Source organism: Pseudochaenichthys georgianus, chromosome 11, assembly GCF_902827115.2.
Source record: "Pseudochaenichthys georgianus chromosome 11, fPseGeo1.2, whole genome shotgun sequence".
Lineage (NCBI taxonomy): Eukaryota > Metazoa > Chordata > Actinopteri > Perciformes > Channichthyidae > Pseudochaenichthys > Pseudochaenichthys georgianus.
Window position 1 is genome coordinate 13,719,011 of NC_047513.1, and position 66,139 is coordinate 13,785,149.

General features: G+C 40.4%; 7 protein-coding genes across 8 annotated transcripts; 5 read left to right on the forward strand and 2 right to left on the reverse strand.

The window, feature by feature from the left end:
- The first annotated feature begins 926 nt into the window (after positions 1–926).
- On the forward strand, positions 927–5,537 carry LOC117455265 (protein FAM167A). Its single transcript, XM_034094696.1, has 2 exons — positions 927–1,303; positions 4,011–5,537. Exons 1-2 carry the CDS (start codon positions 1,121–1,123, stop codon positions 4,311–4,313), a joined length of 486 nt encoding a protein of 161 aa, XP_033950587.1. The 5' UTR covers positions 927–1,120; the 3' UTR covers positions 4,314–5,537.
- A 13-nt stretch (positions 5,538–5,550) lies between these two features.
- On the reverse strand, positions 5,551–6,651 carry aard (alanine and arginine rich domain containing protein). The gene is made up of 2 exons (XM_034094697.1): positions 6,191–6,651; positions 5,551–6,040 (listed from the first exon to the last, which is right to left on the reverse strand). Exons 1-2 carry the CDS (start codon positions 6,413–6,415, stop codon positions 5,918–5,920), a joined length of 348 nt encoding a protein of 115 aa, XP_033950588.1. The 5' UTR covers positions 6,416–6,651; the 3' UTR covers positions 5,551–5,917.
- Positions 6,652–9,693: 3,042 nt separating this feature from the next.
- rad21b (RAD21 cohesin complex component b) lies at positions 9,694–21,148 on the forward strand. Of its 2 annotated transcripts, none has more exons than XM_071204804.1 (15): positions 9,694–9,758; positions 11,569–11,715; positions 12,867–13,056; positions 13,148–13,277; positions 13,673–13,772; positions 13,939–14,045; positions 14,127–14,336; positions 14,897–15,019; positions 15,125–15,253; positions 15,461–15,684; positions 15,782–15,938; positions 16,337–16,482; positions 17,846–18,010; positions 18,151–18,234; positions 19,678–21,148. In XM_071204804.1, exons 3-15 carry the CDS (start codon positions 12,913–12,915, stop codon positions 19,867–19,869), a joined length of 1,911 nt encoding a protein of 636 aa, XP_071060905.1. In that variant the 5' UTR covers positions 9,694–9,758; positions 11,569–11,715; positions 12,867–12,912; the 3' UTR covers positions 19,870–21,148. The 2 variants fall into 2 exon arrangements, with proteins under 2 accessions (XP_071060905.1, XP_033949918.1); XM_034094027.2 differs by having other exon boundaries at positions 17,849–18,010.
- A 100-nt stretch (positions 21,149–21,248) lies between these two features.
- On the reverse strand, positions 21,249–23,007 carry utp23 (UTP23 small subunit processome component). Its single transcript, XM_034094028.2, has 3 exons — positions 22,456–23,007; positions 22,212–22,386; positions 21,249–21,787 (listed from the first exon to the last, which is right to left on the reverse strand). The coding sequence occupies exons 1-3, from the start codon at positions 22,641–22,643 to the stop codon at positions 21,389–21,391; spliced, it is 762 nt and encodes a 253-aa protein (XP_033949919.1). The 5' UTR covers positions 22,644–23,007; the 3' UTR covers positions 21,249–21,388.
- Positions 23,008–23,091: 84 nt separating this feature from the next.
- LOC117454825 (hepatoma-derived growth factor-like) lies at positions 23,092–28,891 on the forward strand. The gene is made up of 6 exons (XM_034094029.2): positions 23,092–23,537; positions 25,611–25,687; positions 26,041–26,179; positions 26,464–26,622; positions 26,716–26,904; positions 27,226–28,891. Exons 1-6 carry the CDS (start codon positions 23,451–23,453, stop codon positions 27,244–27,246), a joined length of 672 nt encoding a protein of 223 aa, XP_033949920.1. The 5' UTR covers positions 23,092–23,450; the 3' UTR covers positions 27,247–28,891.
- A 412-nt stretch (positions 28,892–29,303) lies between these two features.
- On the forward strand, positions 29,304–32,077 carry mrpl24 (mitochondrial ribosomal protein L24). The gene is made up of 6 exons (XM_034094556.2): positions 29,304–29,391; positions 29,635–29,821; positions 30,003–30,098; positions 30,407–30,510; positions 31,177–31,307; positions 31,685–32,077. Exons 2-6 carry the CDS (start codon positions 29,639–29,641, stop codon positions 31,819–31,821), a joined length of 651 nt encoding a protein of 216 aa, XP_033950447.1. The 5' UTR covers positions 29,304–29,391; positions 29,635–29,638; the 3' UTR covers positions 31,822–32,077.
- An 11,054-nt stretch (positions 32,078–43,131) lies between these two features.
- Positions 43,132–59,664, forward strand: LOC117455591 (brevican core protein-like). Its single transcript, XM_034095154.2, has 14 exons — positions 43,132–43,472; positions 48,135–48,214; positions 48,429–48,788; positions 49,127–49,301; positions 49,414–49,541; positions 49,839–50,132; positions 50,281–51,147; positions 51,515–53,800; positions 57,141–57,248; positions 57,365–57,523; positions 57,612–57,694; positions 58,089–58,233; positions 58,360–58,542; positions 58,931–59,664. The coding sequence occupies exons 1-14, from the start codon at positions 43,453–43,455 to the stop codon at positions 59,056–59,058; spliced, it is 5,016 nt and encodes a 1,671-aa protein (XP_033951045.1). The 5' UTR covers positions 43,132–43,452; the 3' UTR covers positions 59,059–59,664.
- Positions 59,665–66,139: the final 6,475 nt, after the last annotated feature.

Consider the following 66,139-nt stretch of genomic DNA (forward strand, 5'->3'; position numbering starts at 1 on the left):
ACAACAGCTATAAATAGAGAATGACATAGGGTGGTAAAAGTGTGATATTGTTTTCATTTGTACACATTCACCAAGCTAGTGGTGACGTCAGAGTGCACACAACCTACGTCCCTGCTCTTCAGTCTCTTCGAAAGCTGCATTAGGATCACGAGACAATCACACAAAAGACGTTTTGAGAGTGGTAACGTTTGTTTTCTGGATTAGGTCTAAAAGTGGAGTCACTGTGACACTCAAAATAGCTTTCAATGTAGCTATTTTGGTCGATACGACTGCAAGAAAAGGGGCCTGTTTGGTGTGTGTGTGTGTGTGTGTGTGTGTGTGTGTGTGTGTGTGTGTGTGTGTGTGTGTGTGTGTGTGTGTGTGTGTGTGTGTGTGTGTGTGTGTGTGTGTGTGTGTGTGTGTGTGTGTGTGTGTGTGTGTGTGTGTGTGTGTGTGTGTGTGTGTGAAAATAGATGATGTAGTGAGGTTGCTAGGGGCTGCAGGGTGAGAGTAAAATGGAACGAGAGGGGTTAGTTACACATGGCTGTTCACACTGTTCTTAGGACCCTGAGCCTGCAACGGGCCACTCACCAGTTCATGAGAGCCCTACTTACACTGAAGCCCTGCATGTGTGTCAGTGTTCATGTGTGTGTGTGTCTGTGAGTGTGTAAAGTGATGTCCTCTGCATCCTATTCGAACGGACAGAAACAACAGACCTGAACCACTGCAATATATATATTTTAAAGATACACAACTCTAGTTGCCTAGGCCACTTCTGCCAGCCTCCTCTCCATCTTAATGATCCTTGTGTTTGTGAGCCTGATAAATGACCCCCCCCCCCTCCTTAACACAAACTGTGGTAAACAACTCCTCCTAAGGTATCTGGACAATGCACTGACGTCAGACGTGCCTGGTCAACATTCACACTCGACACTGAGAGACAGGCAGAGAGGGGGGGGGGGGACAGGAGTGTGGATGAAATAGGGAAAGAGGGTGAGTTTCTCATAAGTCGTCAGAACTGAGAAGGATCTCATATCAGAGGAGACAGAGGGATCAGACGAGGCTGTATCTGCACTACAGCTGAGAACACACAGCAGAGAAGAAACAAAGTTAGACATATTCAGGATATCACTAACCTGACATGATGGAAGTCGTCCTAACCAGACTGCGGGACTTCTCCTGCAAAACCTCCACCTTTGATGACAGTAAGGCAGCAGGACCGAGTGCGTGCAGGGATCCTCGCAGCAGGGCGGGATGCACAGCTGGAGAGGAAGCTGGAAAACTGGACATAGAGAGCGCACTGGCCTGGCTGCGAAGAGAACTGGTAAGAATACAGCTGTGTTCTCATGATGATGATGATGATGATGATGATGATGATGATCATGATGATGATGATGATGATGATGATGATGAAGTCCATATCAACGGTTTTTTTGTGGAAATTATATTTTTCTAAGTATTTAATTCTGAGGTTTATTTGATATGTATTTCTTTTTTAAATTGATTGATTTATATGTTACATCTCCAGTGCATTGTGAGCTCCACAATTTAAGATGATAGGAGGCCTTTTGCATACAAATACTTTTTAAGGTTTTTAAATCATTTTAGTAAGTTGAATTGATGAACAATCAAATGCTACATTTGACCTCTATTGGGTTATTTCTCCTTGTGGATGTTAGAGGAAATAAGCTTAAGTAGTATAAAGAGCAACAATAGTCAAACAAACACAGGACTTTCACCTATAAAACACAAGGTATGGGTCCTGTGTGAAACCAAACCAAAAGTCAAAATGTTTTGTTATTTTAAGTTTAGAAATTACTACGTTTCTACATTGACAAGTAATATACTTTATATGAAGTATGTAAAGAAAACAATCCTAATTTAACTACAAATCACAATCTTTTTCTAGACCAAGTCGCTATAATGCATGAACTTACACCTTACAAAAAGCACTTTGAATTGCCTTGTGTTGAAAAGTGCTATATAAATAAACCTGCCTTGCTTTGCCTTACGAATCATTGGCAAACAATTGGTTGTATCGTTTAGGTGTGAGGACCTTTTGTAAAGACTCAATAAAGTATTTTTGTTGGTAAAACTTTCACTCCAATCAGGATTTGAGGTATTTTTACATTGTGGCAGTGCTTTGGTTAAAGGATCTGAATATTTGAATTTGACAAGCTGTGAACTCCAGAGTTTCACTGTTGAATTGAACCTTTCAGCCAAAGGGAATTTGGCAATGACAATGTAAAAGCACTTTACTGCTCGTTAGGCTGAAGGTCAAGACCTTAGTCACCATAGTCACCACAACAAGATGACCCCCGGGAGCATCTTGCATTTTTTTTTATCATTGTGGGAAGTTATTACCTTTTTGTTTCTGAGATACATGTAGATCATGTTGTTACAATGTCAACCCCTTTCAAACCATTCTCTCCGGTCAAAGGGGTTGTGTGTGTGTGTGTGTGTGTGTGTGTGTGTGTGTGTGTGTGTGTGTGTGTGTGTGTGTGTGTGTGTGTGTGTGTGTGTGTGTGTGTGTGTGTGTGTGTGTGTGTGTGTGTGTGTGTGTGTGTGTGTGTGTGTGTGTGTGTGTGTGTGTGTGTGTGTGTGTGTGTGTGTGTGTGTGTGTGTGTGTGTGTGTGTGTGTGTGTGTGTGTGTGTGTGTGTGTGTTTGCACCTCTGTCAGTAACTGTGCGGCTCATTGTCACAGTATAATGCATCTCTTGGCGTTTAGTACATTCACCCAGACAGCTCGTCATGGTAACACAGAGGACACAGAGTTGGAGGAGGAGAAAAACCATGTGTAGTCAAATCAGAGTCCTCCTGCTTAGTTTAATAAGATCCTGCTGTGTAACAGCCTTGAATGAAACCAGCTAAAAGTCACATGATGTTGAATATGATGTTGAACTTGAATATCACATGACAGGGTTTACCATGTTGTCAGAGAAATGTAGATGTTTTGATGATTTGTTGAGCTCTTTTCTCCATGTTGGCTTAACGTTTGAGTTTCAAAGTTCATTCTTTAACTTGGAAACAGCAGTTAACAAAACAATCTCACTTCATGTTCCAAGGAGTAGCTGCTGTTGAGCTTTAATCTAGAATAAATATGAATTCTTATTACATCTATATATATTCCAATGCTGGTTAGTCCATGGCTATCTAGTTTTATCAATCAAATTGCTTTATTATCTAATCAATCATGCCTGGGATTTTTACTTGGTGAAATCTTGATAATCCAGAAAGTAGAGTCAAAGAAAGACTATTGATTTTTTCTTAAGACCCAAAAGGCACCAATTTACCATGTATTTTCCACACACACACACACACACACACACACACACACACACACACACACACACACACACACACACACACACACACACACACACACACACACACACACACACACACACACACACACACACACACACACACACACACACACACACACACAGTGTCCAGTACAAATCTTCAAAAAAGGGCTGGATCCACGTTTTTTTTCAAATGTTTCAAGTGTGGACAAAGGCGGTACAACCAGCATCTTTCAGTCGGGGCTCACGCTCAGTCTGGTGGAGTAATTAAAGAGAAAAGAAATGCAGAACAGCCCAGATTCCTCTCTCCTTAGGACAAAATTGGACTCTGAAGTTTGTGGAACTCAGAATATCTTATTTTTCAATGCTGGCAATTAGACAGCCTCTTATAAAAAAGGGAAGAAAAAGAACGGCAGTAAGTTGCATTTGCATTTGAAAGAAGGCAACGCTCAAATGGTGTCACACTGAGCATGAACCTGCTTAGTGGTATTTGTATTATTGCTTTTAGGATGTCTATCACCATCTGGCAAAGGGACTATTGATGAAAACTAGCCTTTTGGCTAATTCGAGTACTTTTACATATTTTTAATATGTTGATTAATGTACACTGTCCCTTGTTTTAAATAAATCAATTCAATAATGGTGCAAGAAACGGAAATTTCAGATTTTCCACCAATGAAAGTATTAGCAAAAAGGAGAACTGAACTTTTCCCTTTGTATTTGCAGATGGAGATGCGTTCCCAGGACCAAGCTCTGATCCGGCAGCTGATGGATCTTCACTCCGGCATCCAGGAGCTGAAGCAGGAGTTGTCAGAGGAGGAGCAAGAAAAAGAAACAGATGAGGAGGAAGCAGAGGAGGAAGAGGAAAGCAGCTACTGGGACTCTGAGAGTGAACAAGGAAGTGGCAGCGTCTACTCGTCCGGCTCAGGAGGGGTGGGCGTTGCCATTTCCTGTCTCAAGACACCTCCATCCCTTTACTCAAGGGTTTTATCAAAGAGGGTGTTCAACAGGAGGAGCTCTGTGCCTTAAAAATAATGAGAAATATAACTTTTAAAGTCTCTCATCAACTTACGTAGGCAGTCAACAAAGACAAGGTGGAGCAAGATAAATACATTTGCTATATCCCACAATAGATTAGCTTTCTTCCATGTATTTTTTTTTTCTTCGAGAGAAGCAAAGGGTTTGACTGGAGTTGAGGGGAAAAAAGGAAAGGCCTGCTGTTCGTACAATTTAAACCCCTTAATTTAAAGCCATTTTAATGTCTTCTTTAGCTTACAATGTATCCTTTCTTTCTTAATTCATTCATTCACAACCATTTCAGACAGGTTGAATTTAAAATAACTGTTGGGTGTTTTTGGAAATACACTTATCTACTTTTGGCAAAGAGTTCAAGACAGGAAACCGAGGGAAGAGCTAGCTTGACTGCCAGCATGTTGACATCATTTTTTGTAAAGATTAAAATAAATGTGATATATTGTTGTTTTGTGAGCAATAGGGGTGTTTAAGGTGGCTTTTGTTGACTTCAATAGAGCCATACTAGCTGTTTGCCCTCGTTTTCTTAGTCTTTATGCTAAGCTAACAATGGCTAAAACAAGAGCAGTCTCAATTTTGTCTTACTTTTTTTTTTTTTAAATGTCTAAAAACATTTTAGTAAGTGTAGAAATGTGACAGAGGATATAATAAGTCCTCTATCAGACATTGACCTAAAGGCAATCATTCATGTATGTGTGTAGCATTGTGTGTGTGTGTCAGAAAAGCAACGTTTTCTTCACTCTATACACTCAAATGAATGTTAACAGCTGCTTGCAACACATCAAAGCTGGTTTTACCAAACACTGTTGAGATTGCGATTTTTGTATATTGGATATATCTTATGAATAAATTCTATAATATATGTATGTGCTGAAAGCTCACTGACCTTTAACGACTGTAACGCCATGAAGAATGGATTCAATGCAGCAGCCTGGAGTTCATGCTTCGTTATTGTTCACATGCAGTGATGAATCATTCTGGAGACAATGTGACACTATTCTTGAATACCTCTTTGAGAAAGTATTACTTTAGTTAGTAGTCAAGAGGAAACACACCTGTGAATCCATGTTTGAAATGTTGGTCAGATTGTTTGTTTATAGAATTTAATATTGAATAAGCTACTTATGTTGAGTGTGAGACATGGATTAACAAACCATCCTGAAATTCAAACAGGTGCTGTACTACAGTATAGTATGCCATCAAAATAAATATATGAAATCACTCATGGTGCAAATTGTATTTATTGTCAAATTACAAAACATGTCAACATAGAATTTGGACAATGTGGTTTTCCATTTCAGTTTTCTATTCATACGGCCTTGTTCTATGACCTAACAAAACATGTACATACAGGTGTCTTTAGTACAACTCTGCATAAGTGCAAAAGATCTATTCAAAAACAATGCCAGCATTACACAAAAGCGCTCATTTAACTCTCCTCTACCCAAATTACTTCACATGCAACAGTTGTCTAGTTTTACCATGACACATTTTACTACAATGAGCCAAGACAATTGATTCAATCTTTTCTGTTCAGTTGCATTAGGACTATAGGTTCCAAGAAGTCTTCCCCCAAAGAAAGGTCTCTTTACTCGGGCCGATTACTGCTGATCCTCCCCCTCTACTTCCACACCTCCAAAACTCTCCCTCCGCAGTCTTTGGATCTCTGTGTTGAGCCCCAGTAGTGTCTGAGCCAGCTGGAGGTCCTGTGAGCGCATCTCCAGCTGCATGACAAGAATGAAAGAAATTAATCAGCATTTTTGAAAATGTAGGTTGGATTCGAAAGTGATATCCACCAACAGATAAAGGCATTACAACAGTGGCAAACTACAAAGGAAAATAGCATATAAGGTCAAATCTTTTAGTCAACTCACCAGTTCAGACCTCAGCCAGGTTATCGCTCCATCTATCTGCGCCCTCCGCAGCTCTTCGTTGGCTTGGTAACTCCTGCCGATGCTTACGGGTCTGACAGTGGATCCAGAGTCTTGAGAGTTTACTCTGGACTCTCCTGTTGCCCTGAAGGCATGAATCAGTTTGTTTTTGATGTTCTCCAGAACCATGGTGGACAAGGTATCCTCGCTGTGACTGTCTCGGTCCATGCTGGGAGGGTACAGTGTACGTGTGTGCCCTCTCACGTGTTGCCTCCCAGCACTTTCTTTGACAGGCACTTTCTCATAAAACTCTGGGAATCTTCTTTACTCCAATGGATCTCCACCTCTCTGAACAGGTCTTCCTCCTCTCTCTCTATGTGAGCTGCACTCCACGCGGCCAAAATCTGTGTGCTCCTGTTCAGCAGCTGCAATCATCCCTTTTGCCTGCCTGGTGTTGAACTGGCTTGTTTTGTCATTGTTACTATGGAGAAACTGCCCTCCGCCTGCATGCCCCTTCTCCCCCGCCTCCTTCTCTTCCTCCTCCTCCTTTTGGTAACCCTAATAAGAATGGTGGAAGATCTCGGACAAAGACTATTGTTGCCTCCAAAAAGGAACTGAAAAGACCCCCCCCCCCCCCCCCATCCACCACCACCACCACCACACCCTCCTCTTTCCCCCCCTTTCTCAGTCAATCCCGCCCTCTTACAATTCTAGTGTGAGAAATCTGTTGCGAGTGAGCTCTCATTTGGAAAGTGTCCATGTGGAAACCTGTGCGTGTGTGTAAGACAAAATCCATCAAACACCCAGTGGACTTTTTCAGTGCTTCACCCTAAATAAGACCTGCTTGTCAGCTTAGGAGACGGACAGGTTGGACGAGGAAGGAGACACAGCCTCAGTGTTAGCTGATTCAGAGGCACAAAGGCCATCCAACGGTGAAATATAACCAGGTCCTTTGTGCCCAAGTTAAGTCCATTCCCTGTGGGGTTAGTGGGATGGTTTTTGGCGGCTGTGAGCAGTTTTTTTCCTGACTTCTGTACAGAGATGAGACAGGTGCCTAGTGTATTTTCCAGCCTGGCTCATGGGCCTGGCTGTGAAGAGTGAGAGGGCAAATTTGCAGGAGACACCACTCTCAGTCAGTGTTTCCCAAGGTAATTCTTTACTTTGAGGAAATATTTAGCTAGTTGTAAGTACTATGTCATTGGAAACGAAGTGTGTTTGTGAGAGAGATTTGAGACCTTGTCGTGTCCAACACCCCATTACAAAACGCTTAGTCCACACATTGACCATTAAATCATAATCCTATAAATGGCTTAGATTTGCAATTCTGTCATAGAGCCATCTGTAAAGACGGTTGGACGAGTGTGTTGGAGAGAGAGACAGAGTAGTGCACTCGTCAGAGCTCATAAGATGTGAGCTATGACTCCATTTGTGCAGAGATCTGTGAAGTGTGAGAAGAGGTTGAAGGGATTGGGCCATAAGTCTTGAAGGTCAAGGAAGCAGGGCAATACGTAACAGCAATGACAGGAACCAGTGGTGGGATGTAACTACTTTTTGCTCAAGTACATTAAAATACAAATTTGAGGTACTTTACGTCCATGTTATACTTAATAGCCAACCTTTACTGCACTTGATCTTAAAGGCTAATATTGTAGCCTACTTCCATCAATTGTTTGGCTGTTTAAGTCACTTTCTAGATTACATATTTTGTCATCACCTTGTCTAGCTAAATAAACAATATAAAAAACCTTTTTAATCAGCTAGAAAATGCACTAACAATATGTGAAGGAGATAAAACTAGCACAAACTTTAACATTTACAGAAATACGTTTACTTTTTATAGATGTATAAGTAAATGTTGCTGGTTCTTTAAGTAGGTTTTTGAATTCAAGACTTTCACCTAGTGGAGTATTTTCACATTGAGTTATAAGTACCTTTACTTAAATTAATACTCACACACAAGCACAGACTGAGCCTCAGGTGGTGGGATAGAGCGGTCTTTCCTTTAACACTGTACAACAGTCCGATGCAATGTATTTTTCGTGTTCACTTTTTAGTGAGTGTAAGCTGCAGCGATGCGGTTAGGGACCTGAACACTGGGGGCTCCAGGCAGGGGCGGACTGGGACTACAAATCAGCCCGGGACTCTCGACCGGCCCACTTCGGTACCGCCGGCCCACCCCGGTACTGCAAGTAAATACCGCTAGTAAATACCGCTAGTAAATACCGCTAGTAAATACCGCTAGTAAATTGTCGGGGGGACTGGGGGGGGTAGACAATTTACTAGCGGTAGACATTAAGGGTAAATAATGTCTACCTCCGGGACAGTGGACTTGTATTATCACTGGCCCCACCATTGTAACCACTGGCCCGGAGCATTCGTCCAAATAATGAAGAAAATTAACACATTTGTTGCAATAGTAATGTATGCACTAACTACATTACTACTTGTACTACAACATTTTAATCATCAGTTCTTCCTCATTTTCCTCAATTGTTCATATTTGGTTTATTAAAATAATGATATTGTGGTCATTGTTAAAACAAATTCTGCTATTATTATTATTTGTATAATGCACTTTCTGCCTTCCTGTCATTAGGAGTTAGACATGTAATGGCTATGTAATTTATTTGATTAGAACCTTCATTATCCTAAACTGCTGGGACATTTGGCCAATACCTTTATATTGTCTACTACTCTTCACTTACTTGTAAGCATAGGTCGGCATTGATGTACAGAGCCGACAGAAGACCTTGTTTATATTGGCATCATATTGAGAGGTGCAGCCAGTGACGCGTCCTAAAACCAGGAAGTAAGCTGCTGGTTCCCTCGACAAGGGTTTTGGAAAATAGCTGGAAATAAGGTCTGTGGAAAACAAACCCGTTTGATAAATGCACGTTTTGTTCAGCCGGATAATCGCCACATGTCTACCCTACTTTTATAATTTTCGAATCATAAATCTAATCGATAGATTATAAAAGGATTTTAGGACGCGTCACTGCAGCCAACTCCATCGATCAAGCTGGCTGAAACTTTCTCTCCCTCTTCTTCTCATGCTCCCTGCCACTCTCCTTTAACTCCTCCGGTGACTTTCTTTTATTTGAAGATTGTTTTTTGCCCGGCGCTTGGCCGGTTACCGCTGGTATTAAAAACATTTGGCGAATGGTTAGGTGGCGCGATAGTCTGTAGTGAAGCAGCGCGCTCCCGCTCACCGGAGCCTGCTCCCGCTGCGCTCCGGAGCAAACAGCTGTTTGCTTTTCACCCAACAACAACGACAACCGACTCACGAAACGCTATGTTGTAGCGTTGATAAATGAAACAATTTAACTAAATTGCTAGTCAAAATACCAATACCACAGGACCATTTTTATATTTGTAGTGGCCCGAGCGGGCAAGTGGAAAGTACGTTATGCTGGCCCGGGGTGTCTAAATAGTGCTTCCGGGCCAGCGGGCCATTTAATGTCGAGCCCTGCCGGTTACCGGCCGGCCCACATCGTCCGACCGGCCCACTTCAGTACCGGCCCATCGGGATTCGTCCCGAACGTCCCGATGGCCAGTCCGCCCCTGGCTCCAGGTTTGAAACCTCCTCTGAGGTTGTTCATTTTGCCATAACATTTCCCAACCTATGTATGAAATGTGACTGTAATTTTAAGAACATGCTTTTTAATGTTTTGGCTTGTATGTAACATTTTGCAAGTTAAACAATGTTCAGGATGAATCACGGGTTATTGGTGTTTGTTGTTTTCAATTTTGTCAAGTCCTATCATCAAATTTATCCGATTAATTCAAGTGAAATGCATGTGAGACAAGTCTAAATAAACTAGTAGAAATGTTTTTCCCTTGGGCTTTATGGTTTCCATGAAAACACTTAGGGCCACTTAAACATTGTCTTGGCTGTGCCTTGCCTCGATACATTTTTTAAAACAAATGTGTTAATGAGTTCAGCAAATATTATATTTTCAGACTCGCCTAGAGGATAACTTGGTAGGCTATATTTTCAGCTAAGAACAAACACGTACATTTAATGTGAGAACGTATGTTGGAATTATAGATGAAAAATAGATTTTAGCAATGGACTCAGGAAGAGTTCAGTCCCACTGTTTACATTTTTGTAACTAAATGACAAGTCACTCTTTAAGTAATGATATTGGGGAAGCATTATTGGATTATTTTTCTTTTATATAAATAAATCAAATTAAATGTGATGTCACTACCTTAAATGACATTCCTTTATAGTTGTATTTTCATATTAATTTGTATGTTACACATCATATAAGCTTCCTGATGGTGTGTAACCTTTTAGCCAACTTTGCTGTCACCTGGTGGCACATTTAGCTACTTACAGTCTCAAAAAACAGTAAATCATTTTACATTTATGCAACTTGTACTGCCATTTCTGCAAATTGAGACTATTTTTATTTACAAGCATTAGCTGGTTCGCTGGGGAGATTAACTGGGGGATATTAACTCAAAGATTAAGTTATGACATAAAATGTATCACGTATCACTCATCATGTTAGAATGTGTTTTACACACTAATGGACCAGTGGACTTGCAGACAGAAGAAACATGGGAGAAAACAATGAACAGAGGCTGGTGCAGTTTTCTGCGCCATCAAGAGAAACTGTGTTAGAAGAAAATAGGGCAGGCAGGTGAAGCTATTTGTGTCTCTTCAACTCTTTCATAGTGGAGCTAAACTACACCCTCAAATGTGTTCTGTGCATAAAAACTAGAGAGATGTAGCCTATAGGTACAAGGTCAAGTTTAGACACAATTGTACAGACCAAACAATATATTTGCAGAAGCCTCCTGTGGAAAATTAAGCAAGATTAGGACTAGGATTTAAAACATAGATACATAAAGGGCGAGAAATAGGTAGGAAAATAACGATACAACAAAGACAAATTACATTACAGAGTTGTTCTTAAATGTTTGCTACATTTATTTCGCGAGTATAGTTTGGGACTTTGCAGATTTTATTTTGCATAGAAAAAATGTGCTCAGTTTTGAAGATATGATACATTTTTGTAATAAGATTACAGAAAGGGATCATTCTGTAGCCTACTTTACTTTGAAATGCCAACAAGAGGTGTAGGCTATGTGATCAAGTATAGAACTGTACCTATAAAAAAAAGAAAGCCACTTACTTCCAGATAATCCAATAATATAGTTAGGCCTACTATGAAATTAGCCATTCTGCATAATGAGTACTTTTACTCTTTGAACAATTTCAGAAAACAGTATTTTTACTTGTAACTTAGTTTTCTTACACTGCAGTATTGCTGTGTTTGTAAGAGATCTGAATTATTCTTCAATCACTAGAGACACAGGTATGATATGCACAGGTGCAGAGTTAAGTCTCCTTCCATCATCTCCCACATCAGCACCACTCTGCATCTTGCTGAGGTTTATAACCGTCCAGGGAGGGGAGAGAGGACGCCATCTTGTTTGTTTTAGTGAGAGGAGGGGTGGAAAAACAGACCCGGAGCCGAACCACCGGCATAACGAGGAAAGCCCCAAACGGCTTAACGGTGAGTCATATCGGTTAGGGTGTGATATGCCTTGTTTTTTGTCAGTGTCAACAGAGATACCTCCGCGGTGCTCAGGTTCATGACAGAGGCTAACGGTAGCTGGTCCGCATCATCACCTGTTGTTTTCACAGAGCGTCAGCTGTAATGCGGTTAAATGTGACTGTCATCGGTAACGTGTAACGCTGTTAAGCGGTCGATATTTTACGGCTATACTAACGTGCCTGCTTCCCCCCATAACGCTGGATGCTAACCAGAGTGTAACGTTACTGACTTATTGTTTTAGAGTAATCAAAACATATTGGGGCAGTTAAAGGTAACGTTACATTACAGTGCTGCAGGTATGGCTGCCAATAGGCTACCTGACAGACACCTTAAAATCGCATGATGTAGGCCTACAGTAAAGTATTCATTTACAACATTTTAAGACTGGGCTGAAACAAAACAACACAGGCTATTGTGTAGTGGTCAGGTAGTTCCAATTGGTGGGGAAATAATTCAAGTCAATAAGGCAACAAGTATTTAGAATAGCTACACAGTAACTTTTAATTTCATTCTATAATTTAAAAAAAAAGTATTCAAAAAGTAAACACACCTGCTCTCATATTGCTAAACATTGTCTTTTGAATTTCTCAAAGGTGTATATCAACTTTGCTTAGACATTATGACTGTTACTGTTACTGCACGGCACAGTTTGTTAAAATAACTTGAAAATAACATAATCCATGCTATCTGGATATAGCATGGATTATGTTATGTATTATTGATCAAGTTATCATTATGAGAATGCTCGAAGATTGTTCCTTTCTAAAATGAAGTAAATAACCAAAACATCAATCACCAATTTATCTCAATTATACACTTCCTGTTAGCTTGATCAACATACATATAAATACAAATGTGGCTATGGTAGTTGCTATAAAAAAAAAACAGAATAGGTTTTAGAAAAGTCTCAATTAATCCGTTTGCACCCTGCTTTGAACTGCTGTCATAACTCCTATTTAGCTAGACAAGCATGACATCATCTTCAAAGATTATGCTTGCAAACGCTTATATCACACAATGAATGTGTTCTCTCAAGTGTCATGCTTTGGTTGCCTATTAATTGCTGTGATTTCCATCAAATACACACTTATTTGTGTTATCTCTTTTAGGCCTCCCCCTTTTCCCTTTCCCTTGTGGTGAGAAGGTGGTGAGGCGATGTTTTATGCTCACTTTGTACTCAGCAAACGTGGGCCGCTGGCCAAAATCTGGCTGGCGGCCCACTGGGACAAGAAGCTGACCAAGGCTCATGTGTTTGAGTGCAATCTGGAGAGCAGCATAGAGAGCATCATCTCACCCAAGGTAATTGAACAATGTACAAAGGTAATGTGAAATACTGCAAGTATATTTTACAGTTCTGTCACTGATCATTTCTGAACATACTTTTTTAAAGGTGAAAATGGCTTTACGAACATCAGGGCATCTGCTGCTGGGGGTGGTGAGGATCTACCACAGGAAGGCCAAGTACTTGCTGGCAGATTGTAACGAAGCCTTCATCAAGATCAAGATGGCGTTTCGACCGGGTTGGTAACAAAATGCAACTTTTAAGTCAAATATATTCAGCAGTGACTCATTATACTCTTTCCTCTAGTGATCATTACATGCATTGTCAGTCAGATATTGAAGCCTTTCCTATGTTCCTAGATAAAGACAATATTTAGTTAAGGTTATATCTGCATCTACACAAATGCGTGCACACACCAACATTATTTATTATTTTAATTCTACAGCATAATGAGGAGATTTTTCAAGTTTATAAATATTTTACAATGAATCAGGCAGCACTTTTATCCTGAAACACATCACACCTACATGCAATACTAAAATGGCATAACATATAAATACCCTGATTCATTCACCATACCCTTATGAGCTAAAGCACATGGTGTAACTCTTACCCTACGTCGTGGTGTTTCAGGTGTTGTGGATCTTCCTGAAGAGAACAGAGAAGCAGCCTACAACGCTATCACGCTGCCTGAGGAGTTCCATGATTTTGACCAGCCACTTCCAGATCTAGAGTGAGTCCTTTGACCCCCTCCTTTTGAATTGTAAAATGGTTTTCAAACTGGAGGATTGGCACACCCCAATTACCCTACTCTGTATAGGAACAAATATGAAATAGCTTAAAGGATAGTGGTATAAATACAAGATTAATTTGACTTTACTGTTGTGTGTTTTGTATAGTGATATTGACATTGCTCAGCAGTTCAACTTGAACCAGAGCAGGGTGGAGGAGATCACCATGAGAGAGGAGGTGGGCAACCTCACCCTGCTGCAGGACAATGACTTTGGTAGAAATCTTTCCTTCCAACATTCATGCTTTTGTACACTGTCATATGTTTGAACACTCGAAACACATTTCTGTTGTGCAGCTGACTTTGGCATGGACGACCGGGAGATGATGCGGGAGGAGAGCGCGTTTGAGGTGGACATCATGGGAGTGTCCGCCTCCAACCTGCTGCTGGAGGCCGAGGGAGGAGCTAACGCCATGGCGGACAAATCCAACCATCTGGAGTACGACGACCAGTACAAGGACGACTTCGGAGAAAACCCCATGGAGAGCACTGAGGGAGGCATGCTGGGTAAGATCCTGTCAATATTATAGACACTGAGATTGTAATGAAAAACACGCATAATGGAGATAATGGAGTTTTTCCATGTTTTCTCTTGTTTTAAATCATAGTAAACTGAACATCAAAACATTTAAAGAAATCCCCTTGGAGTTGGAGAAACTGTGATGGACATTTTTCACTTTTTCTGACATTTTGTAAATGGATAATTACAAATAAAATAATAATCAGTTTAGTTTAGTTTAGTTATTTTTTCGAGCATGTAAAACCAAAGAAATTACAAATGAAACAAAAGGTGATGCAGACATGATACAGTACTATACAAATGAATCAGCAGATTCGATAATGATTTGTAGGTACAGTCCTCATCTGTAAGTGATACTGTTTATCCTCCTCACTTCTTATTAGGAGTAAAGAAATATGTCATCACATTTTGTGCTTAAGCAGGTTCCTGGGGTTATTTAGGAAGTCGTCCGGAAATGTCACTAAACACTTTTAGCATTTAGATTGGCAGTTAATCAAAGCGAATTATCTTTATTGTAATAACTGAATAACCTCACCTGTCTGTGTAGTTGACAAGCTGCTGAGTAACGAGGAAGGAGACGGCATCTTTGACGACCCTCCTGCCATCACAAACAGCGTGATGATGCCTCAGGACCACGGATGTGATGATGACGACTTTGATGCTCTCTCAGGTCAGTTACACAACTGCAGCTGTAGACCCTTTTGTAACTTGTTATATGCAACTAAAACTACAATACAATCACCTACATCAAACATGTTATGGTGTGTGTTGTTAGCCGGAGCCCCAGATAGTCCCGACTCCGTCCCAACAGAGCCCCTACCAGCCATGGCGGACCAGACAGAACAGACCACCCTGGTTCACAACGAAGAAGAAACCTTCGCCTTGGAGCCCATTGACATCACAGGTAATTTAGTTACTCGACTCGCTGTTGGAGCAAAGAGAGAGCAAGACAGTGTGCTTGTGTAGAAAATGTGCATTGGAATCGTTTCAAATATCACAATCTATATTGACATGTATTTCACCAATACAGGGATAGTGTTTTGGCTCGAAATCTGAGAGCTGTTTTGGTTTTCTTTGCTGATTCATCTCTTTCTCTCTATTGACGGTGCAGTAAAGGAGACCAAGGCCAAGCGTAAGAGGAAGCTGATTGTGGACAGCGTGAAGGAGTTGGACAGTAAGACCATCCGTGCACAGCTGTCTGATTACTCTGACATCGTGACCACCCTGGACCTGGCCCCCCCCACCAAGAAGCTGATGATGTGGAAGGAGACGGGAGGAGTGGAGAAGCTTTTCTCCCTCCCTGCTCAGCCTCTGTGGAATGTTAGGCTGCTTAAGGTTAGTGATGCAAAGTTAGTCAGGGACAAACTACGATTAAAGTGCTCTGTCTTTCTGGTTCTTCATATCCACCCTCCCCTTTGCTTTCTCTCTGTAGATGTTTACAAGGTGTCTGACCCCCCTGGTGCCAGACGAGCTGAGGAGGAGGAGGAAAGGCGGAGAGGCCGACAGTCTGGATGAGTTCCTCAAGGATCTGGAGAACCCAGAGGTGCCCAGAGAGGAAACAACAGCACAGCAGCAGAGAGACATCATGGGTATCAAATGGGTGTTTGTGTACATGTATGAAGGATTTATTGGCCAACATAACACAAACTGAAGTGCTTGAATTTGGGTTGGCTATGGTTTGGTATGAAATTGGTAGGTGGCAGACAAAAACAATGTATTTTTTGCAGAAACGATTGGAAATGTAATTATTGAGTGCATATCCTTTTCTCCAATGTTAATATTTGGCAGACTAAACCAGTTTCTAAGTATTTTATAGCAGAATTAACAGCTGACCTTGCTACAGACCTGAACCGACCTTGCTTAAAAAAAAGGGGAGTGGGTGGTGTGAATGTATTCTCTCAGTGACATTAAACTGAAACATGCATTTTTCCTCAGGCATAATCAAGATGATATTTTGTTTTTTCTAACCATTCTATTTCCTCTCCAGACCAGACCATCATGGAAGAGGCTAATGTTCTGCAGACTTCAGCTGTTGAGGGCAGCAGGACAACGCTAGACGAGTCGATCATGCCCCCCCCCTCCTCCCAAGGTGGTGTGAAACGCAAAGCCCAGGACACGGAGCCAGCCCTGCCCGTAAGTATAGTTTTCCCCTTTCAGATGAATCGTCTCCGTTGAGTTTGTCGATACATACAAATATCTTGGCTTTTGGTTGGACAGAAATCTAAACTTTAAACACCAGATTGAAGTTCTAACTAAGAAATGGAAATTCACTCTTGGCTTCCTTTACAGACTTAAATATTGTTTTTCAACTTCTTCCCGTAAAAAGGTTGGTCCTGTCCCAGCTGGACTACGGTGATACAATTTATAGATTTGCCTGTCCCACTGTTTTGGCCAAACTTGACCCACTCTACCATGCTGCACTGCGTTATATATCAAATGCACTCTATAGGACTCATCATTGCACACTGTATAGCCTAACTGGATGGTCCTCACTTACTATGCGTAAGATGCAGCATTGGTTTTTATTAATGTATAAAGCCATTTTAGGTAAGCTTCCACTGTATATATGTGCCAGATTTGCTCCAGTTTGTTACTCTTACAACCTCTTACAACCAGTGCCTGGATACGGTTCCAGGTACCTGTCGTGCGGACTGAGGCTGGAAAAAGGAGTATTTTTTATTATGGTCCTTGGTCTTGGAATGACCTTCAATCACGCCTCAAACTGATGGCACTTGTCCCAATAGCCTGTTTTAAATTGAAGTTGTCTGAGGTCCTTACCACCAGCTGCTCTTGCAGTAATAAGTAGTGTACTTTTCCCTACTGTCCCAAATGTGCACAATGTAGTGACTGCTTTTCGTCTTTTTGTTTACTTAGTTGTGTTCTCTGTATTTTATATGTCTGTGTTATGTGTAATAATGTGTAACGTTTCTGCCTTATTGGCCAGGTCAGCATTGTAAATGAGATTTTATCTCAATCTGGTTAAATAAAGGTTAAATAAATAAAAAAGTTACATTCATGATCCATATCTGAGATCACCCCATATTTGGTGTCAGGACTCCAAAGTCTCCACCCTGGGAAAAAACTCAAAGACAGTTTTTTTCCCCAAGAGCCATCATTGCTCTTAACACCTGAAAGTCACACCTCTTAATCATCCTGCATGAGAAATAAATGTGACTCTGTATATATATATATACATATATATCATTATTATTATTCTAAATACATACCTACTATTATTATTTATTACATTTTAGATTTTATTTTGTATACCCCTGGAAATGATTACTGCACTTTATTCCTTATTCCTAAGTATGTATGCTTTGTGTATTTGTTGTCTTATGTTGTGATGTTTTTTTTTTGATGGCACCTTTTGAAAAGGAGAAGCATTTCTTTCTCTCATTGTACATGTACTGTATAATGACATTAAATGATTCTATTCTATTCTATCTCTAGCATCTGTTAACGTTTTTTTCTCTAAATGGGAGCTTTGGACCAGCAGCAGCAGCAGGAGTCCCAGCAGCAGCAGGAGTCCCAGCAGCAGCAGGAGGCATCCAGTGTGGATCTGCCTCCAGAGGAGAGCACCAACATCAGCCAGATGATAGAGTTGGACCTGCTCTGCGACAAGGACAGGAAGAAGGACGACGACGACTCTGATGAAAAGGTGAGATACAGATATACAGTACACCTGTGGGATTTGTATTTTATTCCTTATTTTTCAGATTAATTTAAGGAGGATTTATGTTTTCAATTACTTTATTATAAGGAGAATGTGTTAGTGTTTAAAACGTTTTTCTGTGTCAGGAGGAGGAGGTGCAGGGAGGAGACCAGGACCAGGAGGAGAGGAAGTGGAACAAGAGAACCCAGCAGATGCTCCATGGCCTTCAGGTATCTTTGTGTTTACATCTTATTGGAAGAGCCAGAATAACAGCATATCTTGCAACTACTACTTCAAATTCATACATTATAACACCCTGGATTATATTCTATTTAAGTGATACGTAATATTTGGCCTGTAGAACTAGATATGAAACATTGCACAGGCACGCTTATGTAAAATGTTCCTTTCAGGAATTGTTATAAAGAGAGAAATATATTCATGCTTTTTGATGTTTTAGGGGAAAAGAATAATAGAAAATGTGCTTTATCTCGGAAAGATTGGAAATAAGGTATTTGAACTGAAACAGATATCTGTAGCCCTTAGATGTATAAGTGGGTCTTTTTTGTCCCGGTGAGGTGGTTTTCTTTAAGTATCTTTGTAATTACATTTTTTTATCATTTCATATTCCAGCTATTCCTCAAAAAACATGTTTTGGATGTCATGCCATTCAAATTTTAAATTTAAATGTTATACATTTTAAGATATTGTAGTTTTTGTATTACTACCCCAAGCTTCCATAAGTGGGTCAAAAATGACCCGCATGCATTTTCTATGGAACCCTATGGGAACCTTTGATTCTTATCACCTGTTGCTGTCAGGAATACATTCACTGTAGACCACACAGACTACATCACAAGTGACACCTCTCAGGAAGATTATTTTACACAGCAGGATCTGATACCTGTCAGTATAATAATAATAATAATAATAATAATAATAATAATAATAATAATAATAATAATAATATTATATTTGTATAGGGCTTTTCAAGGACTCAAGATCGACAATATTTTTGTACAATATAAGGGAAGGTTAGGGTGGGGTATATGACTATCAAACTTGATCAACCGGCATGGATTGATGGGGGGTGGGCTATGAGTAGACAAGAGGAGAAGAGATGAGTTTTGAAAAGGGACTGGAAGACTGTGAGGGTCTCAGAATAGCGGAGATCAATATTCACTCAATATCAATATTTTGAAAACGTTTTTTTTCAAAATGTAATTTTTTTCCTACAATTATAAATAGTGAACAATTAAATATAAAGTATTTCTAGAGTGAACCAAAATATAATACTAAATATTATACAAGTGATTTTTCTCAACCAAAATGACAGAAATGGCATAAAAACACATAATATTCTAATATGGGTCCTTTTTGACCCACTTATGATAGATATTACACAAAACTAGGAATTATATCACTAGAACAAACAAATTACAATATATTGAAAAAAATACAGGTTTACATTTCCTTACAACAATAAAGCTCTTTTGAATTTCAATTTGATAAGGCGCTTTTGTGATTGTACACGCAAGAGGCTTTGGATTGTTCTATTTGGTATAGGATCTTATCATCTGCTGCTTAAAGAATTACAGTTGATCTAGAGATGTAATACTTCAATGACTTTAAAACTTCCCTTTCCTGACCTCCTCCGTCTCACCTTGCCACAGAGGGTGATGGAAAAAACGGGCGCCCAGTCGGTGGGCCTGCTGGATCTGTGCAGGAACAACAACAAGAAGCAGGCGGCGGCCAAGTTCTACAGCTTCCTGGTTCTGAAGAAGCAGCAGGCGGTGGAGCTGGTGCAGGAGGAGCCGTACAGCGACATCGTAGCTACACCCGGACCTCGCTTTCACATCATCTAGAAAACACTAGTTTAGTAAGGAAAAGGTTATTTTGTGGGATGTTCTTCTTCCTGCAATATTTAAATATTGTGGTGGGAGCGAAGATGTTTGAATAACCAGGTTTGTTTATTATGTCTTCTTAGAAAAAATCCAATGCAAGGGGGGTTGCAAATCAAAACAATTGGCACTTTTCTTATTTATTATAATTTATTTGATCTATATATATTATTTTGCTTTTTTTTTTTTAAATTGATAAGCACTTTTATCCCTAAGGAGATGTTGTGTTGCACCAGCATGGAACTCAAGTTAAAATGTGTCTAGTTTGAAATGTGTTTATGGTGCAAGTGATAACTCAATCAACCCTGTTACTTGGAGACTCTTCTGTCCCAACACTGCAGGACACATAGTTCTCATGTACACTGACATTAGCCAAACGGAGCATGTACTATACCCAGAGCCTGCAAGAGAACATTTCAACAGTCACTACAGTAATGAAACTCAACCAGCAACTAATCATGGTGTGACTGTAGTGTAGCACTTTAAGTATTGCTAACTTCCAGTTGTACATTTTGTAAATGTGTGGCTTGCATCTTCAACTGTTTGCACAATACTATAGTTGTGTCCCAAAGCCATACTACATACTTATTTCAAATGTGAAATTTGTGCCACTTTTGCACACTATAAATATATTTACATACTGCATATAAATAGTATCAACTATGGAAATGGGACACGGCTTTGGTTTCAACCTGTAGATGATGTAAACAGTAGTGGCTGCCCGGCCATATTTGCATGCTAGTCCTGACATGTATTGGTGTAATTGCTCAAGAAATTAACATTTGTATTACTGTGTTGCTCTCATATTCCTAAAAGACTTGAAGTTTGTGAATGGCTCAATTTATCCTGTGTCCTTTTTATGTATAGATAATCATTTAGTTAAAACTGTACAACAAACTGCTGAAAGTTTAAATCAAGTTGATACTTGTTCAATATCAATGTATATATATATCAAGATAATTCACTTTTTTTTTGTATTAAAAAGCAACATTTTTAATCTTTAGAATGAATAATTACACAATCAAGATGTCTAATTGGTCGTTGGACTCACACAGCATACAGTACATTTCCTTGTGACAACACTTGTGCTTCTACAAAGACAGCTAAATGCATTGTTTTTGATATCTACTTCAACCTTATATGATGTAATGTCCAAGTATGTTATATTCTAAACTATGTGCCTGTAAACCTGCTTTTTTATTTTGTATAAAAGCCAAGTCAAATCTTCCATGACTCAAAAATACTGCCATGTTTCTGAACATATATCAGTCCTGTGCCTGTAAGTCCTTAGTCTTGAAACTGTTGCAACATTTTTCAAAATAGAAAACATACCGTGAACAGTATTTTAAAATGTTATGTGAAAAACATTGCTTTATTCTAATAACATCGGTAAAACACACTAGAGCAAGTATCATATATTTGAGATTGTGGAACTTTTCATATCATTAATTAAAGAAACGAATGGATAAAGTCTATGTCTTGTCTATGCGTTTGTAACCACAGGAGCTGGCAAGTTGTCTCCTCCCTCCGTCTTTTGTTTCTTGTTTTTAACTATTTTCTTCTTCTCCCCCTGCTCCGTGTTCTTCGGTGGTGTCGGCCCTCCTTTCTTCTTTTTCTTCAAGCAGCTCAGAGGGTTAGGATTGCTCTGTTTCCTCTTCCTCTTCTTCCCCCGCCTCTCTCCGTCCTTCTGTGCGATGCCCTTGTCCTCCTTCAGGCTGCGGATGCTCTGCTGCTGCGCCACGCTGACCATCTCTCCCAGCGAGACGGCCTTCACATGATCAAGGGACGTCTGGCAGGGCTTGTCCAGCACGATGGTGTTGAGGATGATGTAGAGCAGAGGAACGCCTGGGATCTTCTTCACACCTGCAGTGACTGTGTGGTCCTGGAGTACACACAGATACAACATCAATGCATCAGGTTGTTGCTTAGTAGTTTTATACATTTTTTTGTATATACCCGTTCTAATTTGTACATGAGTTCTATGTTTACTTTACAGCTTTGCTGTCCTTTTAGCTTTATGTCTATTTATATCTGTATGTGTAGGTGTGTTTAAACACAAGATAAGGTCAGCTGATTCTGATTTCCAACATACAAAAAACGGTACTTGTGGGTTATCTGTCACCATTTGTTTCTTTTTTTCACTCTCTAAATAACATTAACCCCTAGAATTAATGTTTGTTATTTTGATAAATGAAAAAGGCAACAGAACAGATAACCCAAAAGTACCCAAAAAACACATTATTCCTTATTTTGCTTTCCCTCTGGTTGGTGTGTGTCAGTGTACAAAGGATCTATTTGGTATTTACCTGTGTGGCAACAAAGTAGTTGTGTGGGTTTGTCTCCCCTAGCATGGACAGCAGACACTCTGAAGCTGGGACAGGATCCTTAAGATGTGCACATCTCCTGGACTGAAACTTCTGCAGGATGATTCTTGCTCCATACAGCTCTTTCCCCAGAGTCTCCAGTTCTTTCAGTGCACAGCTGGAAAACAAGTAAGATGTAAGATATTTACATTTAACATAAACACTATACATGAGTAGCTCTACTTACTTTGTGGTGCACAGCTGCACTTCTCCCATCAGATATTTGGGCATTTGCTCTTTGATCTGAATTTTGTTCTTTAAAGCCATCTGACAAAAAGTCCCATCGATGAGGATCTGAAATGGTTGTCTGAAGCTGAAGTTGTATTTGTAGAAGCTAATGGTTTTCTTGGCTATTTTCTGTCGCTTGAGTCCCATGGTGACTGATAGGTGTAGTCAGAAATACGGCTGTAATTGTTGTTGTTAAATCCCAGACTATTCTTCCGGTTACATTGACTCGTTTTATGGATTTAACACAAAAATATCAAAGGATTATTATCGGATATTTCAGCATGGACACTTCCAGAGTTCACAACATGCTTGCAGTGCTTGCTACTCATGACTCCGGGTGGAAACAACATATGCGACGATGGTTCCGGGCAGTCATGGTTGTCCATTTATTTATGGCTGTCTTTGTAAGAAAACAATTATCATTCTGTGTACTTACATTTCTATCAAATTGCCCTGCACATTCTCAAGCAAATACTGTTTTTATACTTGCTTACCCCAAATGGGTCCCTTTTTATTTATGTATTGTATGAGAATAAACCTCCAGTGTGAGGTTTCGGTCGACAGGGGCGCAACTGCATCTTCGCCAGGTACTGGGGGCGCGTCTGCAAAGTGGGAAGCGGTTTCAATTTCAAACCCTAACAGACCGAGGGACGGGCCCCTGGATTGTAGAATAACATAAACACCAAAACGTTAAAGCGTTTAGCCGTAACATTTTTACATTTCCTTTCATAAACCAGTGCGTTGTCCTAATCAAAGGCCGCGGTTTTTTTTTATCCCACTGGATCCGCGAAATAGCTCGTCCGTCGCCGCGTCTTCGCTCCCGTTTTCCGCGCCTGGTTCATTTGAATGAAAACCCGACTCGTTTGCAGCAGGTGTTGACCAACCCGGACACTGACCCACCCTAAACTATTACTCTTTTTTTGGCGGACATTGCAAGCAATTTCTGCAAGAAACATGCCGCGGTCCAACAGGCAAAAAGAATACAAACCTGGAGATCTGGTGTTTGCTAAAATGAAGGGGTATCCACACTGGCCTGCGAGGGTAAGCACCTGACGTTGAATGTATTTGAACCAGCTTAAGGTTTGATGTACATTTGAGTCTTTCTGTTTACCTACCAGGCCTATCAGTAACGTTGGTTAGCATTAGCTTTGATGAGTTAGCTTAGCTCAGCCGTGTTAGCTAACGCTGCCCAGCCTCCACACACAGCTAACCAACTGTAGACAAATGTCTTTCGAGTGAGTCATCGTGGACACAGACATCATTACCCTGCTCGGCTAACTAAATATGACTGGCGTTGCTAGCTGCTCTCTGCCGCCGAAGCTGCTCTTCGTGTACCGCTTTCGTCTCCCAGGGGGCCTGTTGTTAGGCTAATAACAGCTAACCGTTCAGAATAGCAGCCACAAGTTAACGGTCATGTTATACACCGCCAGTAGCACACGCTATGTGAACACAGGGCCACCTGGGGACACTGAAAGGAATCCACTTTGTATCTACATTACTTACTAATTTGGAGGTGGTTATTGTGTATAACTGTTGCATTACATGTTTGCGTGTCGTAGCCATATGGTTTGATACTTTGTAAACATGCCTGCCCAGACTTGGTGCAACAAGTAACTGTTTCTGCTCCTAAGGATAGACTTTCATTACTGCCAGTGATGTAAAGTAAAGGTACATTTACAGAAGTACTGTACTTAAGTACAATTTTAAGGTACTTATCTTGAGTATTTCCATCTTTGTACTTCTACCCCATTACAATTCAGAGTTTTTTTTTTACCCCGCTACATTTATTTTATTTTAGTTACTTTGCAGATTTGGATTAATTATATGATTGGTTTTAAGACAAGCTATTGCAGTAGCACTTAATCTGGTTGAGTTTATAGATAGTTTTGGATAAAAAGCGTCAGCTAAATATGATGAGATATATATATATAATCGGCACTTAAATAAGACTTTAGTCACACCTGGACTAAATCCACAAGCTACCCTCCAGTATAAAAGGTTATTAAAATTAGATCCACTGTTACCAGCTGTGATAAACACTTAGTTTGATGCATCAATAATTATAATCAAAACATATAATATATCTAATTCTGAAATGGACCAATCTTAATAATGAGTACTTTTACTTTTGTTACTTTAAGTATATATTTTGATTTCAATACTTTTCTACTTTTAGTTGAGTAACATTTTGAATGCAGGACTTGTAATAGTATTCCTGCTCTCTGGTAGTTTTACTTAAGTACGCAATCTTAGTACTTCTTCCACTTCTGATCACGGTAAATACATTGTTCCATGCTAATAACAACAGACCATAACGTAATCTCTACCAGTTCTATAAACGCATTACAGTCAGTGTTTCCTAATCATTCATTATTACAGAAAGTGTGAACTTTAAACAGAATTACATTTCCCTCTAAAACGCAGCCTCACTCAGAGCTTTATAAAAAAACTGTTCTGCACTCACAAAATCAGATAAAATGTGGATGAAAAAATAAAAACACAATGTTGTTTTTTATTCTACACTATAGCCAAAACAATAACTCAAAAACCGTAACCTTCTGGAGTTGAAAGTCAACAGTTAATTACAATTTTAGTCAGTGTTTGAGTTTTTATGTTTCAATCTTTTATGCATTTGAATGACAGAACATACTATACCAAAATCGCAAAGTCCTGATCGGTACCTTTTCCTGCCTTTTTTCTCAGTCTTATCAGCCATGGCCCTTACCAGCAGGCTACAGGGCCCCACCTATCCTGACACCACGGCCCTATCTTGGAATGCCAAAGCTGTCTGTCTGGCAGTTTGCAAACAAATGCCATGTGCCTCTGTTCTAACACAAATAAATATTGGCAAATACAAATTTAAATAATTACATCCAAGCTTGACTTAAAACATGTCTTGCATGGCTGATGCTCTGTGAACTCAAAACACGTTAACTTCTATTGACTATAGAATGTTTAAAGTTTATATCTGTAAACATGATTCAGGATACAAATGTTTTGTTCTAGTCGTACTGGGTTTTCATTACAGTATTTTAATCTACTTTTGTTATTTCCTTCATTTTTGATTGTCCTATTCTCCTGCCTTTCCTAAGAAGCTGTGTTCTGTTTTCACAGATTGACGAATTACCCGAAGGAGCTGTGAAGTCCCCCTCAAACAAGTACCAGGTGTTCTTCTTTGGGACACATGAGACGTGAGTAATGTGTTGTGTGTTTTATTCCAGGTGGAGAAAATATGATGGGTAAACATTTAAGAAAATAGAACAAAATTGTCTCTTGCCAACTTCTTTCTGAGTTTTGGGGGAAAACAGTAATACTTAAAAGATAAAAAAATAATACTGAAAAGTTGATTATTTGTTGTGAAAATTATCACGGAAATACCTTCTTATATCGTATATCGCTGTCAAATGTCCGTATGTAGAATGTCGACAAAGCTAATTGTGTAGCATAACTCCGTCTCTGACAAACAGACATTTGAAATGAACATGCTGGAGTGTATAGGTGCACACTTTAACGAAACTGAATGAGTTATGTTTGCTCTCCACAGGGCGTTCCTGGGGGCCAAGGATTTGTGCCCCTACGATGAAAACAAAGAGAAGTTTGGTAAAGCAAACAAGAGGAAAGGCTTTGCTGAGGGACTTTGGGAGATCGAGAACAACCCCACCGTCAAGCATGAAGCCAACGATGTAGGTCTATTTCTTCGAGTCTGTTTTATTGTACTGTGAGTAATCTGCCTATGTGTGATGTCTAACTTTGGTAATTTTAGAACACCTTAAAGAAAAATGCTCATGTCTGTATAAACCTGGTGAAATCTGTTTCTACAAAAATGGCATTCCACTCTTTACCCCCATTGAGGACTGTCAGAGAACTGCCCTTTTAATTTATTCAAGGCAACAGTCAGACTCAAGTGTGTGCTCTTTGTTGGTCTGACTCCCTTTTCTTACACTATTATTTAAATCTCTGCCGGTAGTCATCTAAGAAGGACAACGCTTCAGAAGGAGCAGGGGATGCTGGGAGCACGGAGAAAGCAGACGCCGAGGGCAGCAGCGATGAAGATGAAGGGGCTCTGGTAATCGACGAGAAGAACGAGAGGGGAGGGAATAAACGAAAAGCAGAGGAGTCCACAGAGGTGAGCTTTGAGACTGTCAGTCGTACATACTCCAAGTAGGAAGATTCGTAGTTATTTATCTCTCTGACACTCCCTCAAACCTTTTTTCATTAGGCTTCACCCAAGCGGCCGAAGGATACTGAGGCAGACGGTGACACGAAAGTCGACGGCAGCAAGTCTAAAGCGGAGACCAAGCTCAATGATGTGGCCGGATCCAAGGCAAATGCCCCCTCCTCACAGAGCGAGTCGAAAGCAGAGGCCCAGGACAAGGCTCCCGCAGGAGAGAAGCTAACAGCAGACAAGGTGAGACAATACACAGGGATGAGGACAGAATGTGGCCATTGTGGTGTTTTTTGCAGGTTTTAGGATAACACCACGGTATAAAATGATTAAAAGGCTTTACTGTCATTTGAGAAACAGCTAACACAGTTTTTAACAATGGAACATGTTAATACAAGGCACCTTCAACAATGCAACATACAATGTACTTAAAGACATACAAAAATAAGAGACAATTTAGAAGAGACAATTGTACAAGTAAAATGCAGTTATTGGTACAGAGTCACTATTTATATCAAGTGTTTTACTTAATGCATTAATTGCTCTCCACTTCTCTCCCTGCAGCCTGTGACAGACAGCGCTTAACGTCAACTCTCAGAAGAAAAAACCCAAGAAACTTTGATGCTTTTCCCAGGAATTTAAGCATCAACATGATTACCTGCAGGATGCCAGATTTCAACTGTTTAATTGAAAGGATAATACAAAATAAAAAAAATAAAAGTTTGTATTCAGAGACAAACAAATCTTCATCTGCCATTTTTGGGATATCATATATCCCAGAAACAAAACGTTTGCTAATCTGGTTCCAAACTATTGAACTGAGCACTTAAAGGCTCATTTATAAATGGGATTTTGGTGTGTATATATTTTTTATTTCTAAGTGCAATTACATAATTACAAAGACTGAATGCTAGGTGTCAAAAACATTTTCAGTTCAGAGGGAATACAAAACTGAATATATAAAAACATTTAAACCCAACAAAACTGAAAAATACTTATATCTGATGGTTTTAAAACACATTATTGTACAGGAATAAGAACAAATGTTCACCCAAGCTTTCGTAAATTCAATGTTTTACTTACATCTATCTCACCTAGCTTATCAGCCTCTTCTTAAATAATATATTCAGTCATTGGATACATGATGAGTTGCACTTTGAAAATTAGGTTTTTTTTTCAGCTGCCCTATTAATCATTGTCTAGTTCACTGTATGATGTTTTAATGCAACACAGGTTTTGTTGCTTTAGTGTAGTGGAATGCTTCATTGCAGGTGACCAAATTACAGGATTCTTTTCTCCATATTGAATATTTAAAGCCCATTTGAAAAGTGCTATTGTAGGATCAAATCAGTCACTTTTCAAAGCCCTATTTTACTTCCATCTGCTGATGAATGTTAATTATTGGAACCAGAAAGACATTCCTGAATGTTGTTGCTCAGTCTTTAAGTTTTGGAGTTCTTTTGCAGGTAGTAAAAGTTATTTGTCGCAATTTTTTCTGGAGAAATTATCTGGCAAACATTTCAAAATCCATCAAGTCAACTGTCAATTCCTCCCAGTTCTTATTAAGCTCATGTTAATGCTGCCATTGCTTCATACTTGAAATGTAACCAGGAAGAACACTTAGTTAAATTCATGAATTCGTTGTACCAAATACGTTTTTGTTTTTTTAAGGTATAGCTCACATTGTTAATGCCATCATATGATCTCCACAAATTCATGAGAAGAGTGTAGTGAACCATCTGTAAAGCTTAGTTTTTTCCAAACCTCTTAACTGGAATATGAGTCTGTTTTACTTCAATGGTCTTATTATTTTGGCTGTAAAACAAAGTTGTGATGTACAAGGTGTGTTCTATTTTATCATTTGTTTAGACAACTGTTTAGACACTGTGTTACTTGGATGTCATTGTCATCGCTTTAGTGTTCTTGCCTGTATCTGGCAACATGGAGTTACAGTTAATCAAGTGATGAACCTAAGGGACTTTCAGCTTTTAAGAATGATCATGAAACTGACTGCTTTGCCTAAAAATGGCTTATACCCACCTATAACATTGCCCTAATTGCAACTAAGAAATGGTCGAAGGGGCCCCGTCTGTAATATCGAGGGTATCATTTGGCATTGAGGTGTTATTCTTGGTTAAGCTTTCTCTTTTCCTTTCAGAAGCATTCATCTTTATCTGCTGCTTACTGTTGTAGTTGCCAGTCCATTTAATAAACATGTTGATTACAGAAATGTGTTTGTCTTTTTTTATATTCTATAAATCTTTGTTATTGTGGATTATGAATTTACAGGTACAAAAGTAAGAAAGCTTTGTGAATTCCATATTCCTCTTTGTTATGTTTCCTATTTATCCCTTGTAATTCAATCAATCAATAAATGTTTATTATATATAAATGTTAATATCACAAATGTTACATTTGTCTCAGTGGACTTTGAAGTTTGTACAGAATATCAATACGATTAATAAAGAACCTTCTGTTTAATTCTACATGTAATCTGGTATAATTAATTGTATTGTATTCTTATAACGTTTTTATCATTTTTAATGTATATCTGCGAGACCTTGTATGTTTTTTGTAACCTAAAAAGGAACCAAATACATGCAGATACATTATTTGGCCAGTGCGCATGCGTGCGGCCGGGTCTCACCCTCCTCTCCACTAGGGGGTGCTGCCTGCTGAGGATAGTGTTCGAGGCAGAGCTGCTACATGTGACATTGACATCAACAGAGGGTAAGATATTGTGCATGTTATATTACTTAACTCTATTATTGTTATAACCACACTGTGGCAAGAAAGGTAGCAGTCTTGTTCAAGATTTCACTGCGTTTGAAAATACATTAACATTTGGTTAGCCGTTGTAACACAAGTATAGTGATAGCTTCCCACAAACTAACGTTAGCATAGCTTGTGTTGTCAAGGGAAACTCGGCACCTTTTTAAGATAACTCTTTTGACATATTTTGTCCCATTTTAGCACAATGAGGCTGACCGCTCTCCTGTCGATGGCAGCCAAGGTGGTTGTGCCCAAAGATTACCGCTTCGGCACCAACAGACCCTGGACGGCGGCTGCTAAGAGGCTAAATCCTTTAGGGAAGAAGAGGAGGAAGGTGTTCGTGGAGCCGATAGCAGCTGAGGACTGGTCGGTGCTGAAAGGGGACATGGTGAGGAACTCAAGTCACAAGTCTTTATGGGCAAAGTGGGACTCGGTTGCCTTCTAACTCATTATTCAAGCGTTCTTGGCTAAACTTTGATTGACAAAATAAACTGGTTTAGAGATATCATTCCAGAATATGAGACTAATACAACATGGACTCATGTATCTGCTTTTCTTTTGTTTTCCAGGTGGAGATTCTTGCAGGGAAGGACAAGGGGAAGCAGGGGAGAGTGAATCAAGTCTTCAGACACAGAAACTGGGTTATTCTGCAGGGCCTGAACACAGTAAGGAACTTCTGTAGTGTCTTTCCCAGAGGAAGCTGTGTACTGCATCACAGTATAGTTTGTTGAGCTGCTGTTAAGAGGATAATAAAGTTAGATTCTTGATTGGTGATGCTTCCGTATATTTTTTTACCATTTTTTTACCAAATACTTACGTTTTCAATTTAATTACTACTGTAGAAGTGTCACACACCACCAGATGGAGACAGATGTTTTGTTAAAGATCAAACAAGCTGACAAAGTGCAAAATAATGAAACATTTGTATCCATCTGTTGGAATACAACATTCCGAAAACGTTTTCTGTTTTTAGCATTTCAGGTACGTCGGGAAAACTGGGGAATCCCGTGGGTCCTACGTTGCCAGTGAGGCTCCCCTCCTGCTCGCAGATATTGCGCTTGTTGACCCCTCAGACAGGTAGACTACAGTAAACCTTGCTACTAAGGAAATAAATGTTGGCTATGCATATGCACGCACACACACACACACACACACACACACACACACACACACACACACACACCCCAGGACATTGACAATAGCCTAACAACAGATTAGAAGTCTTGGCTGTAATCCTTTTTTTTGATGCTCCTGCGATATTGCTATCTGGAGTCTTAAACAGCTTGTGCTAAACTCAGAGATCTCCTAGTGCTGCAAGAATGAGTCCTACAACTAGGAAATGAGTTCCCTTGTCTTGAAGTCAATTAATAGGTTTTGAATAGGTTTTTAGAAAGAGGCCTGAAATAAGGTTGATTTATTAAACAATGTGCTTAACAGGTTTTCACATATTGATCTACGACATAAAATATGTCTGTCATTTCCCCACTAAATGTTGCTTAATGAAACAACAGAGAATGTTCGTACACCACCATACAGCCTTTTTGTGTTTATACTAACGGTCTTACAATCTATTCTAACTCCAACTTTCAACCTTTAACTTTAGCAATTCATCTAGTTGGAAGTCTTTTGTGGAAGTCATGTTATTATTTTAAATCCTAACCTTTTTTTAAATGATTTACTGTGGATAAATGTAAATCAATTTGTGTCTTCATAAATCATGACGTGATGGTATTGATCTTGCAGGAAGCCCACAGAGGTGGAGTGGAAGTTCACAGAGGAGGGTGATAGAGTGCGAGTGTCTCTCAGGACGGGGCGAATCATCCCCAAACCGGTCGTAGAGCGACGAGATGGCCTCGTGCCAGAGCAGTGGAAAGGTGAGTCTGTCTGTGTTATTATTATTAGAGAATAATTATTTTCACTAACCAGTTTATTCCATGTCTAGCTAAGAGTCATCCCATAAAACTGTCTGCCAGTCAGTTTTCCACCATATGCAGACTTTAATTCTAAAAATAGGTGTGTGAGAGGTGGAGTTTGATTGTTTTATAGTGGAAGAAACACATTTTCTTCTAAACTAGAACACACCTGGAAATTGTTAACCTTTACCAATACATAATTGTTTTCCATTAATTCTGGGAAATTATTGGAAATGACTAGTTGAGTGAACAGGTGTCACATTTATGCTTTTTTTCCTTGTGTTATTTTACAATCTATATATATCTTTGAATGAGACTGTGTCTTTCTGTTATTACAGACGGTCCAAAAGACACCAGTCCAGATGACACTCTAGAAAAAACCTACGTACCGTCTCTCAAAACCTTGGAGGAGGAAGTCATGGAGAAAATGGGCATTGTGGAGAACAGAAGGCACAAAGGGTCCTACTGGTACTGACCAGACACATCAGAGACACTCGGGCCCAATCGTGCTATCCAGTTTTCACAGGGACTCTGAACACCATGTTTTTGTGGAAGTCATGCATAATGAAAGAGAGGATGAGGAAAAACGGACGTTCTTCTCAAATGTTCCCTGATTTCAGTTGCAGTCCTTCTCTATCCACAGCAGTGTCAGAGTTTGAATTATGTTTATTTTCTTTGTAACCGTGAATAAATGTCAAATGTAAACTAATACAATTAATAGAGTAACTTGATATTCTCTTTGTTATACAAACTATTTGTTAAATTATGATCCCTTACAGTTGTTACTTCTCAGAAAAGGAGAAGAATGTATAATAGCTGCTGCATATCCACCCCCCACGATGCTAACGTTAGAAGTAAAAGAAGATCATATCATTCATACCATTTGAAATGAACCTTTGTTTTTTTTGAAAATTCAAGCAAATGACATGTTCAGGGATTATTTATGAAGTTGATTATTCGTTTTATGTATCCTCTTCCATTTGAATTCAAACCGTTAACGCTAACCCATCGGGCTAGATTCCCAATCCTGATTTATTTTGTCTAATTGAAAGATTCTTACGCGACAGAAAATATAAAACCACACGTCAAGGTTTGGCTTTGATATATCAGCATTGACAACATAGTCACAGTCATTGTGGGAGAGATAATCACATTTTCCACGCTAGGCAAACAGTGGAATTACACATCTGTAATGAGATAAGAAACAGTAGCTTCTGTCCCAGGGGGAAATGGATCCCTTGACATTTAGTGTCGTAAAATACTCCATAAACGCTGAAAAGTCTGCATAGTTTGAAAGATAACATTATTCTTAGTATTAGCAGGGTTTATTACATTACATTGCATTTAGCTGACGCTTTTATCCAAAGCGACTTACAATAAGTACATTCGACCAGGAAGATACAATCTTGAAGAAAACAGAATCATATAAGTACATCAGGTTTCATAGAGCCAAACATTTGAAGTACTACTCAACTGGCTTTAGATCAGCCAGTCCTTTATTAGTATATAAGTGCTCTGTTAGCAGTTCTTTGTTAGTAATTCTATCGCTCGAAGTGGAGTCGAAAGAGATGAGTTTTCAGTCTGCGCCGGAAGATGTGTAAGCTTTCTGCTTTCCTGATTTCAATGGGGAGCTCATTCCACCATTTTGGAGCCAGGATAGCAAACCCACGTGTTTTTGCTGATGGGAACTTGGGTCCCCCTCGCAGCGAGGGTGCAGCGAGTCGTTTGGCTGATGCAGAGCGAAGTGCACGTGCTGGGGTGTACAGATTAACCATGTCCTGGATGTAGGAAGGGCCAGATCCATTCGCAGCATGGTACGCAAGTACCAGTGTCTTGAAGTGGATTCTAGCAGTTACCGGAAGCCGGTGAAGGGAGCGGAGGAGCAGAGTGGTGTGGGAACATTTTGGAAGGTTGAAGACCAGACGAGCCGCTGCATTCTGGATGAGCTGCAGAGGTCGGATGGCACATGCAGGTAGACCAGCCAGGAGGGAGTTGCAGTAGTCTAGGCGTGAGATGACGAGAGCCTGGGCCAGAAGCTGCGTCGCTTTCTGGGTCAGCTGGGGACGTATCTTCCTGATGTTGTAAAGCATGTATCTGCAGCAACGGGTTGTAGCAGCGATGTTTGCAGTGAAGGACAGTTTGTTATCTAGGATCACACCCAGATTCCTTGCAGTCTGAGTCGGGGAAACAACAGAGGTGCCAATGTTGATTGTCAGGTCAAGAGTGGGACAATCTTTTCCCGGAAGGAAAAGCAGTTCAGTCTTGTCAAGGTTGAGCTTGAGGTGATGAGCAGACATCCACTGAGAGATGTCCGCTAGACAAGCAGAGATGCGTGCGACGACCTGGGTCTCTGAGCGGGGAAAGGACAGAATGAATTGGGTGTCGTCAGCGTAGCAGTGGTATGAAAAACCATGCGGGCTAATGACAGATCCGAGCGAGTTTGTGTTCAAGGAGAAGAGGAGGGGACCAAGAACAGAGCCCTGAGGGACCCCTGTAGTTAATTGACAAGGGTCGGACTCGGACCCTCTCCAAGTTACCCTGTAGGTACGGTCTTTGAGGTATGAGGTGAGGAGGGAAAGTGCAGAGCCTGAAACTCCAAGTTTTTGGAGAGTGCGAAGGAGGATCTGATGGATCACCGTGTTGAATGCAGCAGACAGGTCCAACAGGATGATGACAGAGGAGAGGGAGGCTGCTTTAGCAGTGTGCAGTTCCTCAGTGACAGCAAGGAGAGCAGTTTCTGTGGAGTGACCTGCCTTGAAACCAGACTGGTGCGGATCCAGAAGGTTGTACTGATGGAGATAACAGGAGAGTTGTTTAAAGACAGCGCGTTCAAGTGTTTTAGACAGGAACGGGAGGAGAGAGACAGGCCTGTAGTTTATAACATCGGACGGGTTGAGAGTGGGTTTCTTTAGGAGAGGGTTTACTCTTGCCTCCTTGAGACTGTTTGGAAAGTGACCAGAAGTTAGAGAAGTGTTGATGAGATGGGTGAGAAACGGTAGAATATCAGGAGCGATAGTCTGAAGGAGGTTTGAGGGGATAGGGTCCAGAGGACAGGTGGTAGGACGGGCAGAAGTAATGAGGGTAAGAACCTCACTTGGAGAGAGAGGGGAGAAGGAGGTTAGTGTGTGGGTGAAAGGAGGGTCTGGTGACCCAGCGGTGAGTAAAGGTGAGTCAGAAATCAACCTTTTTTTCAAAGTGGTTAACAAAGTCGCTTGACAGAAGGGAGGAGGGGGAAGGGGCTTTGGGAGGGTCCAAGAGGGTGGAAAAGATGGAAAATAGTTTTTTGGGATTGGAATAGGAAGATTGGATCTTATCTTGAAAGAAAGTGCTTTTTGCCTGAGAGATCGAAGCAGAGAAAGAGGAGAGGAGAGCCTGATAGGTTAGGAGGTCGTCATGGTGTTTGGATTTCTACCGTTTCCGCTCTGCTGCCCGAAGAACGGTTCTATTAGCACGCAGTGCGTCATTTAGCCAGGGAACAGGTTTATAATGCTAATGGGTGCAGCGGCAGCCTGTCCAGATCATTCATGAGGCTTAAAAAAAAAGGCATATTATTTTACAGAAGCCCAGACATGCTGTTCTCCAAGAACTTAAAGCCTTGAGACGAATGAGTCTCTCTTTCCAACGGGTCTGTGGCAACAGTGTGCAGAAGGAACCGTTTTTTTTCACTCATCTCGTTTGACTTTTATACAACGGCATCAGGTTCAAATATGACCTTGTATACGGAAGCACTAAACGTGCATTTATGATTATTTAACATAAATTAAGAAAACAGTCAAAGTTTCAAATAAAATCATTATATATTCCATTAGATTCAAATGTTTCCTTGAATTACAGGTAAACTTTGTTATTACCTTCAATTTACATTCCCACCTTTTTGATCAGCTAGATAAAAAATGTTTAATTTCTTATACTTACATTTATATCTTGCATAGTTTGTTGCATACTTAATTAAAAAAATATCTAAAGTAATCAATTATCTGTTAAAAATATGTGTTTTTAAAATATGTTAAGCATATCTTAGCAGATAGTGACAAAAAACTGATAAAAATCACTTATCACTTTTTTAACGAAGAAAACCCATATATATACACCTTAAGTTAAATGAATGAAGAACATTTCCAAATATCGGAAAAAAGTTTTACAGTGTTTTTCTCTGGTGATAAATCCAAAAATCCTGTTTTGGATTTATGACCTCGATATTTTTAAAAGCCTGGATATACCCATTATTAATTTGTGTTTAAATAGCCTTAAAATAGCCCTTTGTAGCTGCCAATATCACGTTTTATCTGCATCTATCAGAGGGAAGCCTGGTCTCTGGTCAATTCTCTTTTTTTCTAACTCTCTTCAGCTGCACATTTCTATATTACATATGAGGGAGGTGGCAAAATCAGTTTTCCCCCGCTGGTTATCCACGAGTACTGATTCACTGAAGGTCCAGGCCCTGCCAGATCCTCAGCTGTAGAAGCAACTAACTTTGTTGCCAGGCACTGACACAAAAAATGATGTGTCAAAGTATCCCAGTGGCTCTCGATACCCTCATTTCTGGTCAGTTGGTAACATGATGCAGAATGCATGGCAAGGCGTTGGTTTGGCTGGAGACTGGATGAGTGCGGCAGTTTTTCCCAGACTCGTCTCTCCTGAACCTGTTTGCCTCTGCCTCTTCGACTCCAAGAGGGAATAAAAGCAGCCAGTCAGCGGAAACTGGGTTTTGAGGTTTTCGCTTTTATGGGAGGAAAAACGATTGAAAGGCTAGTCATCTTTCCTGTCATTGCATTAGTGTTTCGTGGATTTCAGTCTGGGATTACATCAAGCTGAAGTGTAAAGTCGGTTAAGTGGAACATTGTATCGCCTCATTTGTCTTTATAATTTCCATTTGCACAGACAAAAAGCAGATTTATTACCATCTTAACTCGTGAAGGGTGTAACTAGTTTTGAGAAGGCCTGTCTTGTCATTTCTGCTTTGTGGTGAGTTGAGAGCAATTCTGGAGCCAGTTAAATGAAACCGCACAACATGACTCATGTGTCATGATGCAGAATTAAGAATACATAAAAATAAACTGCAGGCAATGCTCTAGATTTTCAGCTGAGTCACATTTGCTCCCTCAGCTACGTAATCTAATGAATCCCACCTGGTGGTTTAGGTGGCACATGTCAGAGTCTCTAACATAATGCTTATGGAGGTCTTTAAGAGCTTTCTTTCCATCAAAGTATCTTAATTTTTTTCACAGAAGTGCTTCTAGTTACTTGTCTCTGTCTTTATATCATTAGTGGTTGCAAGTTTGCTGTGCAGGTTTTGCACATAAAACAACGATTTTAGATAATCACCCTGCCTAAAACAAGGTATAATGATCTCCTTGCAGTATGATTTGTGATCGCTCGAGCATCTCCTGAACATCTGAAAACACTTTAAAACAAAATTTGAGTGTTGCTTTTGACTCACTTGATGATCAAAGCTCAGCTACAATATAATGATGGTGTCTAATTATAGGCTGCTTATTTGAAGGCTGCTGGAAAATGTAACGTTAGCTTCTACGCAGGTCTGAGGCTCGCATGTGTAACTGTTTGGTCTAATTCAGACTGGATTCTTGTAAATGACCTCAATATGATACGACTCTGAGCTGAAAAGGAAGGTAGAACACAGCCCTCACTTTTCTGTCAGACTTTAATTCCCTTGTCCAGACTTGGAATTACAAGGAATTTTGTACCGGTGCTTTGTTTTTACAAAGTATCATGTGTTTTGTGTATAAATCTCAAGAGAATAGTAACTCTACAGCTGTCAAACATAGCCTATGAAGTCAAAAGTACAATATTTCCCACTGAAATGCTGTTGATTAAATGTATAAAGTAACATATAATGGAAATACTTTTCTCAAGGAGCTTAAACATGCCAGGTCAGTTAAACTAAACAAAACTGTGTGCAATAGAAAGCTGCAGTCTGACCTGTCTGACCGTAGAAGCAAATGCAATCTCTCATTCAGTATTTCTTTCTGTCTTCATATGTGTAGAAACAAACATTTATTTACTTTCAATTTCCCAAAAAACTTTCTTCTAAATATCATTTACTTCCAATTGTATGTTTAAATATTCCTTGTTGAAAACCAGCACTTATCGCTCTTTATATCCATTTTGTTCTTAGAGCCACATCCGAGCCTTGAGTTTTCCATAGACTTTCTTTTGTCGAGCTGTGATGTGATGACATATTTAAAAAAGAGTGTTTTGCCCAAAAAAAATCTTATACAAACATGTGACGTAAGCCATTTTCCGGCTTATTGCAATATCGTTTGTCAGCAGAATATTCTCATGTTTATCCAAATCTACAGTCAAGTCAAAGGTCAGAAGAGTAGCGGCGGTGAATAAAGCCCCCCCGCTGGATTGACTCTTTCTGTCTGAGGAGGGGCCTTCTTCTTCTTCAGCCTACCACCCTGCTGTTGACACCAGACAGCAGAGAGAGTGACGTCTTACAGTGACAGTCTGGGTCACTGGGACAGTCATAGCGGGAACATAACGCACACCTCACATCGCCGTCCAACACAGTCCTGTTGGTACCTGGGTGTCAGATTCCTCAGGTGGGAAGCACCAAGCCACCGGATAACCCTTTCAAAGCGCCCTGTCTGCAGAGACACAGGTACACACTTACCTTCACGTTATGTATATTTTGCATGTCTGTGTTACATACAGTTTAAACAGGTGGCAAGGTCTGGTTGTCATACAATAAGATCCATGGAGCCTGTTTTGGCACACAGATGTGCGTTTTGTCCTGCCTTGCACTGGTCATTTTAAATCTTAACTTTGTGTTTTTGTATTATTTGTTGAAATAGTTTACTTGCAGAACACAGAATGAAAATTCACCCCAAAAAAATGGGGTTGTGGTCTGGTCCAAGGGGCCCACGGCTAATTTTTGAGCCCAATTCAAGTTAATACGGCCATGGTAAGAGCCACAAATGCATGCTTTTTTGCTCCTCAACAGCATTCATAAAAGCATTACGAGCTTGTTAGATCTCTTAAAAAAGCTTCAAAGATTATTATAGCAGTTTTGTAGGCTATATTTACAAAAATATACTAATATACAAATTTACTGTTGGTAATTAAATATATTGGCGTGACATTTCTCCTTTCTTTTTATGGCTATTTCTGGATAAGCTGCAGTTAATGAAAAATAGTGACACTGCATTGAATTTACAGTTCCTAAATCAAAAGCTGGTGTCTAACACGCCTGGCAGATTGAAGAATAGAGGGCACCGACACACTGTGCAGCAGAACTCTGCAGGATGTTACTCTGCTGGGGATACAGGTACAGTTTTCGAAGGGTATTTAAAAGGCCAATAGTTACTGATGTAGAGGAAGTGTTTCCGTCAGCTCCCTCACCCTCCTCTTACAGTAGGTGACTGTGCTGCAATATCACCTGCAGCAGCATCAGCATCAGCTGTGTATTGCTGCTGCGCTGACAATGAGGCTCAATGCATTTCCCTGTAGGAAAAACAAAGCTCCACATGGGGGTCATCTCTCTTCATTTCCTAGCCTATAACATTGGTTATTTTAAATGTCATCCCTCCCAATCCCCTTTGACAGACGGATCAGTCATTCATAATCAAATCGTTGTTATATGTAGCCGGAGAAGAGAAGAGTTCTCAGGGATTGTCAATCAATGGCAATGCCAAAAACATAGGCTACTGCAAAAATATTAAATAACCTCCCTGTCATGTAGTAGAGTGCTACCAAAATCACATCACACGTCAATGGTCTCCTGTTGGTTATACTAACACAGCAACAGCTAGGAAAAACTTCCTTTTGCTAAATGTTGTCAAATATCCATAACTTCACTGTACAGTGTGCTACCAAAATCACTTGGCACATAAATGTGACTTGCTCTATCGAAATCAGTCCCATTGACCCGAAGACACATTTTGAGTTGTATACACTGCTGGAAAGAGGAGATTCCTAGCTTTCTAATGATATCAGGATTGTTTTTGTACTCCAAATATTAAGCGAAATATGTCACATTATATAATTACTGTCACGAGTCATCATTTTGAGAAAAAAGCCTTCAAAGTTTCCTCTTCTCTGGATCGATCTGATTGATTATTAGCGGAGCAAATGATGAAAGTAGTACGGAGGGAAGATATTTTCGTTTGGATTACTGGTCTGGGGGAAGTTCGCGAGTGTGTGTGTGTACGTGTGTGTGTGTGTTTGTGTATTTTTGCGTTTGTGTGTATTGTGTTTGTTTCCCGGGGAAAACACTGACGAGAAACACCGGCTGTTGTTATGCCTATGTGACGTTAAGTTACTCCGTTCTCCGCTTCTAATTATGCCGTTACAAGCTTCACATTTGTATTTATCATCTGAATTTGCCGAAACAAGTTTAATATTCTGAAAGCCAAGAATTTGTTTATTTGAAATCAGATGAAAACAAACTGTCACTGACCCTGCCGTGTTACCTACTTACTATACGCCTTACATTCATAATTTAAGCGGGAGGGAGGGGGAGCGGCACTGCGGAAGAGCAGAGTGCGAGTGAGAGGTGCCTGTCATCTTCAAAGATGTATTTATCGTGTTATTTTGGAAATAAAAGTTTCATATTCTGAAAGCCAAGACTTTGTTTATTTAAAATCAAACAAAGCACCCGAACCCCGAAAATCCACGTTTATTTTTAAATGAGCCATTACGACTTCCGACTGATTTCAATAGAGCGGGTCACAAATGGTCTTCTGCAGGGAACACTACACCAACAAGTAAGGAAACATCCTTTTGTATACTGTTGGTTAATATTTATTGTGAAAATGTTTTACCGACGGCGACTTCACTGTTTTACAGTGCATTGCTACCAAAAACTACCCGCGATCTAAATTCACTTCAATATTGTAGAACCAATTTGGGGCTACTGTATGCAGAGATGTTCACAAGTCTTTTTTTGCAAGTCCAAGTCAAGTCTCAAGTCTTTGGTCACGAGTCCAAGTCAAGTCTCAAGTCTTTGTGGGGTGAGACTTGATCAAGTCTCAAATCTTTGGTCACGAGTCCAAGTCAAGTCTCAAGTCTCTAAAAAAATAAAAGTCTCATGTCTCTTCTGGTTGTAATAAGCCTTCTATTGTCTGCTGCTATCCAGTCTGTTAAGAATACTGCACAGCTATATCTAAGAAATTCAAAGCATTTACTGTGTTATTATCACTCCTATATCTATTAGCATACAGTATCAGTACTGATTAGTTGTTTGTTATATGATCACTTTAAACAGGCTATTGCAATGCAATATGATTAACGTTACCGACCTTTTTTATGTCATGTCAAGAGTTGGATGTCAACGCCACTCAACTCAAACAAGTGTGACAAGCAATTCACTAATCTTTTCAAATATTCAGTTACAAAGCTAGTAGCAAGCTAAGTTAACATTACATAGCTGATGCTGAGCTAAACATGTTTGCTAACCGTCCATGCGTTAATGTGACTGACGGACCTCTCTGAGTTTTCAAGTGTCTGATGAAATTCGAGCCCGGCTAAAATAACTGGATGGCCTACCTGCCTGTCAGCCTTCCATCTGGGCACACACTTATCTCGTGCCCTCATTGGTCATGTGCGCGTTCGTGTGTGTTGGAGGAGGCGGGCTCTATAAGGAAGTAGCAGCCTCTAGCAGATTATCTCCGGTTGTGTATTTTCAAATTCTAGCGATCTCGAGCCGGTTTCTCTCAAATGTACCTACCCCACCTTTAATACGCCAAAAATAGAAAACACAATGATTATTCACGAGTCCCAACACACGAGTCCAAGTCGAGTCTGAAGTCTTTTGGTCACGAGTCCAAGTCAAGTCTGGAGTCTCTGTGTGTGCGACTTAAGTGCGACTCGAGTCCGAGTCGCAGACTCGAGTCCCCATCTCTGACTGTATGTATGCTGCACTTTGAACCACAGATAAACTGATTGGTCGACCCCCATTTACCCCGAGACTGTATATTTATGTTTTGGTTAGATAAAAACCTTAAAGGGGAAAGGAAACACCAATTACAGTTATAATATTCCGGTAGTTTATTCATTTTACAATGGATATTGATCGTAATATTTATTGTACATGATATTACTCGCCAAAAGAAAATTAATTATCCGCCGGCCGGGTGGGGAATTCCGGGACCAGGCCGCAGCCATTAGGGGAGATCCAAATGGTGACGTCACTGGATGGGTCTTCGCTCCGGGTATCCATACCGGAAGTCAACACAACGTAGTAGATATGGCAGCGATGGAGGAATTTGGCAATGAGATCGACGTTTTGAACGATGAATTTGAATATTCGTCGGGAGATGGCATTGATGTGGAAGCATCTACAGTTACCAGGCATCCCATGGCCTATGCTTATGAACCGATTCGGTCGAATAGAGTGGCATACGATCCGGAATAAAAAAAACAAAAAACACACAATGCTAACAGTGAGCCTCTGAATTAGCCCCGAGCGAAAAATGCTAACCTATTACTGCACCGAAAATCACTCCTAGCTCCCTTATTACTTATCCTAGCTGCACATCCAACACATCGTTTATGATCGCAAGGAGACACAGAATCTAACGGTGCCCACTTCAACACTGAAAGATACAAACTCGTGAGGTTATCAACAAAAACGTACATCAAAACAAGTGGCGCTAGGTACTAACATACGCCAGGCTAACGGCTTACCTTCCTCATTGTCTGGTCTAAACTGGTCTTCAATGGCATTACAACGATAAAAACGATGATGTAGTTAATCCATAGGTTAATATCCAATGGGGCTGTGTCCCCTTTGAAATGTTCTGATAATCTATAAGCAATACAACTGCAATTCCGTTATCTGCTGTCCGCTCTGTGCTCCGTGCGCTCTGGGTCCTGCCATCCTGCATACGTTGAGAAATCGAATATTGTGGGAACAGATCCTGGCTTCAAATCCGATGTTTTGTATTGAACCAGGCATCCAGACTGAACTTTGAGCAGCTTCTCATCCTTTAGTGGCAGCCTATGGAAATGTACTTCTTCCTTCTTCGTATAAAATCCATTTGTGCAGCCTGGGGCAATACAATAAACTCCTGACGATGACCGTTTTCTTGTAATATAAACTACTGGTGCATTGCACGCCATGTTGTTTGTTATTGAGCTTTGGCCCAGGAAGCCGTACCCACTCAGTGACGTCACTGGAAAAGTCCCGGAGCAATGGAAGCGCCCATGGTCATTAGGCACGTATTTCAAAAAGTAAATTCGCGTATCTCGATCGTTTACATTGGAAATAGACTAGATAAATACATTTCCTAATGGGAATATTGTCGCATGGAAAGCAGTTTGAAAAGTGTTTCCATTTCCCTTTAAAAAAGGGAAGTTATTGAAAATAGTTAACCATACAAATTCACCAAAGCGAGTGTAAAAGGAGCTTGACTTGGGAGCCCCCTCACTGGTGTGAAGCCCTGCTGGACCACTGGCCAGCTCTCCCTGTTGGGGAAGTTTAACCAGTAGTAGACTAATGTGTGATTAAAGTGACTTTAGTAGCACTTGAATGAAAAATAGTGGAGTTATTGAATATTTTCCACATGAAGAAATCACCGAAGTTATGCAAAAAATGACTATTTTTGATTAAATGTTGTATTATAACCAATAGTAGACCATCAATGTGTGAAGGGATTTTCGTTGCACTTCACAGGGAAGTTATTGAAAATGTTTGCAATTATGCCTATGTTTTTGGCATTGCACTTTGTGGACGGTCCCTGGCACTCATCTCTCCTCCGGCTGCTGATAGATCAATGTAAGTTGTCTGACTCGGAGAACGGCATGCATTTGCTTGTTTGGGTGAAAATGTGGTTGTAGCTAAGGTTTTCACCTTGTTAAGAGACGAACCTATGAGTCGAATCAGTCAATTTCTTTCTAACGTTACCCATCTCCCCAATGTTGGGTGAAAAAGTGGGCAGTGCAGGGTTTCATATCTGGCTTGACTTTCACTCAACTCCCTCCTTTTCTCACCGAGCAACTGAGTGGTTCGGACATCAGTCCAAACTCCCCTCATACCTGCGCACATAGCCTCCCCCCAGCAGGACAGTCGCAGTGCAGCACGCTGAGTGGAGCTGACGGAAAATACTTTTAACAGCAGAGAATCCATCCTGTATCAGCTGAAATGCTGCTAAGAAGAAACCGGTATGTCTTTTTGTTGTTGTTGATATTTCGTGTTAATGACAAGCAGTTGATGCGGTGTAACTAACTTAAAGGTGTGCGTAATGATGGGGAAACTGAGGGAAATCAGTCTCTTTACCAGTTTATTGCTTTAGAGTTGCTGTCCTCAGAGGTGGTCCTGAAATGATGGTTAGTAGTTCATTTTATCCCCGGAAATTTTCCTTTTGAGAAACTGACGCACTTACTGTAGTTAAGTCTAACTTTCTGCCAATTCACCCCGTGTTTCCTTTTGTTTGTTTTCACCTTGTTTTAGCATTATCTTTTACCTCTTCCACCTCCTCATCGTCATGATTGTTAAGTACATTTGAAAACAATATAGTGATTTTTACACAGGTGAGCATTGTACTTTACTGACTGGTCCCTTGCATAAGGCAACACCACTGCACTCTGAAATTGTACTCTTATGCCCTGAAGAAGAGACACAACAAACAATATTTTTGTCTTAAGTGCACATTATGCCTCTTCTGTTCAATGTCTCCACCTCAGGGTTCAGGGATACTTCCGTAATGGACAGGTACATATATGGTAAAAGAGTGACTTTTAAGGATCCCTCTTGCTTATAGTTCAGGGTCCAGTGGCACTCTGTTCTAAAATAAGCCTGTGAAGCAAAATGAAAGTCAAAGCAATGATATTTCTTCCTTGCTATTTTTTGATCAAAGTGTTGACACAATGTTTTTAAAAACCAAATAAAACCTTATTTAGATGGTTGAATGTTAATGCTAAACATTGGCATAAACGGACGTAAAGTGTCAATGATGTCATAACCTCAGCCCTTATTGGAACACTGATTTAAGAGAAGATTTCACACAATTGTTATGAATGTTATAAAAATCAGTAAATTGTCTGCGATCATGTGACACAATTTGCACAATAGTGCTTTAACTAATGATTATATTGAATCCACCAATGACTTAACCTTTGATTTATAAAATGACACAAAAGGGTTGGAAACCATCCCAGTTTCTCAAAAGGTCTTAATTTTGACTTTCCAAAATCCCCACTTTTTGCATGAAATATTACCTAAAAGATTAATAGGTTATCTCAATAGTTGCAGATGATTTACTATCAATCAACTAATTTATCAGTCAACTAATCATTGCAGCTCATAGGGGCAAGGAAACCTACTCCATATTGTGGATAAAGTTGGTAACAATTCCTGTAGAGGAAAACAGGCACTGAGTTATAAGGAATCATTTCTAGCTTCTGAATCGATGCCAACATCTTCCGTTCTTTCCAGTGATTCAATTTTCCCAACAAATGAAACGGTTCAGCCTCATTATCTGGCTAGTCAATATGGTGGTGTGTCTTTGCATGGTACATGAATGGGCTTGCCACACACAGACTGTGGTCAGTCCACAGATTTGCTGAGTCAGGTCTGAGATTCGTTTGATCCTTCTGGTGAATCATGTGGTGGGTGGGCGGGTGAATTTTCCCCATTGGTAGTCTTGTTTGTGGACAGTCAGATGTCAGCACGGTTAGGAAGGTGGGATTAATCCATCGGATGTGTGGAGGTGTCATGTTTGATGGGGTAATGTTGGAGGAGTGATGTTGAGAGAATAGGACTGAAGATCAGACAGGGACAGCATACTCTTGAGTTTACAATGTTAAGGGCTGTGGAGATGGCTGTGCAACATATGTGGCAAACATTTTGTCCTTACAAACACTCCAAGCTAGGTCGACTTCTCTTCACTTTTCTGTTGCTAAGTAACCTGGAGAATGCACTCAACATAGATGAGTTTCCCGGAGCTGTTTTTTGGAGGCCAGCTAGGATTGAGACCCTTTTATTGTGTCTTCTTTACACACTTATAATCTGTCCAAGGTGCATTTTTAACATCAGTTTGTTGACTGGAGATATAATATCCACCCGCATAGACATAAATGGACAAGAATAAACATTAATCAACTCTAATATGCCAATCAAAGACAACTATTTATTAGCGGCAACCATAAGCATGAGCTCTGTCAGTTGGTGTGTGTGAATGCTTGACCCAGTGAATGCGTACATACGTAGCAGCAGCTATTGCAAATTTGCATCTGCTTTGGTCTGACGTCCAATATTCAGACTGAAAGACACTGATGTTGGAAGTAAAGTCTTAACAGGAAGGGTGGCAAAAGTTATATTTGTTAAGCCATTTCTGAAAACCTTTGTACGTCATATTTAAAACACTGATCAGAAAAAGTGAAGAATCCATCCAGTTCTATTGAAACGTAACTTTGTTGCTAGAGTTTGGATTTAAGGATTCAAAGACAGTTATTCCTTGTTTAAGTTATCTATATTGCACTTCATTTAGTTTGTATATTTGGTATGAACTCTGTATGTAATCATAGTCTTGAGTCAAATCTGAAAAAAATTGGAGGAATAAAGCCTCACTCATGTGGTAGACAGAACCCAGTACTAGAGTGGATTTCTTCTTTTAAAACCCAATTACCCTGTATTTAAGGAAATCCCTGTATTTGATCAGACTCATGACTGCCAAAGCGTTTGACCTGGCTTAAACTGAGATAATTTCCCTGCATGTTGGTGGAGACAGAGTTTGCCTGAGCTGACCTTAATGCAGAGTACTGCAGAGACCACCCACAAGATGTAGTGAGCAAGCTTTAGTTGTCAGTGCAGCACTGACAGAAAGCTCTGCATCTGGTTTTATGTTCACTATTATTAATTACATTCACATTTAAAGATGACATCCTTAAAGATATGCTGTAGGCTAAATGTGGTTTTAACTGAGGTCCGTCTTCTTTTGCTTACTTGTATATTTCTGCAGGAGGGGGAGACTGGATTAGCTCTGCTTGTGAATAATGCATTGGCTGCAGTTTCTAGACCTGTATTTGCAGTGGGTGGCATTGATTTTAGCTGGACTTGTCTTCATTGTAACTCTCATTAAAAAGAGCAGAGCTGCAGAGTGGCTGTTGACTGCGAGGCTGAAGACTTTGTGAGAAAAAGTCACAAAATGATCCGAAGCAACCAGGTTTTTCTCCTCTGTCATCAATCTGAATGCACACATTCATACACAAGCCTTCTCTCTCATCAGAAACATTGTGCAGTGTCTTAACGTGTCGTGTTGTACAAAGCTTGCTCCAGAACGGCTCTCAGTGGTTTTCAATTTCCTTTCTTTGAAAAGAGCCAAGAGAAAAAGCAAGCAAGTGTGCCAGTGCCCCGTCCTTTAATTTTCCTCCGAGGGCCTTTTGTAAGGGAGTCGGCCTGAAGTGAAAGCACAGTGTGCAGCTGTCCTCCTGGCCCACTGCTCGCTTTTTGTGAGCCAGTTTCTCGTCAAGAATACTAATAGTGATACCAACTCAGTGGAGTCCACCCAGCTGGCTGAGGAAACAGAAAGCAACTATTCTGCCATCAAAGAAGGACATTTAATCCGACATAAATTGGAGAGTTGTGTTTGTGCTGATGGGCTTGATATATAGATGCAGAAAGGTGTATCAATTGCTTGTTAAATTGTTGGTTCGCTTCTGCGTTTGGTAATTTGAATAGTTTTTTCTTTTTTTCTTAATTGCTTTAACACCATGTATGCTATGTTTTTTTTTTAGAAGATTACATGGTGTATGAGACAACCTTCATCGTATGCCTGTTAAAACTTCATTTCGACATGAATACTTGATACTTTATGATGAATAACTTATTTTGTGACAGTAAAAAATGAATTTATTTTTACACTTACCTGCGAAAGTTTCTCCACGTTTTGTAGACCTCAGTCTTTTTACATAGGGAAATTATATTAATATCACCACTGCCTATTGATCTACATTTCTATTATCATTTAAAATGCTTATTTTTTTCGTGGCTCAATTATAAATGTCTTAATAGTAAAAAACCATCCCCTCACAACTTCCTAAAGCCCAAGGCAACATCTCATATAGCTTTTTTGTCCTTTAATTATTCCAAAGGCAAAGCTGGAACTTGTGAAATTCAGTCATGTTTGCTTAAGAATTGATTTTGATGTCAATAGTTTTCTACCTACGAGTCAATTAACAAATACTTTTAAGTACTTTGGAGCGCTGCTTTTTAAGAAGATTCACAGCTTCAGCGTGTCTGCATCAGGAGGTTGTGTGAGGTCACTGAGAGCATCCTGGCATGCCTGCTGGGTTAATAACAGGGCCAGGCTGGTGACAGAGAGCTGGCAGGATGCCGCTGTGCTGAGGCGCCGTGTCCTTAGCTCCCGGAGGTGATGAATGGGCTTGTGGTCACCTAGCTTCCCTTTGAAAACCAGAGAAGTTGCTCTTCTATACTTCATAGTTAAGCTTTAAAATGCGCTTTTTAGTGATTATATGCTAGTGTTGTACTTGTACATCGGTCATTATGATTTTCTACATCAAATAAATGGCTTACAAACATAGCACTACACTGTAACCTTGAATCTGCAGCACAAAGGTGTGCAGGTTTGGTGAGATCAGTGGAACTGAACCAACACAATACATGAATTCCAGTATCAATAATCGCTCAGGCTATTAAAGGTTACACATGTGTGAAATTGGAAACTGGTAGGGACAAATAATCTGTGATTTTTGTGTCTCAATTTATGACAGGCAAAGACAATGCTTTATTCATCTTTATGTGTGTGATATTTTATCTAATATTAACAATAATATCATCTTGTCTTTTCCTCTTTTTCTCAATAGACATGTCCAAATACTCCCACTTCTCATTGCAGTCTGCCGCATCACGGTGGCCTTCCCCACACAGACTCCATCTGCCGATGGTACGTCTGTATTTTCTTCCATTATCTCTTGCTTTCAGTATACATTCACATACGACTTTAATAATACAAGGTTTAAGGTTCAAGGTTCAAGGTTCTTTATTTAGTTATACGAACATAGCTACAGTGTAGTTATGCCAATGAAAATCTTAGGTCACAGGCTACAAAGACAGCTCTAGGTTTTTTACGCTCTCTATACTTATTTTTCCTCCTGCAGATAATGTCCAGCAGCTCCAGGTGAACATCCCGGACTCAGGTCCCATTTCCGCCCCACTGGGCAGCTCCATCTCCATCCCCTGCCTGGTGTCCCTGTCCTCGTCCTCCCCTGCTGCACCGCGGGTTAAGTGGACTGTGGTGTCCGGCGGGGTGGAGACACAGATCTTAGTGGCGCGGGGTCAAAGGGTGAAGGTCAACGAGGCATTCCGAGATCGCGCTGCCTGGCTGAACTACACCTCCTCCCCCGAAGATCTGTCGCTGTGGTTGGGAGATTTACGCTCCAGTGACTCTGGTTTTTATCGCTGCGAGGTGCAGCAGGGCCTGGAGGATGCCAGTGACATTGTACAACTCAAGGTCAAAGGTAACAAAATGCAAGATGTGGTTTATCACTGAAGTTATGGCGATATTATTAAATAAATGTAAAATAAACTTTCATTGGTAAAACACTTATAAAGAATGTAGAATGGAATTTGAATACACATTGGTGGTGCTTTTTAGATCCTTTTAGGTGTACTGTGTTTCTTTATGTTGTAAAGGAGGGATCGTGGATAGGATATGATAAAAAAACAAAAAATGCAAGTCCCATTTTCTTGCACTTATGCTTTTCAGACCACATTCCACCCATGCAATGATCCCTTCACAAGATGGAATAAATATATGCTTATATGTGTGTTTATCTGCCTTTGTGTGTGTTTTCAGGTGTGGTATTCCACTACAGAGATGCTTTGGGCCGCTATGCGTTTTCCTTCAATCAGGCCCAGAGGGCTTGTGAGGCCATTGGAGCTCAAATCACAACTCCTGACCAGCTGCTGGCTGCTTATTATGACGGCTACGAGCAGTGTGATGCAGGCTGGCTGGCAGACCAGTCTGTCAGGTACCTTTACCTCTCGTTCTGCGTTTTTGTACATTACATTTTTTAACCATCGTTTGGTACCTACACTCAGTAAAGCATTCATGCTTAAATGGCTGCACATCTATTTCTGCAGGTACCCAATCCAAGTGCCCCGTGAAGGTTGTTATGGAGACATGGATGGCCAACCAGGCGTGAGAAACTATGGGACAATGAATCCAGATCATCTTTTTGATGTTTATTGTTATTTGGAGGAATCTGATGGTATGAATATAACTACATTTTTCTAAAGCCCGAGCTGTACTGCATATTTTTAGGCCAATTATAATATATTTAATATGAATAATAAAATAATATTGAGATCAATATTTGAAAAAAGGACCAATATATCTGCCATCGGTTATTAAATCAAAGTTGTATCATGCTTAGAATTAGCTATTCAGTTAATCCAATGTGCCAGTTTGAACATATCTACTACATATAATCATGAGAAAATAAATGAATTACGTATTTCTCATACAAAAAAATGAGCTGATAAGGATACATATTTTGTGTTTGCAGGGGAGGTTTTTCATGACCCCATCCCTCAGCAGTTGTCATTTGATGAGGCGCAGTCGTACTGCAGAGCGGCGGGAGCGGAGCTGGCTTCAACAGCGCAGCTGTACTTGGCCTGGACTGAAGGTCTGGACCGCTGCAGCCCTGGCTGGCTGGCTGATGGCAGTGTGCGCTATCCCATCATAACCCCCAGAGAGCGCTGCGGAGGGCCTCAGCCAGGCGTCAAAACTGTCTATCGCTTCAGCAACCAAACTGGCTTCCCCGAGCCATCCAGCCTCCATGACGTACACTGTTTCAGAGGTGAGTATTTTGTGCCTGAAAAGATCTTGTACATAAATTAGAATTAAATGTTCACGTCAAAAACACATTGGATAAAAACTGTTGAAATCAAATAACCATTTTTATATTTGTTCAATTAAACTTGCAATCACTTGTCTGACCTTTACAGATAATATAAATTCTCGCACTGACTCTCCCGCGGGCTACATGGCCACTCAGCCTGAGGACATTGGACAAGATGTGGTTATTCTTATGGAAAAGGATCATGAGCTTCAACTGAACCAACGAGCAGAACAGGTGGAGCTCAAAGCCCAAACTCTGGTTGAATCATTCCCCTTTTTCTCCAGCTCTTTCACAGAGGAAAACCTTGTTGACACACATCAAACAGTTATATCAGACACAACACAGTCTCCTCTCAACATCACACCTACATTGGACCTCCTCGAGGCAATGAATGAAACTTTATCTCCCACAGAAATGAGCTCACAGCATCCTACAGCACTGATAAATAGCACATTCATTACCACAGAAACCTATAGTTCCCCGCAAAACATGTCCTTCCTGCTTGATATTCACAACGAGACAGATTCCCACCACAACTTAAACTTCACCTTTGACGAATCTGAGCCTGAAAACACCACAGGGTTTCCCGAATCATCATATGAACCTCCCACTTATAATCAGACAGTTCTAGACACAACTCCCAAAGACACAACATCTGAGAGGCCAGAGGATTCCCACAAAATACAAGACGCCAGTTTAGATTTTAACAGATCGCAAGCCAACTACAGTGAGGCAGAAAGGAATCATACCCGAGGAGAGAGTTCCTGGGAGGTGATCTCTGTCACACTTGACCCCGTGGTTCAGGTGAAGCTGGACAAGGCGGAGGTAGAAGATTCTGCGCAAATGTTTGTCTCAACTCAGGCCTCAAAAGAAGAAGGAATACATGTTACCCAACCAGCTCAAACTACCAAAATGTCCATGAAGGAGCTTTCCTCGTCAGACTACGTGGATGGGTCTGGAGATATTTCTCAAGGTATGTTAAGCATAGATGTGAATTGATTGGGCTGCGGTGGTGTAGTCAAATTTGATCTCAAGTATTTTCCTGATGTCAAGGGAAAACAGCATGAGTTCAAGGGGAAACAACAACAGTAATTAGCATTTTTGTGTAATATGAGAAGACTTTTTAAAACAAATAAACATAATGTGTTATTAGTGAGCGTAATAGGTGCTGTAAGGCATATTTTGACAGAGCTAGGCTAGCGGTTGCAGCTTCTTATTTACATGAATGTATCCATATATAACTCATCAATTAAGCAAATAAGAGGCTTTCCCAAGATGGTGAAGTCTTCTATTATTAGATACATTTACTGCACTAAAAATGTGTTTATGCTCTTTTCTAGAGAGACAAAAGGACGTCGAAGCAGGAATATTCATCCCCACATCAGAGTCTTTCACTTCCAACTTCACCACTCATCCGTCCTCTTCTGCTTCGGCTAGCAGTGCTTCAGCCGAGCCTCAGACTGCACTCACAGAACCAACCCTCTCATTTGGGTCACGTCATTCTGACAAACTTGGCTTTGATATCATCTCCACAGCACCACAGCTGTGGGAGTCCTCAATTTATAGACAAGAGGGAAGTACAAGCTTAGAAATTGAAGACACAGTGACTCTGGAAAGTGAAGGAAAACAGCTGCACCCAACAACATCTGAATACCACCCTGTTTCTGGAATAACTTTAGCAATCACTGAATCTCCAGAGGGGTCAAACAGTTCTCAGATGCCTACTGATTACTCCACTGTACAGTATGAAACATCAGATTACAGAGTGTATTCAGATGCCACAACCAATGAGTATGACGAGGCAAGTGGAGATGAACTTCCTACAGTTACTGCAACCTTGGAAGAAACAGTTAAAGTTGCACCAACTGTTGGAAAATTGTTTAGCCAAACCGTTGAAAAAGAAAATAAAGTCAACCAAACTCTTTGGGAGGTAGTTAAAGTTGCCTCAACCCTTAAAGGAGAAGTAGTTTTCCCAATTCTTGAAGAGGAGGATGAAGTTTCATTTTCGCCAGAAGAGGAAGTGATTGCCCCGACCCTTGCCCTTCAAACAGATGCTTACCTCGCCACAACTCTTGAAGAAGGTAGTGCTGGACCATATCTTGAAAAAGAAGCTAATGTTTTCCCAATTCTTGAAAAAAAGTTTAATGTCACTTTAACCTTTGTGGAACAAGCCAGAATTACTTCAAGCCATGAAGAAGACGTTAGCAATGGCCCAACCCTTGAAGAAGAAGCTAGCAATGGCCCAACCCTTGAAGAAGAAGCTAGCAATGGCCCAACCCTTGAAGAAGAAGCTAGCAATGGCCCAACCCTTGAAGAAGAAGCTAGCATTGGCCCAACCATTGAAGAAGAAGCTAGCAATGGCCCAACCCTTGAAGAAGAAGCTAGCATTGGCCCAACCATTGAAGAAGAAGCTAGCAATGGCCCAACCCTTGAAGAAGAAGCTAGCAATGGCCCAACCCTTGAAGAAGAAGCTAGCAATGGCCCAACCCTTGAAGAAGAAGCTAGCAATGGCCCAACCCTTGAAGAAGAAGCTAGCATTGGCCCAACCATTGAAGAAGAAGCTAGCAATGGCCCAACCCTTGAAGAAGAAGCTAGCATTGGCCCAACCCTTGAAGAAGAAGCTAGCAATGGCCCAACCCTTGAAGAAGAAGGTAGCAATGGCCCAACCCTTGAAGAAGAAGCTAGCATTGGCCCAACCATTGGAGAAGAAGCTAGCAATGGCCCAACCCTTGAAGAAGAAGCTAGCATTGGCCCAACCATTGAAGAAGAAGCTAGCAATGGCCCAACCCTTGAAGAAGAAGCTAGCAATGGCCCAACCCTTGAAGAAGAAGCTAGCATTGGCCCAACCATTGGAGAAGAAGCTAGCAATGGCCCAACCCTTGAAGAAGAAGCTAGCATTGTCCCAACCATTGAAGAAGTAGCTAGCAATGGCCCAACCCTTGAAGAAAAAGCTAGCAATGACCCAACCCTCGAAGAAGAAGCTAGCAATGGCCCAACCCTTGAAGAAGAAGCTAGCAATGGCCCAACCCTTGAAGAAGAAGCTAGCAATGGCCCAACCCTTGAAGAAGAAGCTAGCAATGGCCCAACCCTTGAAGAAGAATCTAGCATTGGCCCAACCCTTGAGGAAGAAGCTAGCAATGGCCCAACCCTTGAGGAAGAAGCTAGCAATGGCCCAACCCTTGAAGAAGAATCTAACATTGCCCCAACTTTTGACCCAGACTTTACCGTCTTTACTTTCGATTCACAAACATCTGACTGGGCTCTGCTAACCACCACAACAGGACCCCAAGAGTCCCTGAAAGATCTGGAGTACAGCATAAAAAACACCCCTATAACCTCCACAACAGCTCCAGAATCCTCTTCAAGTACAAAACCCACAGCTGCTTCTACAAAGATGACCAGCACCACCATCAGGACCACCACACACTGGTCCAGACGCACCTGGAGCCCGACCACCTCAGCACCAAATGCTTTCCACAAGACGGCTGAGCCCCAGAAGGAGACCAGCTTCATACCGCCAGTGGGACAAGGTCTGGTGGATGCTGAATTTAGTCTCACCCAGCCACCCACTCTGCTTAACTTGCCCAATGAGAGGGCAGCTGTAGGCGGTGCAGGGAAAGCTTCAGGTAATGTTAAAGCCACTCTTATCAGCCTAACCGTCCTCCTCTTGCTACTCAACGAATTGATGCACTAAAATCCCCGATCTGTCCTCAACCTAGCTTTGCTTCATTTTCTATAAAACACCTCCCCTCCTTTTTCAAATGACTTCCCACGTATGTTTAACTTGTTGTTTAAAAAAGCCCTTACCCTTCTGACTCCTCCCACTTCACCTTAAACGCTCCTCCCTTCTCTCCTTGTGATCACACCTCCCCTCCGAGATACTCACTCTGGGAGGGCTCCCATTTGACTTTGGTCAACAGCCCATTCTTGTTGTGCATGATAATTTCTTCCTCATCCGAAGATTGACTTCTGTGAAGTACTGTAAAATACTGGTTTGTTTATGAAAGAATGATTCAGTGCTTCTTCTACAATTATTTACTAAGAGTGATGATGGTAGCCTTGGTAATCCTCTCTTGATCAGTCAATTTTATAAGCAAATAGTACATCTCGGCAATTGAAAAGTGCAGATGGTTATCTTCAGCAGCTTCTCACTAACTTGCAGTGTATTTTGCAGTAATCTGGAAGTAACTTGATAATGAGACTTTTATCTGGATTGTAATGGAAATAATGTTGAATGCAACAGATCTGACCATTACAACAGCAATACTGTTTTATATTTAATCCATAATTCTACATTGTTAAAACGGTATGCTTTTGTCACATTTTTAGACTTCATTGCTATTTTTAGACAGTTCCAGAAGCACAGTGTTATTATGTTTATAAGCAAAAATATTGTTCACTGTTGATTTGTTGTAAGTGGTAACATTTAGACATATGTTTTCTAATGTTTATTTTGTATAGCTCATTAAGGTTTCATACTGAATTCATGTTCTTTTATTTAATCACAATCTTCCAATGTTTGTACAGTTCTGTGCTTTAGGTGTAAGAACGATAAAATCAACTAATCTAAGTTTGCTTCCCGTCTCACCACCAGATCCTTTATTAAGTTTTCCTTCAGTTTTTGTTGATTTGCTGGAAAAGGTTTTCTTTATTGTTTTTGCACGTATGAGAGCCAATTTCTGCCAAGAAAAGCTTAAAAAACATACATTTCGGCTATGAAAAAAGATAAAGGTAAGTCAATTTAAGGATTTAAAGTTTTGACAAATGTTCTTATAATATATATATACGTATATTATTGTGATGTGATCCATCATATTTTAAATAATTTATTTTGCACAAATTGTTATCTTTTTTGGCAGAAATTGGCATCCGTACTATTTTGCACACATCCAGCGAATTGCCTTTTAACACAGTGAGCAGTTGCAAGACTAATGTTTTATTCAGGAAACAAGACGAGGCCAGCCCATCTTATTATTGGAAAGCTTTTCTCTGCATAGTGCATACAGCACCAGAACAGCACTTTTAATGATACATAAACAAACTAGATGACGCTGCATACAGCTACATTCATCTTTGCAGAGCTATTTCATTGGTGTCCAGCATCACAATCATTTTTGTATGGCCAATTCTGTTTTGTCAACTGCTTAACATTTTCAAGTCAGCTTTATTTGTTGGTGATAGTTGGCAGTCCCTGAGCAACAGCACATTTGTATTACAAATTAAGATGTGGTATCTAGAAATATTAGTTAGTTAGAGTTTTGTCTAATCAGAAATAGAGGACCAAAGAGAAAAAATCATTACAAATGGAAATACTGGATATATTTTTATTTAACAGGGTCAAATTACTCTGCATTATTCTCACAAGGTTGTGCTGCTGTTTTTCAAATGGATCCAGATTTGCTGAATGATCTCACATTTTAACTCAAGACTAATAATGAGGTTGGTAGGTGCTGCATCTTTTTCCTTTACTAGAATGCTAGTAGTCATGGCGATGAGAGATCATATTTAAAAAAGACAGGCTATCAGACAGCACCAGAAAGCTTGCATCACTTATTGAATGTTGCAGGGCCCAGAGCATGCAGATGCTTTAGATATTTTTCCACTTTATCTCAGTTACAGAGCCTCTTCTTAGCCTTATTTTGGTGCAGAGTGATGATTGCATACGGATGTATTCATGGAATTAAAAGACTGCAGACTGCTGTTTAAGACAGTGGGAAAGCGACCAATCACTGCATGTGATAAATAAATTCACCTTATTACCTACAGACCATTTATTGTTGTGTGTTTGAGGAAAACTACACAAACACAGAGAAATCATGCAGACTGATCACACAAATGGTGGAGAATTAAACCTTGGTCTGTGTTCAGAAGAGCTGCCAACATGGATACATATCTCCCGTTGTTTATTTCTCTGCAAAACGTAATGATGGTTTAACTTTAAGATGCACATGATAATGATTTGACTTGTCTTAAACAGTTATTAACTCCTACACACACACACACACACACACACACACACACACGCACGCGCGCACACACACACACACACACACACACACACACACACACACACACACACACACACACACACAAAGGCATGTTGTGAGTGTGCAGTATAATCAGTATAATGACAGACACCACAAAGCTCTTGCTTACAGGGTGTCAAAGGAAGTAAATATACCATATTCACTTGTTTAATTTGAGTTTTGAAATAATGCATGCCTCTATCTTGCCTTCTTTTACAAATTTAGAAAATTAACTCAACCCCTCCTTTTCTCCAGGATTTTTAACTGCTAGAGGTTTTTTGTACAGGGACACTTTTCCTAGGGCAAAAACAGATCTCTTGTGCAGAGTTTGACTAAATAAAGTCACATTAACAAGAGTACATTTTCCAAATAGGTCAGCACAAAGACTTGAATTTAGGTTTTATGAGAAATGACATTATGTGACTTATTGATAGATTTTCATGTCTTTATGAAATCTGTTGAATAATCTACAATTTATATACTCTTTTTACCTCAACTTCAATTCGGAACAATTCTAATTCTAATTTAGCATCTGGCGTCCTTAAGACTACAGATTCACAAGTGGCATTTAAAAGGTTTCTTGATAATGATGATTGTAAAAGGAAGAAAACTAAAAAAGAAAGTCTCCGACGTCAGATATGCACCAAAGAAGACAGAAGAGGACCTGAGGAGTTTGACCTCATTTGACTCTCTGAAGTTTGTCCTCTGCTGCCATCTGTAGGCTCAGGTGCAGGTGGATTCTGGTACCTCAACGTGCCCCTTTAGTGGCCTGTAAATGCCACTATCCTTATACTATATTTACACACATTTATACATCTGTAAATGTGTGAGAGATTCGTCTGCATCCTCAACATGTATTCCTCATTCCTTAAATGCTTTGATACAGCAAACCAATTTTTGTCCTTATAGTTATTCTCGCAAAAACGTCTGTTTTTTCTAGATGTCTGTGTGGAAGACCCTTGTCTCAACGGTGGCACCTGTACTGACCGAGGAGGGCAGATTCAATGTCTATGTTTACCAACATATGGAGGAGACTTCTGTCAGACTGGTGAGCTGTCTGGAAATGGTTCTTGTCATGTCTGTCAAACAAGTTTGGAAGATACTGGCTCTTTCATAAAACATTTTAAATGGATGATGTTGTCTTCTCTTCTCTAATGTTTGCAGACCTGGAGCATTGTGAACCGGGTTGGAATAAGTTTCATGGTTTCTGCTACCGACACTTCGGCCAGCGTCTGAGCTGGCAGGTGGCGGAGCTGCACTGCCGCATGCTGGGAGCTCATCTGGTGTCCATCATAACTCCAGAGGAACAGAGCTACATCAACAGTACATTCCACAATGTGGCTTTCACCTTTCATGTGTTTATTAAATGTATGTTGACGACTGAAAGAAAATGCTTTTTTTTCCTCCACAGACAACTACAAAGAATACCAGTGGACCGGTTTGAATGATAAGACGATTGAGGATGATTTCCGCTGGTCCGATGGTAACCCACTGGTGAGGATGATGATGATGATGATGATGATGATGATGATGATGATGATGATGATGATGATGATGATGATGATGATGATGATGATGATGATGATGATGATGATGATGATGATACTTTATTGTCAGATCAAGTCTGGTTTTTTTGCTCCATTTGAAAAAACAAGACACAAATGAGGAGATTTTTTTATTAATAATAAAAAAATTTAAAGGAGCATTTCACTGAAATACAAATTAAGAGCTTACATTATTGAAAGGGCTGTGCTACTTATTATTAAAAAAGGGAATAAGGGAAACCATATGTTTAATGTGATTGAGTTATCCATGTAATTAATTATTATTTCTTTAAATGCAGTTGGAAAAAAGAAATGACTTAAGTCTCTTCTCTCCATGCTTACAGCTGTATGAGAACTGGTACAAAGGTCAGCCGGACAGCTACTTCCTGTCTGGTGAAGACTGTGTAGTGATGGTGTGGCACGATGACGGACGCTGGAGTGATGTACCCTGCAACTATCACCTCGCTTACACCTGCAAGAAAGGCACTTGTGAGTAATAGTACAGACATTCAGAGCTGCTCATTAATATTTTCAACTCCCTCATGTGGTTGTTTTGTGTCGTTACACCATCATACACGCATCAGGCCAAATTACTAGTCTGAACTCTTCCAACAGCCTCATGTGGTCCACCACCCAAGGTCCGAAACGCATCCATCTTTGGAAAAGTTCGACAGAAATATGAGACTGACGCAGTTGTGCGTTTTCACTGCGCTGAGGGTTTCCAGCAGAGGCTAAATCCTCTGATCAGGTGTTTGTCTGGAGGGAGGTGGGAGAGGCCCCACATCCTGTGCATCCCAGGTAAGATTACCATAACTATCACAAAATAATCTGTATTTCTTTATGAATTTAAGTCTTGGTCAGAGATGAAGTGACACAGGCTGTTGCAGTATCAGTATATCTCAGTATTTAGTCAATAGCATTAGGCTACTATTGTTTTATTCCTCTGTGCCATAGAGCTTTTGTCTATAAACTTTGAAAAGCACATCCGTACTGGCACCAAACGTCTGTACTGGCTGACTTTGCCTTCACAACCAAGCACTGAAATGTATTTTGAATAAACTTAGGAATCAGACATAGACAAACATTGTAAACATTTTCATGGTTGACAAAGCATGCAATATAAAAAGATGTTGACAGCCTTATCCCTTAAATCACTCCTGCACATAACCTCTGAATTACCTTTCAGAGGCCGGAGGTCCAACCCAGCATCTTGAAGTGACGTCACAGAGCAGCAGCAACTCTGCAGCTATTAAAGACTTGGAAGAGTTTGAAGCCACTAAAGAGACACCACAGTACTGGGAAATCAAGTTTTAAAAGTCAGCAATGCTTTTTCCTCTGGTCTCCTTCTCCTTCCTCTCTTCCTGGTTTCTCAAACTCTGCTGTTGTAACATGAAAAGGTGCCAAGAATCAAATGCTTTTTACCATTGAACGGACAAAATTAAACGGTAACAAAATATAAAAACTGAAAAGAAGCCTGAGTGCTAAGAAAGGCTTTGTTAAACGTTCCTACTTTTACATGTCCTTTAAAATATTTCTACTGTATTTTTGTTTAATGTAGTGATAAGCAGAGTAAAAAATAAGTAAAGTAGGGAGAATGAAAGCTGAAATACAGTAAATGTGGAACTCCAAATTACTGTCAGCTCCAAATCTACATTAGGATAGTTCTCTTGGTGGTTTTTGTTATATCAGGAACCTTTTTTATAAAATGGTGCTAATGTCTTTAGAACCTTTTTCTCTCAATCTTATCAAAATATTCAATAAGTACTGTACATATATTCTTTTTTTCACCTGTGATTATTGCTGTCCCAAATTTGCTGAGGGAAGCCATTTTTTATTTCCAGCGGACGCAGTTTTGTTCGTCAGCTTTATGTTGTAATAAAGTTTTGTAGAACAGAGCACAGATTAAATCGTCTTATTCTACCTGCAGCACTGTGAGTCCGTTTTTGTTCCTATATATTGCGGCATCTCAAGAAACAAAGGGTGACATAAAGAGAAGGATTCTGGTGAAGTTATTAAGGAAGAGTGTTATTAAACAAATAAAACTCATTGGTTGCATCAACTAGACCCTGCCCTCTCCTCATGCTGGAACACAAGGTTTAGGTAAGTTGTGTCTCAGTCATAGGGGTTTGTAAGTTTCAACTTTAATAAAATGATTGTTTGCAGTGGTCTGAGTGTGCAATTACTCAAGTACTGTTACAGTTCAAGTGTGAAGTACCTAACTCTATATTTCTATGTTTTGGTACTTCAAAACTCTACTCACCATAAAATACTAATTTCTTAACTGCACTACATTTACCAACAAACTGCAATTAGGTAGGCTACAACATAAATAACAGTATATATATTAAATACATTGGATGGGGTGCATTATAAGTACATTTACTTTAGACCCTTAAAGTACAATTTGTTGCAAATACTTATAATAAAACTAATGAACGATCTAATAAAACTGCATTAAAAACGATGTATTCAAACAAATTCTAGTTTTAATTTAAAAAAAATGATTAGTAGAGGTGTTCTTTAGTAAATATTTAATTTCTGCATCAATAAAGGTGGGGTAGGTAAGTTTAAGAAACCGGCTCGAGATCGCTAGAATTTGAAAATACACAACCAAAAATCTGCCACTTCCTTATAGAGCCCCTCCTCCAACACACACGAACGTGCACATGACCAATGAGGGCACGAGATAAGTTTGTGCCCCGATGGAAGGCTGACAGGCAGGTAGGCCAAAAAGTGTATCTCGAGCCGGTTTCTGAAACGTACCTACCCCACCTTTAATACAAAAGCTATAATTAAATAGGCTTCAACAACAACCGGAATACATTAAAAGTAAGGTGACCAGTTTGTGTTCGGGCGGCAGACACCCTATCCGTTTTTAAGAGTACGCTTAAGACCTTCCTTTTTGATAAAGCTTATAGTTAGGGCTGATTAGATTCAGCCCCTAGTTTTTCTGATATAGGCTTATTTTTGTCGGGGGACATCTTACTTCTTCCTTCTCTCTGTCTATAGGCTACCTGTGTACTCTCACGGCCCGTCCACACAGCGGCGTGCGTTGACGCTTCCCCATTCACTTTGAATGGGGTGACGTCACTTTTAGCCGAAATGCATCGTGGGAAGCGACATGGAGCGTAGCTGGCGTGGCTCGCTGCAAAAGTTGAGCAATGTTCAACTTTTGACGCCTCGGTGAGGCGTCAGCCAATCGAATCATATGCCAGTACAAGCTCTAGCCAATCAAACCGCTGCTTGTGTGTCAGGGGCGGGAGATTCATGTGATTGGTTGTTGGTCGAGTTTCAGACACGCCCGCCGGCAAGCGTCAGCGCACGCCGCTGTGTGGATGGGCCGTCATGTTCCGATTAACCCAGCTTCCCCAAATGTCTTTCTTTTTGGTGTCTATATCAGTGTTGGGACTAACGCGTCCACACTACAGCTCCAAAAATAGCTTGGAGCTGGGCGTGTCTGGAGCTTGGGGATTTTATTCAAGCAACACGGCCAACAACCAATCACATGAATCTCCCGCCCCCAACATACAAAGCAAAAACCCCCGGGGATTGTATGGGAGCAATATATATATAAACTCCCCAAACAGGCGAAAACCTACCAGTTTCCCCCACTGTCTCTGCCACCTCCCTCCATGCCTGGTTCCTCCGGTTTGTATCCCGGTAGGTGAAGAGGGTCTGGTCATACAAAACCGGGTGATTCGCTACGGCGATAGTTAGTTTCTCCTCCGACTTTTTTTGAAATATAGAAATGAACGGCGGGATATCTCTCCCAGCTTAGACGCGGTTTGATTGGCTACAGCTTCAGCTGTCAGATTTTGGGAAACGGGATTTGATTGGCTGGCGCTGGCTACTCCGGCGTCCAGGCGACCAGAAGTTGAACAATGTTCAACTTCTGGTCGCCTGGGACGCCTGAGACGCCTCGCTCTGCTACCCACAATTCAGTTCGGCGAAAAAGCGCGGCTACGTGACGTCACCCCATTGAAAGTGAATGGGCAGCTTGGAGCAGCTTGGAGCTTTCGACGCTGTCGACGCTGTAGTGTAGACGGGCCGTTACTGTAACGCCGTTATTTTTGGCAGTAACTAGTACTCTAACGCATTACTTTTTAAATTCAGTAACTCAGTTACCGTTACTACATGGTGCGTTACTCCGTTACTGCGTTAGTTTTTTTATATAGTCAACAGCCAGGTGAACAGAAATGAGAACTGTACTTAAGTACAGTACTTGAGTAAATGTACTTAAATACTTCCTGTGTCACATGCGGAGACGGGCTGTGGGCGTGTTTGTGTTGTTTACTAACAAGACTATCATGGCGGCGGCGGAGCTCAAGTCTAGTTTCTCCACCTGGAGATATTCTCACTATTTCACTTTTGTCGAGCACAAAGAAAATAACGTTTTAGTTAAATGTAAGTTGTGTCCTGGCGGGTCAAAGAGCCTATCTACTGCCCAAACCAGTCATTCAAATCTCTTAAAACAACATGCTGGGACGAAGCTAGTAGCTAACACCACAGAGACTCAGCCGACGCCACTCCACATCCACCTGCACCTAAGCAACAGCGGCTGGATTTTAACCAAGCCAGGGAAAAGTCGATAAAGCCATTGCACGGTATGTTGTAGAACACATGCAGGCTATTGCTACAGTGGAGTCACCCGCTTTCAGAGAGCTAGTTAGCATGATAGCATGTCCGGGCGGCACACGGCATATGAAACGGAAAACTTTTTCCAACTACCTGGAGAAAGAATATACAAAAATGTAAAGCCAGCTAATATCGATGCTATCCAGATTGCATATAATGCATGTCAAGTTGATCAACAGATTGTATTATTCTCCAATGCAATAACAGTACTGAAATGAAGGCTATAAGGGCATTAATATAATGGGAGCCCTTTTTTTAAGTAACTAAAACGTTACTTTTCACAGTAACGCATTACTTTTTGGTGTAAGTAATCAGTAAAGTAACTGAGTTACTTTTGAAATGAAGTAACTAGTAATGGTAACTAGTTACTGGTTTTCAGTAACTAGCACAACACTGGTCTATATACGCCGGGTTCCGAGGTCATGGATGATCCTGCGGTCCTGTGTCCTGCATCGCGAGCCCTGGATCTTGAGTCGTGGCTGTGGTCCTGGATCATCGGTCCTGGATTGATATCCTCGTGGATTCATCTTCCTATTATACACACATGCATTTCCAAACATTTGGACTACCTATGTTGCAAATGTTATCTTTTCAATGTACACACGGCATCTATTGCATGTCTGTCCGTCCTGGGAGAGGGATCCCTCCTCTGTTGCTCTCCCTAAGGTTTCTCCCATGTTTCCCTCTAAACTGTGGGGTTTTTCTGGAAGTTTTTCCTTGTACGATGTGAGGGTCTAAGGACAGAGGGTGTCGTATTGATACTGATACTGATATACTGTACAAACTGTGAAGTCCACTGAGACAAATGTAACATTTGTGATATTGGGCTATACAAATAAACATTGATTGACCAAAGTAATTGTGCGCACGCGCGGCTTCACCTGCATAACAGCATAACATAAGCCTGAAACATGATGCTGTACGGTTTCGTCACTCGGCCCCCAAAAAAAGGAAGTTGGAGAGAAAAACAGGAAAAACACAGAAAGTATGTGTTGAGTTTAAAAATGTGTGTTTCTTGAATGTAAAGTTTCAAATTGTACATCCGGGAAACCATCAGTAATAAAGTAGAGGGCAGTTGTTAATCTAAACACATGTGTTTGTGCTCACGTGATCTCTGTAGCTACCTGCGGCAGGTGACTAAGCTAACTTCATAAAATACTGATGTTGTTCCTTCAGGTCATTTATTTTTCTCACAAAAACAAGATGGTTAATATAGAAAAATGTATACTTCACACAGCCTACATTGCAGTGTTTAAATGTGTAGTCGTAACTAAGCAGGTGAAAATCCAAATTACACACTTTAACTATATTTCGATAGTATGCTGTTTCAGGTCTACTGCACTACGCCCACTATCTCAGGGGAAAATATTAAATAATATTATTCTGAAACGGGCCATTTAAACGGAGCATTTCCCATATGGTTGCCTGGTTACCACTTCATTTAATTATCAGTTTATAATCCATTATAATAAAACCAGCAGTTTGTGCACAACTTTTTTGACTGCAATAAACAGAACTAAACATGGTAAAGCAGCGTTCAGTTATTATGCTCCAAATATCTGGAACAAACTCCCAGAAACCTGCAGGTCCGCTGCAACTCTTACTACTTTTAAATCCAGGCTGAAGACTTTTCTTTTTGTCGCTGCTTTTAATTGAACTATTCATATCTTAGACTGCACTGTAACTTTTACCCATGTATTTTTTCTTTTTATGTTTATTTTATTAGCTTTTCTTTTTAATGACTGATTTTAAATGCCATTTTCTTAATGTCTTTCGTTTTTTGTAAAGCACTTTGAATTGCCTTGTGTTGAAAAGCGCTATATAAATAAACTTGCCTTGCCTTGCCTTGCAATAACAGCAGCCTACGTTTTCCCGCCGCCAGGGGGCATCATTGTCTCGTGATTCGTTGAAACTGTAGATGGCAGTATGTCAGGGAACAGTGTTTGATATCACAGAGGAGACCATACAAAAATATTTGGATCAACACCATGTCAAAACAGTAGAAATGCTGAAACAAACAAAGCTGCTACCAAGAATTGTAGCTTATGGACGAACAATGGCAAATGGGTTAGCAGGTTATTTTGAGGAAAGATTTGTGTTGTGTCTGTACTTTGATCTTATTCAGCTTTGACTCTTCTTACTGCTTGCTGTATATTACCAATGAATGCAATCACTCTTTTATAATTATATTATAGTTGCCAAGACTTTCCATATCAATTTTGAAAGTATCTTTCAGAAAGAAAGATGAGGGAGATCTCTCTATTTTGTAAGAGACATACAATATTTTACATTTTAAACGTTAAAGTAGTTATTTTGACTAGATACAAGTGTTTGTTCTTTGCAAAACAAACATTTGCAGCTGTATGAAAATATACAGCCTACAACCTACAAAGGTTACCTTTGGTAGATGTAAACATTTTCCTCTAAATTATTCTGTGACCCTATTAATCAAATTTTATATAAATTGATCAGCAAATAAAACAATATATTTTCAAATAATCAATTATTCATTTAGCAATGGTTATTTATTAAGTGAAAATGCCATCCTCTGCTTTCTTTCTTGTCAGCTTCCTCCATGTTGCATGGCAACGTTTCTAAAATAGCTCAGAACAGACAAAACAAACTCTGGCCTTTTAACGTGTTACGTTATCTAAAGGCCAACGTAGTTCTCTGACTACTTGTTTATCTGCTGCAATGGCTGCTGCATGAGTTGTGTTGCTTCTTATTTGGTGTTAGGGTAAGGATGACCTCTGACTCTGGCTTAAAATGTGAAAGATACCATCACTAACACTGTTTTTCCCTTGGCGCGTTGTTACAGCAGTATTTGAAGGGAAGGGTTTTAGTTAGGATCTGCACCTGCCATGCTTGATGCTGCACTGTTCTTTTAAACACTGTACTTGAGTAAACAGACTTAATTTCATTCCTCCACTGCTTCAGTGTAATGTTGGAATTACTATATAGTCAAGTTTAGTATCAGCATTAAATAGGAAAATAATGTAAAAAATGAAATGTTCCCTCATTAATATTCTGTATGTGTGACAATTCAAAGACATGGTACAAGAAAGTTCTTCTTCTTCTTCTTCTTCTTCTTCTTCTTCTTCTTCTTCTTCTTCTTCTTCTTCTTCTTCTTCTTCTTCTTCTTCTTCTTCTTCTTCTTCTTCTTCTTCTTCTTCTTCTTCCCAGCAATGGGCCTTTGAGCAAAGCATTTTCCCAGAAACAGATCCACATTAGTGATGCTCAGTGGCCAAAAATACAGGATTATAGTTCCCCGGGAGGCTCCCCTGGTGTGCAGTATGTGTTCAACCTTTCTTCCTTCTGGTCCAGCTCAATTAAAATGGACCGATCCACATTATCGAACTTGATCAGAGGGTAAAGTTGAATTCATAGAGCTGGGCAGACGTTCAGAGAGGTGTTGGAGCAGGACCCCAGTTCTCATGCCTTGAATAGCGTCACACTGCTCGGCCTGAATGCATAGGGTGGCAGTCCAGCCCCTTCATCACAGAGGTGATAACACAGCTCCAGATGGGGGCGTATTGTGGCCTGTGACCCGGGGTCACAGCAGAGTGAACAGAGGCCAGTCGTTAAGGACTCCTCACGGAGTTCCTCTTTCTTCCAAAGGACGCGTGGCTCACTAATTGAGGGCCACCTCCCCAAACCCCAAGTGCGAGGTCCTTGACACCCGAAAATGACCGCTGGTGTGACCTGCAGGGGGAAGAGGGAGGTGTTTGAGCCGTGTGCTGTTAGAGCTGCAGCTAATGCT

What these genes read in the sequence shown, in the direction of transcription:
- LOC117455265 (XM_034094696.1), top strand. Translation starts at nt 1,121, where the DNA reads ATGATGGAAGTCGTCCTAACCAGACTGCGGGACTTCTCCTGCAAAACC. An exon ending in CCTGGCTGCGAAGAGAACTG is followed by an intron (nt 1,304 to 4,010) that starts GTAAGAATACAG and finishes TTGTATTTGCAG; the next exon opens with ATGGAGATGCGTTCCCAGGA.
- aard (XM_034094697.1), bottom strand. Translation starts at nt 6,415, where the DNA reads ATGGACCGAGACAGTCACAGCGAGGATACCTTGTCCACCATGGTTCTG. An exon ending in CCTGGCTGAGGTCTGAACTG is followed by an intron (nt 6,041 to 6,190) that starts GTGAGTTGACTA and finishes CTTGTCATGCAG; the next exon opens with CTGGAGATGCGCTCACAGGA.
- rad21b (XM_071204804.1), top strand. Translation starts at nt 12,913, where the DNA reads ATGTTTTATGCTCACTTTGTACTCAGCAAACGTGGGCCGCTGGCCAAA. An exon ending in CAGCCACTTCCAGATCTAGA is followed by an intron (nt 13,773 to 13,938) that starts GTGAGTCCTTTG and finishes TGTTTTGTATAG; the next exon opens with TGATATTGACATTGCTCAGC. An exon ending in CGACTTTGATGCTCTCTCAG is followed by an intron (nt 15,020 to 15,124) that starts GTCAGTTACACA and finishes GTGTGTTGTTAG; the next exon opens with CCGGAGCCCCAGATAGTCCC.
- utp23 (XM_034094028.2), bottom strand. Translation starts at nt 22,643, where the DNA reads ATGGGACTCAAGCGACAGAAAATAGCCAAGAAAACCATTAGCTTCTAC. An exon ending in GTGCAGCTGTGCACCACAAA is followed by an intron (nt 22,387 to 22,455) that starts GTAAGTAGAGCT and finishes CTTGTTTTCCAG; the next exon opens with CTGTGCACTGAAAGAACTGG. An exon ending in ACTACTTTGTTGCCACACAG is followed by an intron (nt 21,788 to 22,211) that starts GTAAATACCAAA and finishes TGTGTACTCCAG; the next exon opens with GACCACACAGTCACTGCAGG.
- LOC117454825 (XM_034094029.2), top strand. Translation starts at nt 23,451, where the DNA reads ATGCCGCGGTCCAACAGGCAAAAAGAATACAAACCTGGAGATCTGGTG. An exon ending in TCAAGCATGAAGCCAACGAT is followed by an intron (nt 26,180 to 26,463) that starts GTAGGTCTATTT and finishes CTCTGCCGGTAG; the next exon opens with TCATCTAAGAAGGACAACGC. An exon ending in AAGCAGAGGAGTCCACAGAG is followed by an intron (nt 26,623 to 26,715) that starts GTGAGCTTTGAG and finishes TTTTTTCATTAG; the next exon opens with GCTTCACCCAAGCGGCCGAA.
- mrpl24 (XM_034094556.2), top strand. Translation starts at nt 29,639, where the DNA reads ATGAGGCTGACCGCTCTCCTGTCGATGGCAGCCAAGGTGGTTGTGCCC. An exon ending in CGGTGCTGAAAGGGGACATG is followed by an intron (nt 29,822 to 30,002) that starts GTGAGGAACTCA and finishes TTTGTTTTCCAG; the next exon opens with GTGGAGATTCTTGCAGGGAA. An exon ending in CTTGTTGACCCCTCAGACAG is followed by an intron (nt 30,511 to 31,176) that starts GTAGACTACAGT and finishes TTGATCTTGCAG; the next exon opens with GAAGCCCACAGAGGTGGAGT.
- LOC117455591 (XM_034095154.2), top strand. Translation starts at nt 43,453, where the DNA reads ATGCTGCTAAGAAGAAACCG. An exon ending in CTGGCAGACCAGTCTGTCAG is followed by an intron (nt 49,302 to 49,413) that starts GTACCTTTACCT and finishes CTATTTCTGCAG; the next exon opens with GTACCCAATCCAAGTGCCCC. An exon ending in TGACGTACACTGTTTCAGAG is followed by an intron (nt 50,133 to 50,280) that starts GTGAGTATTTTG and finishes TGACCTTTACAG; the next exon opens with ATAATATAAATTCTCGCACT.